The sequence below is a fragment of the Bombina bombina genome, chromosome 4 (assembly GCF_027579735.1).
Source record: "Bombina bombina isolate aBomBom1 chromosome 4, aBomBom1.pri, whole genome shotgun sequence".
In the NCBI taxonomy this organism is placed as follows: Eukaryota; Metazoa; Chordata; class Amphibia; order Anura; family Bombinatoridae; genus Bombina; species Bombina bombina.
Genome location: NC_069502.1, coordinates 503,935,315 through 504,007,403, shown reverse-complemented (window position 1 = coordinate 504,007,403; position 72,089 = coordinate 503,935,315).

The following is a 72,089-nucleotide window of genomic DNA, read 5'->3' as shown; positions in this document are numbered from 1 at the left end:
TGGCAACCTCTGTAGCATTTACCCTGATAGGAGGATATGTAATGTGCTGTCATTTCGGGTGTTAAGTACCATCTGAAAGCTACCTTGAAACAGTTTGCCCTCATGTCCGCACTAATCAGCCCCTTACTCGAGTTTAACAACAAGTCATCCCACTCACTCTTCTCTTGTATCTCCAGTGTATCTTTCTCCCATCTCTCCACTAAGGAGGATTTAGTGGTGTATTTAGCTTTTTGTATTGTCAGGTAAAGTCAAGAAATCAGTCGCTTCCCCCTTGTCGGGTCTCTACCATTCTTTCAAGTTCCATCATTGTTTGGGTGTTTTTATTTGTCTTGTACTTAGAGACTGCCGAGGAGATCTGCAAATACAAATACCAATTAAGGTGTTCTGGTTCAATTTTTTCTCTTACCTGAGCAAATGTGAGAATCCCTGAGCTATGTACTAAATCTTCCACTCGATAGAGGCCCTTATTTTCCCATTTACCCACTAACTTCCTCAATTCTTTGGGGAGCAAGAATGTATTTGGTATAAGCAGTGATTTTGGTCTGTATAGTCCTAGCTCCCTTGGAATCTTACTCCACAAGCGTAATGTTTCCACTGTTACTGGGCATCTGTAAGCCCCCTGTTTTCTAAGTAACCCTGTGTCCCATAACCACACCCTGCCACTTCCGCCTCAATCTTTGGCCATATCAGACCGCTGTCGGTCTTCCCCAAAATGACCGTCTGAGCTAACCTAAAGGCCTGGTAATATTCCACCAGGTTTGGGGCTCCAACTCCCCCCACCTGTCTATGTTGTTTCAGTAATTGCGAGGCTATTCTCGCTCTCCAGTCTCCTCTCAGGAATCTTATTAGTTTGTCCTCAAGGGCCTTTAGTTCTGAGATAGGGATTCTAATCGGTAGCGTTCGAAAAAGGTACATTAGTCTTGGTAGGACATTCATTTTAATGGACATGAGTCTCCCATACCATGAAAAGTTCTTTCTTTTCCACCTTCCCAAATCTTTCTTGATAGTTTTAAAGGTAGGGATGTAGTTTAATTTATACAAATCTGCTATCTTATCGTTTAGTTTGATCCCTAGATATGTTATGTCCGTTTTTGCCCATATGAACTCAAAATTCAACTCAATTAACTTCTTAGTTTGAGGGGGAAGGCAAACCGGTAATGCCTCACATTTTTCTACATTAATTTTATAACCTGAGATCTCTGAGAACTCCTCCAAAACTTTATATAAATTGGGTAAAGATATCAGTGGCCTAGTCATTGTTACCAAAACATCGTCAGCAAACAACGTTAATTTATATTCCGACGACGCCAACTTTGACTGCCTTATACATGAAGCCAATGGCTCTATACAAATAGCGAACAGCAGCGGCGAGAGCGGGCATCCCTGTCGGGTCCCGTTCAGAACATCAATTTGTCTTGACAGATAACCTGCCGCTCCCACCACCGCCGTCGGTCTTGAGTAAATGCCCTTGACTGCCTTTATAAAGGCCCCCTGAATCCCATGGCTTCTAATACTTTGAACATGAAATTCCAGTCTATCCGGTCAAACCCTTTTTCCGCGTCTAGCGACAGGAATAGAGCTGGTTTCTTGTGGGCTGCCAGGTAATCCAACAGAGTCACTATTCTCCTGACGTTATCTGGGGCCTCCCTATCTTTGACAAACCCCACCTGATCCTGATGGATCAGTGTGGGATGGATCAGTTTTAGCCTATTCGCCATTACCTTCGCAAAGATTTTAATGTCGTGGTTAATCAGAGATATCAGCCTGTAATTCTTGCAAAGTTTTGCATTCCTACCACTCTTTGGGATCACTATAATTTTTGCCTGTAACATCTCCCGGGGTAATTCCCACCCTTCCATAATACCATTACAAAAATGAACCATGTGGGGCAGCAATTCCTTCTTAAAAAGTTTATAATATTCGCCGGTCAGGCCATCAGGACCCGCCGCCTTGCCCACTTTGAGATCCTTAATTACCCCTAAAACCTCTGAGCTCGTAATTTTAGTGTTAAGACTTTTTAAGTCACTTTCTTCTATGGGGTTTAGACTCGCCTTATCTAAGAATCTGGTTATTTGGGGGGTTATGTCTCCTGAGGTCACCTTTTTCCCGTCGTAAAGGTTTTCATAATATTGTGCAAAGCTATCTGAAATTTCCTGCGGGTTCGAAGTAAGGGCCCCTTCACTCTTATATATTTTGGGTATAGAGAAGAATTTGGTTCTTTCCCTCAGTTTATGCGCAAGGTATCTGTCAGGTTTGTTCACAAAAACAAAGTAGTGGGCCTTCAACTTCAGGCCCGCTCTTATAGAAGCGTCATTTAGGATTCTGGCTAGTTCTTTTTGCTTGACAACTAATGTCTTATATGTTCTATCAGTCAGCATGCGCTGGTGTTCCCATTCTAATTGCTCTACCTCCCTCTGTAGTGTATTAACTAATTTAGTCGAGTTCTTGTTGTAAACCGTCTTCTCCTTTATGAGAAGCCCTCTCAGAAAAGGCTTATGTGCCACCCATGTCACTAACGGATTTCTCACTGAGCCTTTATTGATATCCCAAAACTCTTTCAAGGCTTTCTGTATCCTATCGTGGATCTCAGGGTTCTTTAATAGTGTCGGGTTATATGTCCATGACCTATGCCTAGTAAAATTAACGAGTCCTGTAAGCTCCAAGAGCACCGTTGTATGGTCAGACCAAGCACAGGCTTGCGTACTCGATGCCACCAAGTTGGGCGTCATAATTTGGCTAACAAATATATAGTCAAGAGTGGAATACGTCTTGTGGGCTGGAGAATAATAGGTGTAATCATGTCCCAAGTTACCCACTGCCTCCCAAGAGTCGACTAGGTTGTGTTCTTCTAATGAGCTTCTAATTGACTTAATGATACTATTATGTCTGTGTTGTTTACTGGTTACCTTCCTGAGGACTGAACCGGCTACCGGACTCATGTTAACATTAAAGTCACCTGCCAGGATTATTCTGGTGCTTGACCACTGTGTGAGTAAATGTGATACCCGGGTAAAAAAGGCATTTTGTGTTTCATTGGGCGCATAAACATTACACAGCACTATGTCTGTGTCCTGACATGTACCCTGGACTATTATGTATCATAAAATCAAGGGATCTGTGTATTAAAATGGAAACCCCCTTTTCTTGGAGTCAGATGTGGAGTGGAAATGTTGTGGGAAGTGGTGTGACCAAAATTTTGGGATAGTCTCCTTAACAAAGTGTGTCTCCTGAAAAAATATGACCTTGGCCTTTGATTTCAAATATTGTGTTATAGCAGTTCTCCTTTTTGTATCTGTATTAAGACCCCTCACGTTGTGAGAGACTTATACTAAGTTATTCGCCATCTAAACTCACTACCCCCCGTCTCTCACTGTCCCAAGAACCCTTAAGCCTAAATCTTCGGTTCCCCCTATATGGGTAAGCAAGCTTCTTGGTGTACTTATTCACCTCTACATTCCTTTTCCGTGTCATTTGACCCTTGTCCCTAGAATTTTTTGGCCCCACCTGGTTAAAAACAAACAAAAAAAAAACATTTTTTAAAACATTAACATTAACTTTTTCAGCTCTAGCTGAACAACCAATCATCTTAAACTAGATGAAATTAACAGGCAGTTAAATTGCAGTCTCTTTTGTCTTAAACAACCTCATTGGTGATTTATGATTAACAGTGTGTAACGCAGTAAGCTGAGTCTAATGATACAGAACAAAATAGATAGGCAGCTGCTCAGTAAGGAGTGAAAACAAGGGCATCCAAAAAAAAGTTAAAAGAATGAAATCTTTATTTACTCATTTAAAATACCTAAAAGCCTAATTGGGTGCCAAAATCCATATTAAAGAAAAAAGAGAATAAGCGTTGTGTGGTGTTTTCTTCTACAGAAAACTCAGAAATGGAATCCAACATGTCTGATGATAGTGGAACATCAGCACCTATTTCTGTTTCTCTCTGTTCTTCCTCTTCTTCCTCTTCCTTACTCTCTTCCTCCTCTGTCTCTTCTGGTTCATCCATGTCATTGCAGGTGCCGGATGGTGGTGCCGTTGGGAGCTCTGAGGATGAAGAAATGGAGATGCATCCAAAAGAAAGGGACAGCAGGGATATCCCTTTAGGTGGAAAAAGACAAGGAGAGCAGGGAAAAGAACAAAGAAAATCGGGAAGAAAAATCAAGCGGAACAAGAAGGACTAACTGTTCTTAATCTTTCGGACACTATACTAACAACAGAACAAATCACATTGTTTTCTAGATGATTGGGTTTCTCACCGACCAACACCTTCTCAGCGTTTAAAACATTGTTGGATGTCAACAAATTCATTAGAAAGTTGACATTGAGGAGGTTTATTTCGGTGCGCGATACCAACACCCAATCAAGTGGGATTCAAAATATTAATTTGCAGTCTAGTGAGGTTATCTCCCAAGACGGTACAGGTGATAATGTATATGGGTTTGATACAGAGGTTAATCAACCATTTGATTTTGTAGACAATATCATGTTAGAGTGATTAAGGGACATGGAAGGTGAATATGGCCCTGAAAACAGTGATATCCCCATTCCTGTAAAACAATCCTCCAGTTTTTACCCCATTCAGTTTAGGGGTCCTGCTTTAAACCTTTACCAGAAGAGGGTAGAAAGAGAAATTTTTGCCTTAGAAGACACGGTGAAACAAAGGAAGACAGTAGGGTCTAATTTAACCAGAAAAGAAAAGGCTGCCTTGGCATTACTTGAGAATAATACTAACTTGGTTATCCGAAATTCGGACAAAGGTGGCAACGTAGTCATTCTTAATAAGAAGGACTATGTGCAAGAGAGCATCAGGCAACTCAATGACCCTTCTACTTATAGGAGGTTAGATTCTAATCCAATGCATTTATTTAAGGCCAAATTGGTTAGACTACTGGAACAGACTGTCTCCATTGGACTCCTCACCAGGGAACAGTTGGAATGTTTGAATCCTGAGAATCCACGGATTCCGATTTTCCATTACTTACCTAAAACAAGCATGACCCAACCCCCGGGACGACCTATTGTCTCGGGGATTGGGTCTTTGCTTGAGCCCACCTCAGAGTGGATAGATTCTATCTTGCAGCCCCTGGTGAGGGGTCTTAAGAGTTACTTGAGAGATTCTACATATCTCCTACTATTGCTAAAGAACCTTAAATGGGAAATGGAGTATAAGTGGATAGTGGTGGACGCCACTGCACTTTACTCGAGTATACCCCATCATACGGGGATACGGGCAATTAGGTACTTTTTTGACAAACATACAAGATTCACTGAGGAAGTAAAGTTTGTATTATGCAAAGTTATTGAGTTTCTACTGAAACATATTTTTTTTGTTTGACAGGGAATTCCACATACAGGTTTGCGGAACTGCTATGGGGGCTAAATTTGCCCCCTCATTCGCAAACCTGTATGTGGGATTGTGGGAGGATCTTTACTTTTTGGGAGCTGTGTGTATTTCAATACATATATATGTGTGTAATTGTGACCTATAGATGAGCTTCTCGTGTTAATTTTTGATTTTTCTGCAATATATATTGCACTAAGAAATGGGTGAACAAATAGGTGAAAAATAATCGAGGTATGACTACAAGAGGTTAAAAAACAGAATATTTAATTGTTGCAATAAAAAACACAATATTTGACTGGATTATAAGTTCTGACTTGATTAAGTTAGTGGTAAAGAGCTCTATTACCTTGAGGAAAATAGTATAGTTAAAATTTCTTAAAGTTGAAATGACATTACATTCATACTATAGTATTCAAAGCATTTGATAAGAACAAAAATAAAGGTAAAAATAATTATCATGGAAGGTGGAAATAAATGTTCATCTGATGATTTGCATGTATCTTTTGATGTGACTTTAAGTGGAAAAGTAATTACTCACAGTTTGCATGAAAATTTTTCAAGGTGTCTGATTGGTTGGAACAGACAAGCCTTTATGTGAATAAGATAATATATTCTGCTGTGATTTTGACTAAAATTCTTTAAAACTTGTAGATCAAGATTGTAGATGAGGATAACAAATACTTGATGGTAAAGATGCTGAAACTGTTTACCTATACTGGGTTTGCAGGAGTTTCAGTTGTTGGTATAACTTGGTTAATAGAAACTGTTTACCTTGTATTGGTTTGCTAGAGGTTTCTAGCTGTCTAGTTGCATGGGGTGTTCTCTGTATTGTTGTTTAGAACCGTTTGAACAATTATTTTTGTAGGCGTCTGTTGTTGCTGAAACTATATACCCTCCCAGGGTTTGCTGGAGTTTCAGTTGCTGGTAGTTGATCTATAGTGAAACTGTTTACCTTAAAGTGGTTTGCAGGAGTTTCAGATCAACTGGTAATTACAAAGAAATTTTCTTGACAGTTGCTGGAGCTGTTTACCTTTTTCAAGGTCTGCTGGAGCTTCAGGTATGGTGAGTGTCCATTTCAAATCTTGTGGTGCTCAGTGTATAGCAGTCACCGGTAGCAGGTTTTTCTTATTCAGTCCTGGGTAGTCTTAGATGCAGACTTGAGTTTTTAATTTTTTTTTTTTAGTAAAATACACTGTACTATACAAATTGATCCTCACATATATAATAAGCAAAAACTCCTCTCTAAATAATATCTTTCTATACTAGAACATAAGCTCTTTCTTTACTAGAACTTAAAGATATAAACATAGAGGGAGACCAATATAAGTCTATAAAATCTAAATAGGACCGCTACCAAATTAAAGCAATGGTACATTTACTAAATTGTCCAACAAAAATAATATATCAAAGAAAAGAATGTAACAATAAAAATATTTTGTGTCAATGAAAATAGACACGCACAATCAATTTTAAAAACAATTTCTGTAAAAAAAACTTTTTAACTCCCAAAAACAAGAGGCAACAAATATCTAATTGTTCTGATATCCACTTTGCTTAAAATTTTGCACTTAAAATTTTTTTGCACTTATACATTCCAAAAATGTGTATTTAAATTATCAATATATTTTTTATCATTTTTTATTATTGTTATCCATTTTTTAGTTTCACAATCAATTTTTCAATTATTCTAAAGTTTAAGGTAAACTTAGGTTCTTTTTAAAAAATACTTAGACCAACAGTATGAATCTAATCTAGGTCTTAATTGAAGAAAAACAATGTAGTTTCAAATTACTTTGCTGATAGGCTGATCCAGATTTCAAATTGCTCCAATGAAATCACGCCTACACCTTTAAAAACATAAGACCAGCACACCTTGGGCATCTTGATAAAGGCTCAGGCCGAAACGCGTAGATTTGCCCCTAGTGTGCACTCCAACAACTCAAGTCTGCATCTAAGACTACCCAGGACTGAATAAGAAAAACCTGCTACCGGTGACTGCTATACACTGAGCACCACAAGATTTGAAGCGGTCACTCACCATACCTGAAGCTCCAGCAAACCTTGAAAAAGGTAAACAGCTCCAGCAACTGTCAAGAAAATTTCTTTGTAATTACCAGTTTATCTGAAACTCATGCAAACCACTTTAAGATAAACAGTTTCACTATAGATCAACTACCAGCAACTGAAACCCCAGCAAACCCTGGGAGGGTATATAGTTTCAGCAACAACAGACGCCTACAAAAAGAATTGTTCAAACGGTTCTAAACAACAATACAGAGAACACCCCATGCAACTAGACAACTAGAAACCTCTAGCAAACCAATACAAGGTAAACAGTTTCTATTAACCAAGTTATACCAACAACTGAAACTCCTGCAAACCCAGTATAGGTAAACAGTTTCAGCATCTTTACCATCAAGTATTTGTTATCCTCATCTACAATCTTGATCTACAAGAATTTTAGTCAAAATCACAGCGGAATATATTATCTTATTCACATAAAGGCTTGTCTGTTCCAACCAATCAGACACCTTGGAAAAATTTTCATGCAAACTGTGAGTAATTACTTTTCCACTTAAAGTCACATCAAAAGATACATGCAAATCATCAGATGAACATTTATTTCCACCTTCCATGATAATTATTTTTACCTTTATTTTTGTTCTTATCAAATGCTTTGAATACTATAGTATGAATGTAATGTCATTTTAACTAAGAAATGTTAACTATACTATTTTCCTCAAGGTAATAGAGCTCTTTACCACTAACTTAATCAAGTCAGAATTTATAATCCAGTCAAATATTGTGTTTTTTATTGCAACAATTAAATATTCTGTTTTTTAACCTCTTGTAGTCATACCTCGATTATTTTTCACCTATTTGTTCACCCATTTCTTAGTGCAATATATATTGCAGAAAAATCAAAACTTAACACAAGAAGCTCATCTATAGGTCACGATTACACACATATATATGTATTCAAATACACACAGCTCCCCTCAACTGTTTTTTTACCCCATCGATCCCTCACAGTTGTTTGAAGGAACAACTGTTTATTAGGGTTGAGCTGTCTCAATCCAATAGGTGAACTCACTCTTAATTGTTTTTCACTAAGGATCTTTACTTGTACACTGAAAATAATCCTTTCAAAGAAAACATAGTTTTCTATATGCGTTTTATTGACGATTTGATATTCATAGTCAAGGAATCATTTGTGTATGAAGATTTCCTCGCCTATTTGTGTCAAAATGAGTTTAATCTAAAGTTTGTGGGAGATCTGTATGAAACAGTGGTGAACTTCTTGGATCTTACTCTAAATAGAGACGTTGAAACTGGTGAGGTGATTAGTGACACTTATCGTAAGTTGACAGCTGGGAATACAATCCTACATGCTGGATCATGTCACCCACCGCATTTGGTACAGTCTATTCCCAGGGGTCAATTTATGAGACTTCGAAGAAACACCAATTCAGACAGATTCTTTTTGACGCACAAGCTAAGACCCTTATTGAGCGCCTTAAATCAAGATGTTATGATGAAAATCTCTTGGATCAGGCTTTTAATGAGGTGAGACAAAAATCCCAGCAGGAATTAATTAGAGGGACCAGGAAACAAAATATTATAAAACATGATACTGTAGTATTCTCAACTGAATACTCTAACCAATACTATCAGGAATGCTCTATTTTGAGGAGGAATTTACATTTGTTAGAAAATGATGATGTTCTAAGACCAATTATTGGTTCATGCAAATTTGTGCCGAAAAGGGCACCCACATTGTCATCCAAGCTGTCCCCTAGTCTAATTTGTTCCAAAAACTCTGATAGAAGTGATTGGATTAGGAGGAGAGGAACTTATAAATGTGGCCATGGTTCTTGCATAACTTGTGGTTTTGTGCAGGTGGGTGATGGATTCAGGAGTAGCCAGACAGGAGAAGAGTTTAAACATAAATTATATGCCAATTGTAGAACCACCTTTGTGGTTTATCTCCTGGAATGCAAACATTGTAACCTGCAATACACAGGTCAAACGAGTAGGTAACTGAGGTCCAGAGTTAGGGAACATGTCAGGGACACCAAGGAGTATGTAAAAGAATCAGCGATAGCTAGGCATTTTAATCTGGTACACATGACCAATATTTTTGATATGAGGGTCCAGGTAATAGACCGTGTTATGTTTCCACCTAGGGGTGGTGATAGGAACAGGCTGTTGCTAAAGTAAGAATTGTATTTGATATACAAATTGAGAACTATAACCCCCCCTAGGTTTAAACCGTGAATGGGATATGAGTTATTTTGTAGAATAATTAATTTGGTTTATTGTTCTATTATTATGTTAGTTTATTTAGTAATTAATCTATCACCTATATGGGTTTTTATATTTATATTTACATCTATTCCCTATATGGGCTTTTGTATCTATCCCCTATATGGGCTGTTGGTTTAGATAAATATATTTTATATTTTGCATTCGATATATATATATATATATATATATATATATATATATATATATATATATATATATATATATATATATTTACTAACATGTACTACTCATGTCCCTTGGGAGCTAAATATAACATTATTAAGTCTTCCAGCAATTTTGTTATACAACAGTTGGTTTAAAAAGGTGTATTACTGATCCTACTAGGGATTGGCATTTATTTTCCAACATAGTTCACAGTAATTTAAAGAGTGTTCTAAGCTTATACAATGTATGTGAATAATGTTTGCTCTGTAATTATGAGTGGGATAATGTCATTTATCTTGGTCTCACTAAAGTTGTTTGTTTATTTGTTTCTTCTAACACATGCCATATACAATGTTTGTAAAGAAGTAGATTTTGCTATTTATTTTTAACATTTTGCAGTTTTTAACATGTAATTGTCTTCAGGTGTTCTGTGCCTTTAAATAGGCTATGAACACTGAACAAACTCACACTATGATTAAAGGGACACTGTACCCAAAAATTTTCTTTCGTGATTCAGATTGAGCATGAAATTTTAAGCAATTTTCTAATTTACTCCAATTATCAAATTTTCTTCATTCTCTTGGTATCTTTATTTGAAATGCAAGAATGTAAGTTTAGATGCCGGCCCATTTTTGGTGAACAACCTGGGTTGTCCTTGCTGATTGGTGGATAAATTAATCTACCAATAAAAAAGTGCTGTCCAGAGTACTGAAACAAAAAAAAAGCTTAAATGCATTCTTTTTCAAATAATGATAGCAAGAGAACAAAGAAAAAATGATAATAGGAGTAAATTAGAAAGTTGCTTAAAATTGCATGCTCTTTCTAAATTACAAAAGAAAAAATTTGGGTTCAGTGTCCCTTTAAGTGCTCAACAGAGCACGAAACTATTCAGGGAGTTTGTGTGCCCTGTACTGCCTGTATTTTAAATGAGTAAATAAAGATTTCATTCTTTTAACTTTTTTTTGGATGCCCTTGTTTTCACTCCTTACTGAGCAGCTGCCTATCTATTTTGTTCTGTGCACATTTGCGGCTGCACCGGCCGTTTTTTCGGCAGCTTGCACCCCTGCAGCCTGTGTATGTTGGTTTGCTCTGCCTTTCCTCCACGGATCAAGATATCACTTCCGCGTTTGCAGCGGCTGGAGTCTTGGAAAGTCTGAGTCTAATGATAGTTCGATGAGTTTTCATCTTAAATTTGCTCACCACATAAAGGGAATCTCAGGCCCTTCCAGATGTCTGAAGATATCTCCGGCCATCAACTTATCTGAGCCTGAGACAAACGTAAGCCCATAAAAAAGTTTAGTCTTTAACCCTTTGTTAGGGTCCCTTAATACATCAGATGAGCCCAAAGGCTCCATTCAGTCACAACCTGTGAAAACAAAAATAACATACACAGCAAGTTATAATACTCATCTGTCCATTGATCAGTCGGCTCAATGAGGCCCGTGGCCTCTTGACGAGTAATCCATTATCGCTTGGTCCTCTCAAGTAGTTCCATAAAGCTTCTGATGTTTTCTTCTGTTTGGAACTGCTCCTAAAGTCTCAAGTCTTGCTTTTCTTTTCGGGGATCTTACTCCACTTTTTCTGAAATGGCTTTCCACTCCGAGAGTCATCTCCTGAAGTTGTTCTCTGCTGTTGTGGAGCCGGAGGGTCCAACCTCAGTCTCTTGCATGTCTCTAGGATTTCTTCAGGATCTCTAATGAAGAATGTCCTGTTCTCCCATGTGATATGTAGGGCGAATAGAAATCCCCATCTATAGGGGATTTGATTCTTCCTAAGCAGTGAGGTGAGTGATCTAAGAGCACCTCTCCGCTGCAATGTCCTCAGACATAAGTCTTGATAGAACTGGACAACGTTACCTTGGTGCTTAAATGTGGGATTTCTGCGGGCTGCTGCTATAATTTCCTCTTTCTCCTGATAACGCAGCATCCTGACTATGATATCTCGTGGCGGATCCTCTCCTTTAGGTTTTGGTTGGAGAGCCCTATGGGCCCTCTCGATCTGAAATTTCTCCTCTCCGCCACCTCCTGTGATTCCTTGGAAAAGAGTAAGCAGGTACATATTCAGATCTTTAGGAGTCACTGACTCAGGCACCCCTTTTAGGCGAATATTGCAGCGGCGGCTGCGATTTTCCAGATCTTCAAGTTTGTCGTATACCTCTTCCATATCTTTTTGCTGTGAGGACACTTGCGTTGTGATCTCATTCAAGCACTCTACCAGGGCCTCACCGCTCTCCTCAAGGGAATTTACCCTAGAGCCTAGTTCTCCTACTTCCTGTTTAAGCTCTGCTAAACTGTTAGTTACTGTGTTCTGCAAGGTTTCCATTTTTTCTAACAGTCTCTCAAAATTTGTGGCTATGTCCTGCTTTTAAACCAAATGCTCTAGGTCAGCTTTTGTTATTGGTGAGAGATTTCCTGCTCCTGCCTGATGTCTGACATCAGCCTCTCTTTCTTCATCTGATTGGGGTGACTGTTGTTCTGGGGATTTTTCCCCTCTTGAAGACTTAAAAAAAAATGGGAGCCGTGGGTTGCCTGCTAACTGGTGTGGCTTTCATGATTCTTTTAGCAGCCATGTTGCAAACTTCCTCAGGCTTTGTCAGGATCTAGTGTCAATAAACTTCAGTAAGTGCAGATCTTTATTGCCAAAATTTTAATCTTTGCATTTCTAAGAAACTCTGCCCCCTACACCACTCAAATCCCCCATCAGCCACCAGCACAAACCCCAAGTGTCTTTTTGTTGCTGTTCTAATTCTTTCTTTATGTAGCTGTCATGGCTCTCGCCAACTGAAATTGTCAGCCTCTTTATCTGTGTAGTTCGTAAAAGACTTGTTTATCCTGTGTATGTCTCAGCCTGTCATATTCTTCCTCCCCTACAGGCCATCATTTAGCTTGTCTCTGTATCTCCCCCAGAACCATTTGATCCATTCACAGGGTATTGTGTTGTTCTCTGGCTTATGAAAACCAGCTCTTAACTTTATGATCCCTCCTTTCCCCTCCGTACCTGCATCTCTCTTTGTGGCTGCCTTGTCAGATTTGAGAGCGGTCTCTGCACCGCTGCTGATCTCCCATGCCAGACTCTCCTCGTGTAACAGCGTGGCCCCGGCTTACTCTCTGTAGCCACCGTTTACTCTGATGGGGCTTGCTGTGTGCCGTGTCACTTAAAACAGCCTCAGTAAAGGGAGAGACACTGTTACCCGCCCCACGCGGGCTCCTAACAGTCCTCTTCTCTGCTGCTCTCTGTTCTGCAGCTTTCCGTATCTGGAATTACACGCGGCTGGTTAGCGCAGCTGAAGACCGGACCATCCGGTCAGTGTCAGGAGGAGGGTCAGTTGAGTTGGTAGGCAAATTCACATCATAAACTCCTAAAAGCAAAGTTAACTGCCCGGAGCACTTCTCCTAAGCGTCCATTCCTTAGCCTCCTTAGGCTCCGCCCTCTTGTATTTATTTTAACTAGGTAGACTAGTTAGTAAATAGTTATTAACTATTTACTAGCTACCTAGTTAAAATAAATACAAATTTACCTGTAAAATAAAACCTAACCTGAGTTACACTAACACCTAATATTATACTAAAATAAATTAAATTAAAAAAATACATTTATCTAAATTACAAAAAATAATTAACAAAAAATAAAAAAAGAAATTATTAAAAATCAAAATGAATTACTCCTAATCTTATAGCCCTATCAAAACAAAAAAGCCCCCCCAAATAAAAAAAAACACCTAGCCTACACTAAATTGCCAATAACCCTTAAAAGGGCCTTTTGCAGGAAATTGCCCCAAAGAAATCAACTCTCTTACCTGTAAAAAAAAATACAAACAACCCCCCAACATTAAAACCCGCCACCCACACAACCAAACCCCACCGGACAACCATCCTCATCCAGCCGGAAGAAGTTTTCATCCAAGTGGCAGAAGTCCTCAATGAAGCCAGGAGAAGTTTTCATCCAAGTGGCAAGAAGTCATCCTCCAGGCATGCAGAAGTCTTCATCCAGGCGGCATCGTCTATCTTCATCCTTCAGGAGCGGAGAGGCTCCAACTTCAAGACATCCGGCGCGGAGCATCCTTTGCATACAGTCCCAGCCGTACACTGAAGGTTCCCTTTAAGGGACATCATCCAAGATGTCATCCCTTGAATTCCGATTGGCTGATAGAATTCTATCAGCCAATCGGAATTAAAGGGTAAAAAATCATATTGGCTGACCCAATTAGCCAATGGGATTGAGCTTGCATTCTATTGGCTGTTCCCATCAGCCAATAGAATGCAAGCTCAATCCTGTTGCCTGATTGGATCAGCCAATAGGATTAAAGCTCAATCCTATTGGCTGATTCCATCAGCCAATAGGATTTTTTACCCTTTAATTCTGATTGGCTGATAGAATTCTATCAGCCAATCAGAATTCAAGTGACGCCATCTTGAATAACGTCCCTTAAAGGAAACCTTCAGTGTACTGCTGGGACCGTATGAAGAGGATGCTCCATGCCGGATGTCTTGAAGATGGAGCCGCTTCACGCCGGAAGGATGAAGATAGAAGATGCTGTCTGGAGGAAGACTTCTGCCCGCCTGGAGGATGACTTCTTGCCGCTTGGATGAAGACTTCTCCCAACTGGATGAGGATGGATGTCCGGTCTTCAAAAACTGTAAGTTGATCTTTGGGGGTTAGTGTGTTTTTAAGGGTTTATTGGGTGGGTTTATTTTTAGATTAGGGACTTGGGGCACCGTAAAAGAGCTAAATGCCCTTTTAAGAGCAATGCCCATCCAAATGCCCTTTTCAGGGCAATGGGGAGCTTAGGTTTATTTAGATAGGATTTTATTTGGGGGGTTTGGTTGTGTAGGTGGTGGGTTTTACTGTTTGGGGGTTGTTTGTATATTTTTTTTACAGGTTAAAGAGCTGATTTCTTTGGGGCAATGCCCTGCAAAAGGCCCTTTTAAGTTTTTTTTTTTATTTTGGGGGGGCTTTTTTATTTTGATAGGGCTGTTAGATTAGAAGTAATGATTTTTTTTTTTAGAATTTCTTTTTGTATTTTGTGTAATTTAGTGTTTATTACTTTTTGTAATTTAGATAAATGTATTTTTTAATTTAATTTATTTAATTTTAGGTGTTAGTGTAACTCAGGTTAGGTTTTATTTTACAGGTAAATTTTTGTTTTATTTTAACTAAGTAGTTAGTAAATAGTTAATAACTATTTACTAACTAATCAACCTAGTTAAAATAAATACAAACTTACACGTGAAATAAAAATAAAACCTAAGACAGCTACAATGTAACTATTAGTTATATTGTAGCTAGCTTAGGTTTTATTTTACAGGTATTTATTTATTTTTAAATAGGAATAATTTAGGTATTAATTGTAATTTTTATTTGGAAATATTTTAATTATGTTAAATTTAGTGGGTGCTCGGGTTAGGGTTAATAACTTTAAATTTAGTGGGTGCTAGGTTTAGGGGTTAATAACTTTAGTATAGTGGCGGCAACATTGGGGGCAGCAGATTAGTGGTTAATAAGTGTAGTTAGTCGGCAGCGATTTTGGGGGCAGCAGATTAGGGGTTAATAACAGTAATGTAGGTTGCGGCAGTGTTAGGGACAGCAGATTAGGGGTTAATAAGTGTATGTAGGTGGCAAAGACATTGGGGCAGCAGATTAGGGGTTAATAATATTTAACTAGTGTTTGCAATGCGGTAATGCGATGGTTTAGTGGTTAATATGTTTATTATGCCTCAGGAAACAGCCAGTTGTAGGGTGAGAAACATGTTGCTTTTAAAATAAAAATATTCTTTTTAACTAATACACTTGCTGCTGGATTTTATCTGGGAATCCATCTATACTCCTGCATCAGTTTTGGGAGCTTTCATATTTGCTGAAACCTTTGAAACAATCAGCTGGGTGGCTGAGAAGTCCCAGTCTGTGTATATTGCACCTGGAGGTGCTTTGCTACATGTAAGTGTGCATATTCCCTGGATACACATATATTTGTACAAACTTTACTGGGCTATGTTGGCTCTATAACCTCCCCTTTAGGAACCAGGAGGACCTCACTGGTGAAGACGTACTACAGACTTATCTCTGCATCTGTTCAGTTTGCTGGGCAATTGTGATGTGAGGTTCCAGTCTGCTTCCTTGCACTTTTTGGTGCTATTTGTTTGTGAGTATTAGTCTTACATATTTTGCTTGTCGCTTGGTATTGTGGCATTAAGCCATTGGGAGCCTTTGTGTTTCTTTTTTCAGACCATCTGTTATCATCAGGATTTTGACCCCCCCTATGACAGAGAGCTGGAATATGCAATCTTCTGGAGCTATTGTGACTTACAGGATATCATTTAGCTATTGGACATTTATTGTGTTTCCAGTCACAAGGTTATATATTTTTTTTCTCTGGTATTCTGCTGTTTATTTTTAGTGTTGTTGTATACATTATTATTGTTCTTATTACATTGTGTTACATTTGTTTTTATTGAGAGCGCCCCCTTGAGGATTGGTGTGCTTCCACATACCATATCTATATATTTAATATGTTTATTATAGTGGTGGTGATGTCCAGAGCGGAAGATTAGGGGTTAATAATTTTATTTTATGTTTGCGATGCGGGAGGGCCTCGGTTTAGGTGTTAATAGGTAGTTTAAGGGTGTTAGTGTACTTTGTAACACTTTAGTTATGAGTTTTATGCTACAGCTATGTAGCGTAAAACCCATAACTACTAACTTTCAGGTGGCGGTACAGATCTTGTAGTTATGGGCTGTACAGCTCACTTTTTGGCCGGACAGGCAAACTCATAATACCGGCGCTATAGAAGTCCCATTGAAAAAGGACTTTTTGAAAGGTGCGGTAGTTACGTTGCGTTACGGCCAAAAAGGTGTGCAGTACAGCTATACCTACAAGACTCATAATAGCTGCGGTAGTGAAAAAGAGCCATAACGCTGCTTTTTCCACTCATAATGCACAACTCGTAATCTAACCAAGAGTTATTTAATGGTAAATAAGTTTCAGCTATCTTAGCTGTAGACTTAATAGCTCCACGTTTGTGCTACCTTTTTATGAACTTCCTCCATCACTTTGGCTGATAAGCCACTTTATGTGTCAACCGGGTTGGAATTTAATAGTATACGCTAATATTATTAATATTATTGGTTATTTGTAGAGCACCAACATATTCCGCAGCACTATAAACAAAGGCAGAGTACAACAAAACTATTATAGGGATCAAATGGATAGAGGGCCCTGCCAAGAGTTGCACTGTTGTAGTCAGCTCTTAAGAATTTGATCTACAAACAGCTGGACTCTTAGGCATACATGCTAAGGGGTTCAGGGGATAGCACTGGAGGAGAGGAACTGGTATAAAGAAAAGTTAGTGTAGGTTGTATGCATCCCTGAACAGTAGAGTCTTTAGGGAATGCTGGAAGCTTTCAAAACTAGGGGAGAGTCTTGTGGAGCGAGGCAGAGAGTTCCACAAGATGGGAGCCAGTCTGGAGAAGTCCTGTAAACAGGAATGTGATGAGGTAACAAGAGAGGAGGAGAGTAGGAGGTCATGAGCAGAGCGAAGGGGACGGGAGGGAGAGTATCTGGAGACAAGGTCTAAGATATAGGGGGGAGCAGTGCAGTTGAGGGCTTTGTATGTCAGAGTGATAATTTTGTGTTTTATCCTAGAAGCAAGAGGAAGCCAGTGAAGGGATTGGCAGAGAGGTGCAGCAGATAAAGAGCGACGTGTAAAGAAGATGAGCCTGGCAGAGGCATTGATTATGGATTGTAAAGGAGCTAGGCGGCAGTTAGGGAGACCAGAGAGGATAGAGTTGCAGTAATCAAGGTGGGAAAGGATGAGAGAGTATATTAAAATCTTTGTTGTGTCCTGTGTAAGGAAATGCATAATTTTAGAGATGTTTTAAAGGTGGAAGCGGCAGGCTTTGGCCAAGGACTGAATGTGAGGAGTCAAAGAAGAAGGGGGGGAAATAAGGAGCTCAGTTTTAGAAATATTTAGCTTGAGGTAGTAAGAGGACAACCAGGAGGAGATGCGAGCAAGACAGTTAGTGACGCTGGTTAGCAAGCAAGGAGATTGGTGATGGGGCAGAGGAGGCCCCAGAGAAGGCTACACACAGGGAGCAGTCATCCTTATATGTTTTTTAGTTGTTTTTAAATGTATGTGTATTCACCCTTTTTTATATCTATATTCTGAGCAAAAGTTAAGTTTTAATTATTAAACTGGTTTACACCATCATTTCTATTATTTATGGTACAATGTATCAACCTCTTATGGTATTTAAGTGTGCCATTACAGTGCATTTTTTTCTCTTCTGCTAATACGATTCTCTAGTATGTAACAATAAGTAATCAAAATAAAGTATTGGGCCCCTTTATTAGACCTCTGCAATATCGCCTGTGGAATTTCCTGAAAGCCATAAAATGTGTGTTTTGTTTTTTCTTTTAAACAGATGAAGAGTAAATTTTAATTTATTTTGAACACACACAAAGTTGATTTTAATTGGGCAAAGTATTCAAAATATGTATATCATTTGTAACTATGAACAGCTGATAAACATGTTAAATATTTTTGCATGGAAAAACCAGAATTAAAAACTGTTTAAAATAAAAATTCATGGCTATATTCAGCACAGGAATATTGTTATTTTATTCAAGAAGATAAAGTTCTGTGATACAATTTTAAATTCACTTTTCAATGGAACAAAAAAAATTGATGTACAATGTTTGTTTATTAGTGATGCGCATATATATTTTTTTATATATATATATATATATATATGTATCTTAATTAAGTTTTAATGAAAATATGTTGCTTTATACAATCAAATATTTTACAGAAAATTAAACTAAATCAAATTATTTTAAAGACTAGAAAGTTTTTTTTTTTAAGGATGACTATGACATCCGTCACAGTAGTCTAATACCTTGCATTCAGTGTGTCTTGCTTTGAATGAGAAGGAAAACACATCTATTCCAATAAAATCTTCAAAAAGCATAAAGTACAAAGTAAAATTCTTAAATTCATAATACAAAATAAAATTTATAATAAAAATACAAAGTGAAAATTGATATGAAAGAACAAAGTAGAAATCCGAATTTCATCATAATGCAAAGTCATAATTTCATTAAAAAAGCAAAAAAGTACAAAGTAAGAAGAGTCATTTAAAAGTAAAAATCATATTTGAAGTACAAAGTAAAAATCAAGTACAAATTAAAACTTTGATTTTCTTTTTCTTAAATTAAAACAAGTTTAACTGTTTAGCAAGTGGAGTGTACTTGGATGTTTCTTGGGCATGTCTGAAATTTGCTCACAGTTATCATCATCATATTTTCTAAGCATTTCACACCTGCAGTTTTTGTTGTTTTACTAAACATTTTCTGGTGAATTTATCTAAAAATCCACAATGCCCTTATTAAAGTTATTAAGTAATAAAAGACACGAATGTGTAAAAACAGATTAAAATACACTGAAATCAATGCATTTTTATAACTATTTACTTCAACAACATTTTTTTTTGCTGGATGCACCATGTTAAAGTTGTTCTCCCCTGGGAAATTCTCAATTTCATAGATCTTCATTACATTCTATGGGAGGCAGTTTACCACTCAGAGATTAACACATTCATGAAAAAGGTAACTAATTACCTTTATTACATGGACATATTCCATCAAGAAGTGTCTTAAATTATATCCATTATTTTGAAATGCCACATGAGATTAGAGACTTGATTTGTTTGAAACGATATTGATCCAGACTGTACATCTGTTTCAAGCTGCAATTAGAAACAACATGTGGAAAGAAACCCTCTCTTATTTTACAAGCTCTAAAATTAATATTTTTTTTTATTTTTTCACTTCCTCTACAAGAAAACATCAATATTTTGAATGTATGAAAAGACCCAAGGGAAAGTGTGCTAACTAGGTATAAAAGATTTGAAAAAAAATGGTTGAAATTAAAAGCTGCTTGGAGGAAATAAATGTTCATTATTAGAACATCAATATTAAGCTGAATAATTTTCTTTTATAGAAAAATGCACATTTTCAGAATCATAGACAAAATTATAAAAATAGATAAAGGTAAACTTGAGATTAAAATCCAATTTACGTTGGTGGTATAAAAACCAAGGTAAAAAGAGTTAAGCAATAGTGCTGGTATAAACTGTAAATTAATGGCATCATAGAACAAGCTTAAAGGGACAGTCCAGTCAAAATTAAACTTTTATGACTTAGATAGGGCATGCAATTTTAAACAACTTTCCAATTTACTTTTATCATCAAATTTGCTTTGTTCTATTTGTATTCTTTGTTGAAACCTAAACCTAGATATGTTCAGAGGCTAATTTCTAAGCCATTAAAGGCCGCCTCTTATCCCAGTGTATGTTCAGTTTTTTTTACAGATAGTTCATGTGTGCCATATACATAAGATTGTGCTCACTCCCTGGAGTTAAGTAGGAGTTAGCACTGATTGGCAGCTATTTTGGAATATCTACTGGCTAAAAATTCATAACATCAACTGTAAATTCAGACTAAATTAGTAGTACTATGTAAAGTGCATATTTTGTCCTGGTTGTATTGGTGGTAATATTAAACTGGGTCAATTTTTTTTTTTTGCCAGTGTTAAAGTGAATGTAAATTTTGATGCTAAAGTGCCCGGTTTTTAAAACTTCGATTAAAAACAGGGGCACTTTAATTCATAAAAATTTTCATTTCACTCCTGTTGTGAAAAAAACTTACCTTTTAATCTTCATAGCAGCTCCAGCTTCCTCCACCTGTTTCAAAGCCTCTTCCTGGGTCTAAAATGAGGCATCGGCTTCCTCCAATCACAGCAGTGAATCAGACACTGAATCCCCCGGGGGGAAGCTGTGATTGGAGAATGACCTATCAATCATTTCTGACATCAGAAATGGCTTGTGAGACCGGAGAAAGCTGGAGCTGCTGTGAAGTTTAAAAGGTAAGTTTTTTGTCACAACAGGAGTGAAATGTAAATTTTTATGAATTAAAGTGCCCCTGTTTTTAATCAAAGTTTTAAAAACCGGGCACTTTAGCATCAAAATTTACATTCACTTTAATATTTCTTTTAATCAGGCAGACAGTAATTAAAATGGCTGGTGATATTGACTTTATTTTTCTTTTGCTTATTAAGGTTTCAGAACTGTATATTTCACTTCATTACTGCTGTGGAAAGATTATTTAGATCCCATAGAAGTCCAAATAAGTAGTTAAACATTATTTTTCCCTTAGATCACATAGAAACTGTTAATATCGTTTGGCTTTCTGAAGAATGACAATAATGTGCCTCTACTAGTTGTAAAAGGAAATAATGCTCTTTATTATAGCTAGTATTACAAAATGTGTAACACTTTTTAAAACATGTAAAACATAACAATTATATGACTTTTTAAAGGTACACTGTACTGTAAAATTGGTTTCCCCTTGAAATGTGTACCCAGTGACTTGTTATAGCAGGTGCAGAGTATAAAATGTGTAAGAAATTGTAAACTAAATAGCTGGATTTGCTCTCAGTAAGCACAACTCATCAAAATAGACTATGTTTGCAGAGAGATCAGACAGTCTTAGATGAAATAAAAGTGTATAACTTTATCTCTCACACTACCCAATGGGAGTGTAATTTATTCTGCTGGCTACACAGCTTGTCAATAGCCTATACTTAAGTATAGAAACTTTTAGTATAGGTAGGAAAACTAAAGGCAAAATCAGCTATTTAAAATACTGATATAAAATCAAAGGAGCTATTTTTAAACAATTTAATACACTCCAGCAGGTAAAATTGATAATTGGGAACAAATTAAAGGGGAGAGAAAAATAGGGTAAGCTGTCCCTTTAAAAATTAGGTTAACTATAATATTTATACATAACACTAATACATGTGATAATAGAACATATTAAAAACTGAAATATTATATATTAAAGTAACAAAGAACTTTTAATTATATGTGGGATTTTGCTTAAAATCATGAAAAATGGGGGGCGGAGCCTGCTCTCATTGCAGAAAGACACGTCTATGTGATGCTCTTGAAATTTGGATGATATTTTGTGGGCTTTATGCAGTATATCTACATTGTTTTACACTTATACTGCCATCTGTGCACTAGAGATCAGACAGATAATCAGAGTTGATGTTCCGACTGTGTCTCTTCCAATGTTCTCTGAGACAGCTGTGCAGCGCCCGTCTCTACAGGCCTAGAAGCCAATACTCATCCTGCTACATTGAACAGCATGAGGATCTCAAGACATAAGGCCTGTGTGAGAAGCGTGGCATAGGTCTGGGGCTGCCGCAATCTCCCCCCCCCCAAACTCTGGGGTTAAGATCTCCTGCTATAGGATAATTTTACTACAAAGCAATCTGTTCTAACTATAACGGAGACCAGCACTGCAGCTGTCTAAAATGGAGCTTAGTGAAAATAACCCTTGGAAGCAATCAGTGCCCACTTGGACAAACACCTCCTCCAGATTGAGGAAGACTTAACTGCAGCTAGATGAACTGACGACACCCTGACACAATAGGCAGATACCGCCTCAGGGGAGAGCCTCTCAGAGTCCCTACAATTGGCATGGGAGAGAAATGGTGGATCCGACACTACGAGAGCTATGTATCTCACTGGGGAAGACAGACTGTCTACATGGGAAAAGGTAAATTCCACTGAGCCTGCAAAATTGAGGCTATTACCAAAAGTAGCACACCCAGCAACACCGCTGCTGGTAAATGAGGACTGCTCTAAAACGCAATATGCCGGTGTCACCATTACCTTGATTGTCAACAAAGCGGATGCCAAGCGGATAGCAGCAGAAGCGGGCTTTCTGGATCCCACTGTTAAAATGGCGCCTATACCTAGCACAAGTAAAAGGATAATTTACCATTATACCCTCCAAGATCTGGATCTTCACTGGGACATCAAGCACCACAGAACAGCACGTTGGGGACATTTTTCAGCCCTGTCATCATTAAAATATGCTGCTCCATTCACTTTGAAGACAGGGGTAGGGTAAAGTGCAATTGTTATCAACATGTCGGATTATTTAAATGCCCTGTGTCTTGACTATGTCTCTACTTATGAAGATTTATTTTGAACCTGAGAGACACTTACCTTATCATTTTTTTTCTGTTGTGTGTAGTATGGACACATATAGTTAACCTTTTGAACGTTACCCCCATTTATTCCTTTTAACCCTGGCAGGTACCAACCAGCTTAATACCCTCTAGGACCCTTTTATTGAATCCGGTCACTAATATGTCACTGAGAAATCTAATTCTATACTTTCTAACATGCTGATTTTTACTGAGCTTTATTACATGACCTATAAACTTGCCTACAAGTACCACTGTAAGAGTAAACATTGTTATGCCCTCAGTATGTATATAGTTCATTGTTTGTTATCTTTTTTTTATGAGCTTTTTGGACTGATGCTCCATTGTCAGCGGCCGGGATGGTGGAGCTTAACAGTCCCTTATATTATTAAATATTAACAAGAGCTATTCAGGTTGTAAAACTAATTTAAAATTGGGTTTGTTACCTGTACATATTACAAGTATGGAGGTCTTATTTTATTGGAAGCAGAATTTTAAAGGTTCATTAAAGTTCAGATTAGCACAGAGAGGAAGCTGGTGGGAGGAGCACAGGTGTAAGGATGTGCAAACACCTGTTCTCAGGTTCCCTGCAAGAGCCGTTGGCAGAGCATATCGTGCTTAAAACCTTTGTCCTAGGTGGCTCTTTTACTGAGGGATAAAGAAAAAGAACTTATCCTATTCCCAGCACTCTAACAAGTGCCTTTCCAACGCACTGGTTAGCAACTGAATGGACTGGCTATGCTAATTTAACTTCTTCTTAATAACTAAGAAAATACAGGAATACCCAGGACAGATAAACCGACACCTGGAAGAAACAGACCTAAGCCCTGACTCAAAGAAAACTCCTAAAATTCTACCAAACACTGCTCTCTCTTTCCTGAACCCCCCCTCCCACCGGTGCTGCGTGAGGGGGAGGTGAATAATGCTGCAAGCTCTAAACAGAACGGGCAATTTCTACAATATAAGATAATAAGTGCTCAAGAGTGGTCGCATTCTCACCCGCGGTGCCTGTGTGCCGCTGACCTAAGCAAGGGTTTTGTGTTTTGACTGGTGCCGCTCTTGGGGTGTGAAGGAGGTTCCGGCGGTCTGCCGCGGAAGGACAGGCGAGGAGCTGGAGTCAGGGCGGTCCCACTCGCAGGGAGAGGCAGATCCGACAGCAAAGAAGGTGACGTCACGGATGGTCGGTTAGAAGGTGCTTCCTACGCTGTGAGTGTTCGGCGTGGTATCGACCGGAGAGGAGACTTGTTTCCAGTGTTTCTCCCCCCCACCGATGTTGCGTGGGGGAGAAGAAGAATCGATTTGCTTGGTATCACCCCTTGGTAGCAGTGAGAGATCCGTCTCTGGAGCCCTCAGGAAGGGAGACAGGTACTTTTGTGAGTCAAAGGCCCTCAATTGACTCTTTCACATAATAGAGGAGATTTGGGCCCCCAATTAAGCTTGATTATATCTTGAGATGAACTCTCCCTAAGGTACTGGATCTAAAAGGGAAGTGGACGGTAATATAATAGTGCTGTTAAAAAGCACTGCAAGAACTGCCTATTTACTAAATACTAAGTGGGTCATGTTAATTATCTCTTTTTCTTAGGGAGGGGAAAGGGGAAAGAAAAAGAGAAAAGAGTTTAAAGGTCTTATAGATAACTCATTTATAACGCTGTTACAAGACTAGCTGAACAGAGTTTTTTTGTCAAAGTCTGTAGCCTGAGTTAATGCTAATATTTGATTGTTTACTGGGTCAATATAGATATGCTATACTAAAGTTAAGTTAAAAGGAAAACTGATTAAGACATAGACATTTGGAGGGTAAAGATTGTTTCAGGTATTTTCCTCTGCTATAGAAATGACCTAAGTTAAATATTCTGACTAAGAATTGCTTTTTATCTTTGAAAAGTTAAGACAAACTGTTGCAAATGCATTGTGATTATGTTGCTATGTTTATCTAAACAATTTTTGAGAGTGAAAGAGGAAATGTCTTAGAAAGCCCCTATAGATAATGCAAACCAAACATAAAATTTAATTGATCAGAGTATATTTTAAAACTTTGGAGAAAGTATTACTAATTGGCTAAATACACTCCTATAAAGAAAGGTGGGGTAAACTACACTGACTAACAAGTAGATTAATTGTGAACAGGAATATTGCAGAAGATTTTTGTTTTTTCCCAGTATTAACTCTTAAGGGGTAGAAAGTTCTTCTTCTTTTTTTTTTTTTTTTTTTTCTATTCTTTTCTCTCCTTAGTATAGCAGATTAGGAACCCATGGTCTGTTAAGTAATTAACTATAGCTCGCTACGTATAGAACAAGCATGTAGGTTGCATTTGTTTGAAAAGTACACATTAATTTGGATATAATAAATATATCCATCAGAAATAATATTGTGCCAAGCTCCTGTGACCGAAGATTTAACACAGTAGGTGGAGCTCTTCTCCACTATTTTTTTTAGCACTTTCACTCACTCCTTATTTACCGTCCACTTATTTTTAGTTACTCTCACTCACGTTTTAATATCACTTTTCACTCACCTTCTCCCCTCTCACCCCTTTTTTTTTTTTTTTTTTTGGCACCTAGGGAGGCCTAAACCTCTTCCCTCCCCCTCCATACTATTTATTGCACGCTACTCACCACACAATATATAGCACGCTACTCACGAATATATGGATAAATACATCACTGCACAAACCAAGACTCCTCCTTCGGTCATGGCGGCGAGGCAAAGAGACAAAAAAAATAAAAATGCACAAGAATTATCAACTGAGATTAATTCCAGTAATAGTGGATCTCAGGTAAATGAGCCATTAGATATACAGGCTTTAGTTGCTAAAATAACTGAAGCATTGTTCCCTAAGTTTGAAGAGCTGCGAAGTGAAATTAAACAAGACCTAAATACAATAACTACTGAGGTACGCCAATTTTCAAATAGGATCTCTGAAGCAGAGCAGAGAATATCTGACTTAGAAGACACTATACAAAATCACAACACTACTTTAGCTGATATAAATTCTAAGCTAATTAAAACTGAATTGAAATTAGAAGACCTCGAAAATCGGGCGAGAAGGAACAACATTAGGTTAATAGGAGTGCCGGAAGAGAAACAATATGAGGATTTAAATAAGCTACTCACGACAACAATCCCACACCTATTACAGATACCACAAACACAGCCAAGAATTATAATTGAAAGAATACACAGACTAGGGTGGCGGAGTATAGAAAAAGGGAAAGACAGACCAAGGCCAATTATTGCCAAAATATTGAATTACCAAGATAAAATTACATTACTACAATATTTCAGAAAAAACCAACCCATTTTTTTAGGAAACTCCAAAATATTACTTTTTCAGGACTTCTCGGCTGAGACATCAGCCAAGAGAAGAGAATTATCCCCAATCTGCACTAGACTGATAAGTCAAGGGTATCAGGCCACATTAATTTACCCAGCTAAATTAAAAATAACAATAAATAATAGGACTCAGGTTTTTGAATCATCTAAAGAAGCTGAAAAGTTTATAGCACAGGCAATATCTCCCAAATAATGAGTAATTATAGGATCAGAAGGCAGAATTGTTAAAACAGAAAGGAAGATAAGGATAATGAGACACAAGAACAAAATGGGTACTACTCTGATTGATAGTCATGAATTTAATGAGAGAAGGGATGGGAGAAGAAAGAGAGTCATTGAATCGAGGATATTATATATCATTCTTAATGTTAACCTTAATAGGAATTTTCTTTTTTTTTTTTTTTTTTTTCTTTCCTTTCTTTAAGAAATAGCCAGCTCATACCTAGGGTTAATGCCCCGGCAAGGGTTGATCGGGACACCACGATAGGGGGGATAAAATGGGACAACCAGGAATACATAATTGAAGGGGTTGGGGAGGAATTGGAGACAAAGTTTTTTTTTATATTTTTTTTTTTTTTCCCTCTCTCTCCTTCTTCCCTCTGGTATTAAATAATGGACACAGACATTACTTGTAAAATAGTATCCTGGAATATAGGAGGATTAACATCTCCTATTAAAAGAAAAACAATCATATCCTATTTGAGAAAGATAAATACAGATGTTGCCCTCCTCCAGGAAACACATATGAACATTGATGAAATAATTAAACTCAAAAAATCATGGGTACAGGAAGTTATTGCAGCTCCGGCTCTGGGTAGGAGAGGGGGAGTGGCAATCCTACTTGGGAAAAAAATAAAGGCTGCATCTACGGTTTTAGAAATAGATCCAGGTGGGAGATTCCTACTATTGAAGGTTAAGATTGCTAAAAACATATATACACTCTGCAATATATATGCACCAAATACTATTGATTATGTTTTCTGGGATACCCTGCAAACTAAAATACATTCCAAAAAAGAGGGCTTATTAATAATTGGAGGAGATTTTAACATGTCCCCACACTATGCATTAGACAGACTAAGACAAGATGCTCGAATTTTAAGAACAAAGAAAGATAACCTAGAAACAAAAGTTTTTACTAAAATATATACTAATTTAAAAGTCAAGGATATTTGGAGACTACATAACCAAGATACTAAAAGTTATACATGTCTTTCTAAAGCTCATAAGACGCTTTCAAGAATAGACTTATTTTTGGTAGATGAGAAATTTTTAAACTTAAATATAGAGTCTAACATTCTTCCTATTACAGTCTCGGATCATGCCCCAATAACTTTTGAAATACTTGCACAGGATCCCAAGAATAAAAATTTACGATTTCATTTTCCTCAGTATTTGGCTGCAGATCCAGAATTTAAAAATATGGTGAGCTTGAAATTTCAAGAGTATGCCCAATTAAATAGTGATTACACTAACCGACCAATCATTTTTTGGGAGGCTGCAAAGGCAGTTATGAGGGGTGAGATTTTAGCATTCAATATCAATAGAACGAAAAAATATAAAAAGAAAGAGGAAGAGGTTTTAAGAACACTATCAAATACTTATAACACCTATATACTGAATAAAACCCCTGAATCATGGAATAGATATACGCAAGCTAAAAAGGAAAGAGACACCTTTCTATTACACAAAACTACACAAAGAGAACTAAAATTACAAGCACAACTATTTAAATATGGAAACAAAGCAGGCAAGTTACTTGCCAATTTAATTAAACAAGACAAAGGATCTCCCTTAATTGAGTCTGTCAAGGAAGGAGATAAATTAATCACAAACCCAGAGGAGATTTTAAAAATAATGACGAATTACTATAAAGACCTTTATTCTCAAAGGGCATCAGATAAGAAACAGCGCGCAAATTTTTGGGAAAAGATTTCTTTTCCAAAAATAACAGATGAATTAAATGAAATGATAAACTCCCCTATCACTGAAGAAGAGGTCAAAAAGAGTATTAAAGATATGTCTACCAATAAAGCATCAGGCCCTGATGGCCTGCCTAGTGAGTTTTATAAAATATTATCGCCACTGATAGTTCCGCATTTGACAAGGTTATTTAATAATATGTATATTGAGGGCAACTCTCCCTCTTCTAGTTTTGCAGCCTCTTATACAACGCTTATACCAAAACCTGAGAAAGATTTAACCCAGAAAGAGTCATATAGGCCAATAGCCTTGTTAAATGTGGACTATAAACTAATGACCTCTATTCTTGCCCAAAGAATGCAAACTCTCCTTCCAACTATAATACACAAAGATCAAGCTGGATTTTTAATAAATAGAAATTCTTCAGCTAAGATTCGAGAGCTGTTTCTCACTATTGATTATTTCAAATCAGAGATGAATGGAGGACAAGAAGGAAAACAGGATAAAAGTGATAAGGCAGTCATTAAAATCGATGCTGAGAAAGCATTTGACTCGGTCCACCATGATCATCTTCTTCATACGCTAGCTCAGTTTGGTTTTAAGGGCCAATTCTCTAAATTCATTGAAAATCTTTACAATAAAGCCTCTACAAAGATAATAGTGAATACTAGACAGTCATTAGATATATGTTTAGCTAGGGGCACAAGGCAGGGATGCCCTCTTTCACCCCTGCTTTTTAATGTCGCAATAGAACCTCTTGCAATAAGGATTAGACAAGATGGTGAAGGGATAAAAATAAGAAATAGAGAACTTAAGATAGCATTATATGCTGACGATATCTTATTATATATGAGAGAGATTCAGACAAATTTACCCAAATTATTATCAATTATAAATCAATTTACTTTGTTCTCAGGTTACAAAATGAATACATCTAAAACCGAATTACTATGGTTAAAACGACCTTCCCAACTAAAAGAAAATATACCCTTTAAAATAGTTGAAGAAGCTTTTAGATATTTGGGTATTTTAGTCTCTTCCACACCAGAGAAATGGTATAGTCTTAACATACCCCCAATCTTAAAAACTATGGTATATACAATGAAGAACTGGCAAAATCTTCCCATTTCACTGTCAGGACGTATTGCTCTGTATAAAATGATATTACTGCCAAAAATTTTATATATTATTCAAAATGTCCCAATTCTTCTGAAGGATAAAGATATTAAGATCCTAAATATGGCCCTTAGAAAGTTTATTTGGCAAGGGAAAAAGCCTAGAATAGCATTAGAGAAACTTAGCCTACCTCAAAAATTTGGCGGCTGTGCCCTGCCAGATCTTCGTCTATATAATTTAGCAGGATTGGCCCGAATTGTAGTGGATTGGATCTGTTCCAAAGACTATATAACAGATAATGATCTAGAAAATAATATAACCTTTCCCTATCTCCCAATAGCATTAATACACAATGAATTAAGAGATATACCAAAGGTAATAAAAAACTCCAAAACTATATATACTCCAATCAAGGCCTGGTCAAAGATCTGCACCCTATTAAAAGTTGATAAAAAAATTTCTAAATATTTACCTTTAAAAGGGAATCCTCACTTTGCAGTAGGCCTACACTTAGCTCCATTACAAAAATGGCAAGAAATGGGCTTGGATAAAGTGATACAATTAGTAGACATTGCAGGAAAGCATACCAAAACATTTGCTGATTTAAGAGCGGAGTTTGATCTTTCCCAAAAAGATTTTTATGTTTACCTACAAGCAAGACACTATATTTGGAAATTATTAAATTATTCAGGCTGGAATTGGTCAATGGGGCTTCTGGAGAATTGGCTAATGCAGGCTAAAAAGGGACGGTTATCCATTACATATTGCTATCAAATACTGAACTCAGACAAAGGTTTAAACAATATAACAAGAATTCAATCAAAATGGGCAGTTAATTTAGCACCAGAACAGGTTGAAGTAGGGAATATTCAAACATCGATATTAGAAGTCAGGCGAACAACTCTCTCTGCTACATGGCAAGAATCTCATATAAAACTTCTTCATATGACATATTTCACCCCGGAAAAGGGTCATAGATGGGGGAATTCCCAATTTAATAAATGCCCAAAATGCTCATTAATAGCGGCTAATTTTAAGCATATGTTGTGGGAATGACCTAAAATAAAAGCAATTTGGAAAAAAATGGAATATTGGTTAAGTAAAAGGGTGGGGGTCTCCCACCTGGATTTTTCATTCATAAATATAATATTACTCAGACTGGATCCAGGAATTCCACCTGATCAGAAAAAAATTGTCAATGTTGCCATACTAGCATCTAGATATATGATTTTCAAAAAATGGAAAGATACATCAGCTCCTACATTTTCGGAAATTAGAAACTCCATAAAAAAACAATGTATCCTTGAACAATATAATACAAAATTTTATGATACAAGAGATGTATGTAATTTTTTTCAAAAATGGTCCTCCTTTATAAAAACTTTCCCTAAAAAAGAAATTGATTATTTAATTTACCCATTTAGATCCTCAGAATTAGTTATTTTAGGAACATGGTAAAAATTGAACAATAAAGGAGGGGGGAAGAGGGGGAGAGATGGGAAAATTTATTCATTTCTTTTTTTTTTTCTTTTTTTTTTTTTTTTTTTTTTATTAGACCAAATAACTCTAAATAAGCCATCCTGATTACTTAAGAAGGTTAAGGAAAATCTAACAAAATAGAATTGAATTTGTATTATGAAAGATGGGTTGAAGATGTAATGTAATTTTCTGAAATATGTTTTTGATTTTTTGTTTTTGTTTCTTTCTCCTCGTTAAATTACCCGTAAAGTATAATGAGACAATGTAAATGAAATAATGTCTTATGTTATTATGTTGGATATTGAATAAAAAGAGAAATTTAAAAAAAAGTTCAGATTAGCAGCAACATACTAAAGGAGTTTAGCTTGTACAATTTAAAAAAAAAAAGGGTTCTGTTGGCATTAAGGCACATATACCTATTGTATTTTGAGAGACCAAAATTGGCCTTATATGAGTGCACTCCTCCTACTTACAATAGCTATCCTGGAGGTTCAAAAATTACCTCACTTGTTTTAAGGAGGTGAATAAGTAAGAAAGGGCAGAAATCTGATACTTCTTATTTTGTCCTGCAGGTATAGTTTTGATGGTTGGCTGCATCATTATACATAAATTATCTGTGCTCTAGATGTAACTATCAAAGCTATTTGCTGGTAGGTTTACCTAATGTCTTTGAACATCCTATATCTATTGTTTACATATTTCCCTATGGTCCAAAGGTGACCTTATATAAATATAATCCTTCTACTATATTCTCTTTTAACTAAACCATTGGTCCAAAAGTGGCCTCATACGTGTTGGGAATGCTAAAAAAAGAGGGTTAAAGTTTGAGACCTTATTGTTTATATTTAAGGTACTATTTAGATAGTTAACTGTATCACTATATTTCATATCTCCATGTGCTAGCTGAAATTATTAGCTTGTATCTTATTGTATTGTCATGGAAAATGCTGATTGTATAATTTTTCTTTCTATTCATTGAACCTATCTCTGTATGCATCTTAAATCCTCAATAAAAACTATTAAAACAGAAAAAAAGCAATTTTGCCAACAATAAATTGACGTATAGATAAAAAAAAAAAATCATGAAAAATATATAATCTTGTAATTGCAAGATTATTTCTATTGCTCTGCAATAGATTAACACACATTTTCAGAAAAAAAAACTGAGATGATAACTTTTAACATAAAAAAAATTCTTAATAGTAAATGAAGATAGAAGTAGGGTTAACTTTAACATATAGTGACATTTTCTTGCACTTGAAAGTTTTCAGTTAATAACAAACAAGACAGTATATATACATATTGGATCATTTTCCAATCATACACCTTCCATATACAGGGAGTGCAGAATTATTAGGCAAGTTGTATTTTTGAGGATTCATTTTATTATTGAACAACAACCATGTTCTCAATGAACCCAAAAAACTCATTAATATCAAAGCTTAATAGTTTTGGAAGTAGTTTTTAGTTTGTTTTTAGTTATAGCTATTTTAGGGGGATATCTGTGTGTGCAGGTGACTATTACTGTGCATAATTATTAGGCAACTTAACAAAAAACAAATATATACCCATTTCAATTATTTATTTTTACCAGTGAAACCAATATAACATCTCAACATTCACAAATATACATTTCTGACATTCAAAAACAAAACAAAAACAAATCAGTAACCAATATAGCCACCTTTCTTTGCAAGGACACTCAAAAGCCTGCCATCCATGGATTCTGTCAGTGTTTTGATCTGTTCACCATCAATATTGCGTGCAGCAGCAACCACAGCCTCCCAGACACTGTTCAGAGAGATGTACTGTTTTCCCTCCTTGTAAATCTCACATTTGATGATGGACTACAGGTTCTCAATGGGGTTCAGATCAGGTGAACAAGGAGGCCATGTCATTAGATTTTCTTCTTTTATACCCTTTCTTGCCAGCCACGCTGTGGAGTACTTGGACGCGTGTGATGGAGCATTGTCCTGCATGAAAATCATGTTTTTCTTGAAGGATGCAGACTTCTTCCTGTACCACTGCTTGAAGAAGGTGTCTTCCAGAAACTGGCAGTAGGACTGGGAGTTGAGCTTGACTCCATCCTCAACCCGAAAAGGCCCCACAAGCTCATCTTTGATGATACCAGCCCAAACCAGTACTCCACCTCCACCTTGCTGGCGTCTGAGTTGGACTGGAGCTCTCTGCCCTTTACCAATCCAGCCACGGGCCCATCCATCTGGCCCATCAAGACTCACTCTCATTTCATCAGTCCATAAAACCTTAGAAAAATCAGTCTTGAGATATTTCTTGGCCCAGTCTTGACGTTTCAGCTTGTGTGTCTTGTTCAGTGGTGGTCGTCTTTCAGCCTTTCTTACCTTGGCCATGTCTCTGAGTATTGCACACCTTGTGCTTTTGGGCACTCCAGTGATGTTGCAGCTCTGAAATATGGCCAAACTGGTGGCAAGTGGCTTCTTGGCAGCTGCACGCTTGACTTTTCTCAGTTCATGGGCAGTTATTTTGCGCCTTGGTTTTTCCACACGCTTCTTGCGACCCTGTTGACTATTTTGAATGAAACGCTTGATTGTTCGATAATCACGCTTCAGAAGCTTTGCAATTTTAAGAGTGCTGCATCCCTCTGCAAGATATCTCACTATTTTGACTTTTCTGAGTCTGTCAAGTCCTTCTTTTGACCCATTTTGCCAAAGGAAAGGAAGTTGCCTAATAATTATGCACACCTGATATAGGGTGTTGATGTCATTAGACCACACCCCTTCTCATTACAGAGTTGCACATCACCTAATATGCTTAATTGGTAGTAGGCTTTCGAGCCTATACAGCTTGGAATAAGACAACATGCATAAAGAGGATGATGTGGTCAAAATACTCATTTGCCTAATAATTCTGCACTCCCTGTACAATATTCCTTATAATGCTTTTAAAAACTTTTTATTAATATTATTTTTTATTTTTTTTATTATGCAGCAGCAAAAAATTAATTGTCTGAATCTTTTGGAGCAAATATTTGGAAAAATGTAATCAGTATTTGTTCCGTTTCTTTAAATTTCATTAGTTCATTCTTTCAGATATTTGTATATTGTATAGTAAAAAAAACACAGAATATCCTTGTTTTTGTTACAAATTCACATTCAAAACAAATGAATGTACAAGCCTATTAAAATATATATATATATATATATATATATATATATATATATATATATATATATATATATATTATATATGGGTATAATTCTTTATTTTAATGATTTTTATGTGTTTGTGAATTTGTTTTAAACCTTACTGCTTTACTTCTGGTCTCAAGCTGTGCTAAATATTTTAGTACATTTTCGGCTTTTGCTTGAGCGCCACCTATACATTTCAACTTGTAATATCAGCACTATTTAAACCATCTCTGCTAAATCAAATTTACCATATACTTGTAATTTCAAGTTGCACTGGGTCCAAATATGTTAACGTCTTACGTCTCCATTCTACTGCTCACTTTAACTCAACTTTAGTGTTACGGGAAACACTAGAAGCTTTTCATACAGATGTTTCCTTTTGGAAAAGGAGAAAGAAAAACACTAGTCTCTGCAGTTATGTATAGTCCCAATCAGATGTTTTGTCTGTTTTAAGAAAGTGGACTGAATTATTTGTTCTTTTGAATATTACTATTTGTGTACTAGTTATAATCTAGTAGATATCCTAGAAAAAATGAAAGCAGGGAAGATGGTGCTCCAATGGTGAATTACACACTACAAAGATGATCTATTGGCAACACATTGGTGTAGGCAAAAAGGCAGAAGAACCTTAAAGGTGCCAGCAGTCCAGAGTGATTTGCAGCTCTCCAGCCAGATAAACATGATCAGCAACTGTTCAATCACTCTTGAAAGTAGTAATACACTTCCAAAATAGCTGTGCATATTATAAACAATGCACTATATAAGGCACTGTTTACTCCGATGGAAGTTAGGAGCTGTAAAAAAAGACAATCATAAAAAATGTAATAAAAAAAAAGCATTTCTCAGCTATAAAGAAGTCCCACAAGTTTCTAAACTATATATATATATATAAAACATACCCTTTTAAAAATCCAATATTCTGCATGTCTTTATTGCTGTTTAAACCATCTCCATATAAAGGTGCTATCCATTTAGCAAGACAAAGAATGTATTGCCAACATATGTCCAAGGTTTCTGATAACAAAACAGTGTCCTAATAAAATGTAAATAACTTAATAAAGAGGCAACTCAAATTGCACGATTTATGATATAACACATATTATGATTTTATTTAAATAGAGAATACATATTGACCCTTTAATGCATATTGCAATGACCTCTTAATGAAGTATATAAGAATATGGCCTTAGTACAAGGTTCTTAATGAGGTACTGTTAGTTCAAATTATCTCTGTCTATTTACAACGCTAGTGCATTATATATTCCTAGGATAAAATGTAGTATATACACAACCTGACAACAATATTTGCTATAAATTTATAATATTTAAAGGGACATGTACTTATCATCAAGCAGTTGAACAGTTAATTGCATTCAATGCTATTAAAGGAGCACCTTTTTAACTTGGCAAAAGTGTGCTGATATTACAAGATTTGTGCAGTGCGAACACGACCTTGCATTTGCATTTCACAGAAGCTTTGCACTCACGAAAGCATGCTTCCATAGGCTCCAATGGGAGCCTTGTTCTCATGCCGTCAGACACGGCATGAAAACCTAGTGCAGGGAAGGGGGTAAGTTGTGCAGCAATGGGCAGCAAAGTGTGAATATACAGTATATGTATATGCTTACATACATATATATTTACAGGGAACACACAGTTCCCATAGACCACTATATTAAGGCACTTTTCAGTGCCAACATTTGCCAACTTTAACCCCTTATAACTGCTTTCTGCCATTTTTTTTTATTGAATTAATATATATATATATATATATATATATATATATATATATATATATTCTTTATTTTGGGGCAAATTGGGGTTCATTTTGAAAATTAAACAGAGGTCTGATTTTTGGTTAATTTTCTGAGCACTAATTCCTTGTAGCATTGCGGCAGCATTAGCCAGCCATTACAAGTAATGGCTGGTTATTCCTCACATGCCCATAAATGGGTGAATTAGCCCGTTACCGGGCGCACAATAAATTAGCGCTCTACTTGTAATCTAGGCCATAATAGGGAGGAGTATCACATCCATTCTTTAGGGTAAGAATACATATAATTACTGTATTTAATAAAAAATGTTAAATGTTTAGTATATGTGTTTAATATGGATTTAAACCACTGTCTCATCCAAAAATCATTGAAAACACATATTTGCTTGATTCTCATTCAACAAAGGATATCAAGAGTACAAACGCATTACTGGAAGCTAGCTAAACATATCACTGCATATATGTCCAGCATTCGATCAGCAGCTATCTTCCTGTAGTGATTTGCTGCTCCTTAGCCAACCTAGGTAAACAAATCATACCAAGACACCGAAGCAAATCACATAATAGAAGTACATTGGAAAGATAAAATTGCATGTTTTGTCTGAATCATAAAACTTTCAGGTTTTATAGTCCTTTAGCATTTCAAAATTATGGGGCTGATTCCAAAATGTACAATATCTCCCAATAACTTGGTTTTGGCCGATATAGGAAGCAGGATTTCAGTGATTACAATACAAAATGGATTCACAATCTAAAATCCCACAAAAAAAAAGAGTTTTCAGTAGAAAAGTTAATGAAAAGCACGTTTCTGTTTGTAAGTACTTGTTATCGGGATTAATCTGGTAATCCAGCCAACATGTACATATACAATAGACCTTCACACCTCTTAAGGGTACATTGCAACAATGTAGCTGCAAAAATGTCACTAAAACAGGAAAACCACATTGCAATGTATGAGTTTTGTCTTTGCATATACTGTAAATAGATAACATTCAAAATATGGATAAACAGTGGCACTACCTAGTCCTAACAGGGTAATATTATATTTACTTTAGAAATTACAGGTAAATGTATAACTAAATCCACTTGGTGCTACCCACTCCCAATATATTATTAAACAAAAAAGAGGAGAACAGAAAATCAGGAATGGGTGCATCTATTTCTAAAACTTAACATTTATTATTTATATATATATATATATATATATATATATATATATATATATATATATATATATATATATATATATATATGTGTGTGTGTGTGTGTGTATTAAAATCTACATATAGGCACACAGACCAATCATTAGGAAAGTGGACCAAAAAAAGTCCCCATAGACCATGAAAGTAAGCATGACCACACAAGTGCTAAATAAATTTGCACTTGTTGGGTTAGAGTGACTGAAGTTCTTGCGTAAAGGGTTAGGGCTAAATAAAAAAAAGCATCAAACAAAACGTAAATACATTAAAATACTGCTTTACACTTTTATATACACTATCTAATAAATCATCAATTTAAATATAAATACAAACAAGTTACAAGGATTAAAAGGTAAATAAAAGCTGTTTGAAAGTAAAGGGCTATAATTTATATACATACATATGTATGTCTAAATACATCTAGGTTTGTGTGTGTATGTATGTATATGTGTCTGTGGGCTCCATGTACTAAGCCGTCAATTAATCCGTCATTTTAGACGCGGATAAACTCGCCGTTACTCGCCGCGGGCGAAATGGTGTCCGCTGTCACTATGTACTAATAATACCCCAATAAATAGACAAGTCTAGCCCGCCGCGAGCAGTGGCGGATTATTGATAAATTTGACGCCTCGCTCGCCGCGACTAAGCTAATGTACTTAACTTTCAGTTGAATTGTCTGGCCAATTATTAACACGTGACATGCAAGGTGTCACGAACATCATAGTAGTCGCGGGAATAGAATTTTGCTCCTATAAAAGTTCAACTTATCTAAACAACGTTATTATTGTTAAAAAATTTTTGAAGAGTGATAACAGAGCGTTATTTTTGTAATATTTATTTACAATTTGGATATGGCTTCATCTGGATCTGATAATATATAAATATTAATATAAAAATAATTATAAAGATTGACAACTATACAATACAATAAATTTAAAATATAGATTACTCTTTAATTACAGTCGACAAATTTGGCGCAATTTATGTACATGGAAATGAGAGACAAATTAGACGCCAGTTATGCTGTACAATGCTGATATTACTGCCTTTTATATATGTCTAGACTGGCGTCTAGATTGACTTTCCTATTGTTTTGTACCTTGCCCGCCACCTTTTAGGTGGCGGGGCAAAAATAACGAGGTGGGAGCGGAAATTGTAGCGAGCGGACAAATAGATTTTTTAGTACATTCGTTTTTGGCGAGTTGGTGGTCAAATGTGTCTAATTACAGTGAAAAATGGAGAGGTAGCGAGGTTTGGCGGATAAGTACGCTCGCAATTTTAAAGATGCGAGTTTGAACATAGTTGACGACTTTGTACATATCAGTTTGCGAGTTTTGACGCGAGATTTGTTGCGGGTAGCTCGCTGACTGCTTAGTACATGGAGCCCTGTGTGTGTATATATGTATGTATATATAAATATATATATATATATTAAATATAATACATCTAGGTTTGTATATATACATGTGTATACATGTGCATTTATGTGTATATACACATATAAATGCATATATACACATATTTGTATATATACTTTAGAGCCCTATCTATCTATCTATCTATCTATCTATCTATCTATCTATCATCTATCTATCTATCTATTATCTTATTTATAATAAAAGCAAGAGACAGATAGGGTGGGGGAGAGAGTCAGATAGATGATACATTGATGATAGGTATTGTGAACACATACAGTATGTTTACAATTTATTTTTGGGGATTTTTTTAAATAAAAAATAAATATAAACATGATTCATTTCACTATTTTCTGGTCTGACTAAATCAAGACTTACTGATTTTATTAGATTATTGTAAATATGTATATTCTGTTCATACACATGAAATACTTTTTCTGGGAAATAATTTACAACCATATAATTGGAACTATTGCATGTTTTGCTGTGTTCCAGGAACTGACACTTACTGAAATCTGTATTACAGTTTGTAATTTAGTTAGCAAAATCCTACTTACGTTTTGTTCAGACGAATTATATCTTTCGCACAAATAACAAGGTGTAGTGCATATGGAAATAATTAGGTTAAATCAGTATTTGTCTTGCTTTAATAGCATTGTAAATGAATCCAAAGAAACTCACATTAAATTCAATGATTTAATTAGGAGCATAGGTGAATTTACACACACATACAAATCACACCAGATTATCAATGCTAATTACACTTATATATCACAGCTTTTTTTTGTAAATTCTCTCAGAAAATAATGTCATATTCTATTTGGTATTATAGAGACTATTTACATGAGCATATAAATGTTAAGCTTTGATGATGATAGATAATAAAAAACATAATACATATTATTAACCCTTAATATAATATTTATCGTACCTCATTGCATACCATCTCAAAACAAACTAAAGGAAATCATATTACATTCAATTAGGGGCATATATGGATCTACATATAGAAGCTACTCATATGTGTGTAAAATAATCAATGTTTGTTAATTTGTTAATTGTTCTAAATTTTAGAATGAATATTTATCAAAATTATTTTCTTAGAAACTGCTATATACATATTCTATTTTAGCTATTGGGATTACTGAGACTAGTTTGAGGACAAATAAGATGTTTTTTATGCCAAAAGACTTGCATTCTTCAGAAATACAATACAAGTGGTCCCTTTAACAAGTGTATAAAAGGACAAATCCATGTGAATACAATGTAATTGATTTGTTCTTACAGATAAAAAATAATAATTTAAAAGGCAGGAAAGGCTTTTCTGAAGGAAGTTAAGGCATTATGTTTATACTATTAAGTAACAAGCCAGCAACATATTTTTCAATTGGTCAATTTCTATGTCAACCAATAATATAAATTCTCAACTTCAGATATTTACTGCAAGATCTGGTTTACATTTTTCGGGTTATGTGTGTCAACACACTTTGCAATAGTTCCTTTGCAGCTGCTTTTAAAAGTCCCTTTAGGTCCACACATGTAGCATACATCCCACTTACAAACTCTTGTCAATCTCTCTACTTCACCAATTCTAGCTTGACTGAATGTACAGAAACTGGGGCGCGATCCGATATATGGCGTAGTTTTTGGCGCAAGCGAGGGAACCCGCGCCGCCCGTAGTTTCACCTTGCACATCGGGTATTACATATACCCCGTCGGCAGTTGCTAAAGTGCCGTAAGTCGGACAAACTAGCGATGTCCAGAAATGACATCGCTAGTTTGGCCAATCAGCCAATCGGATTGAACTTCAATCCGATTGGCTGATTAAATCAACCAATCTTATTTTTCCTACCTTAATTCCGATTGGCTAATAGAATCCTATCAGCCAATCGGAATTCAAGGGACGCCATCTTGGATGACGTCATTTAAAGAAATGTTCATTCGTCGTTAGTCCGAGAAGGATGTTCCGCACCGGAGGTCTTCAAGATGGAGCCGCTCCTCATTGGATGGATGAAGATAGAAGATGCCGCTTGGATGAAGATGTCTACTGGTGCTCCCATACTCAGCGCAAGGCCTCCTACGGCTGCTTTTTATGGCGAGGTGAAAGTGGAGTAAGTTTTTGGATACCAAATGGCATGGGTTTTATATGTTAGTCTATGGGGAAAAAACTACGTCCGACAGGTGAAATATACGTGCCGCATTTATATGCGGCGCTTTATATAGGATACCAAACCCGTGCTAAAGCCGGCATCACTGGCTTTTGCGGACGACGCTGCATATCGGATGGGGCCCCTGAAAAATAGTCTGTTTACAACACTAGCTCTTTGTCACAAATGACAACCCAACAAAGTGGTGACAAAACTGATGTGATGTATTCTATTCCACAACAGTTTTAAAGACCCTTTAACCAATCAAAATCACCCCTACCATGTGCCATACAAAAAACAACCATGTAGTAATATGCAACAACAATAGATTTATATATATATATATATATATATATATATATATATATATATTTATTTATACGTATAGATATATATTTAGCAATAAAATCAACAAATATATAAAGATACATATATTTAAAATAAAACATTTCTTCTATGTGAAGAACATTGAAAAGTAAAATACCCATAATGTGTACCAGGTTTTGTGCTGCAGGTCTAAGGCAGTGTCGGGTTAGCGAACTAGAATAATTAGTTATCTTAAGTTATGTAAATATTGAAAAATATTAATAAGAATTATTAAATATACATATATATTTAAAAAAAATGAATTTTTAAGAAAATCTTTAATAATTATTTATGATAATTTGTCAATATTTTATACTTAATAAATACATAACTCACCTTACTATAACTCATGTTGGGTTGGCACACATCAAGAATTAGTGTGCTCCTTTCAGGTTTATGTGTGCAAAATATAATATATATATATATATATATATATATATATATATATATATATATATATATATATATAATATATACATACATACACACTAAAAATACAATATCTCTGTATGTGAAGAACATTGGAATGTGAAATATTAATAACTCCTGACGGGTAAAGCGTTCTGGGTTTTATATGGTGTCGGGTTAGCAGGCGAGTAATAAGTGTTAGCTTCTTTTTTAATTCAGCGCCATTAAATTCTATGGCGGAGAAAACACAGTCACAGTATCAGAAGTCCTGAAGTTTGTGTGTGTCTGGTTTTGCTTACGTGCAAGTAATTTACTTTCAACTTGTAATATGCAGGCTAACACGAAACTTTACACTCGAGACGAGCAAGAATGATAAATACCACTCCACTTGTAATCTACCCCTTAATCCATTATCTTATAATACTATTCTCAGAATGATATGTTCTATTCCCATTTACTTACTATAGAATGTGAGATGTTAAATGTTAACAATAAATTTTTTGGCCACCTTTTATAAGACACCTACTGTTAAATACAAATAAACATGGGGGTTTTGGTGATGGCTAAAACAACTTTATGCGTAATATAAACTGCATAGTAAACAAAACGATTTTTGGTATATATACATTATATAATATGTTTCTGTGTTGTTAAGGTGATACCTAGGGGTTTACCAGTTTCTAATTTGAATGATCCCTTAGTGGTGCTGGACTTTAAAGGGACATGATACTTATATGATAAATAATTTAAAAGTGATGCAGTATAATGTTAAAAATCAGACAAGAAAATAACACATCAACATCTCTATGTAAAAAAGGAAGAACGTTTACCTAAAAATTTCTTCAGCTTAAGATAGTAAGTGCTCAGTGAACAGTTATACTTCAGCTACAGTCCTTCTGAAGGTTGAAAAAACAAACAATAGCCAATCAGCATCAGCAGTGCTAAAGTCATTCTTTGCTTTATTTTAATCTTATGAGGTTTCACTGAAATTTTGAAATATCTCATAGTAAGCTTCCTTAAACTAAATAGTGAAATAACATGACTGTGCCTGCATATGCCAGATGCACGCTCCCTTGTAGGTCCCGGGACTAACATCCTGATTGGCTGCTTAAAGTTCCTTTACAATATGATGTGGCTACTGAGTAAATTTTGAGGTAAACCAAGTATATAATTATTCATAAATTTTAACTAGCAGCTCTGAATGTCCCTTTAAGTCGAAAAGTAAATGATCACTAAATTGGAGAGAGGGATGAGATTAATGTTGGAAGAAAATGAAATAAGATTTAAAAAAATATCATATGGAACCGAAGAAGCAGACAAATATTAAAGCAATGGGATGGTACAGAAGAATATAATAAGTTCATTGATTTAAATAAAATTAAGGTATGTAAAAACAATGAAAATATTGGATATGCATTAATTCCAAATGGATTAAGGTAACAATCAGGAAAGGGAAGTATATTATAAAGATTAACTAGCAGCTCTAAATCATAACTTTTAGAGAATGAGAAACATTAGAGGCAATAAAATTGAAAGGGTTTCTAAGCAGAAGACATACAGGAAGGCAAAAACAAGATGAGGGGGGAATATAAGGGAGAACTCTACAGAAAGAGGGTGGTATCCTTTGAGGAATCAACGAGGTCTCAAAAAGTCAAAAATAGTAAATTATAAACAATTAGCAAACTTTTCTAATAAGATTATAGCAAAAACAGAGGCCTATGTATTATCCAAAGGTCGGCACCGACAGACTTTTTTGATAATTTTAATGTAATTAAGGATGTATATTTGCTAGAAAGAAATCTTTATATTAGTTCATCAAGGAAACAAGATATATCCATATGAATTATTAGATATAAATAATAGGGTAACAATACAACAAATAAACAAATTAAGTATAAAAACCTTTATGCCCTACCTAACCACAATTCCTAATGTACATATTTTTGTTGAATGCTTTAAAGGGCTTTAGGGGCAATCTAAATCCAGAGTTATGAAAAGTGCTTATAAATTTAAGAGAGAACAATAACATCACAATTAAACTGACTAATTAAAGAGGAAATATTGTAGCGTTAAACACAATTCACTAGGTTAGAAAAAGTGCCTGACAATTATTAGTGCAAACTTCTAAGCGAAGACCTTTCTGAGACATACAAAATAGACATGGATAATTCAATTAAACAACCTTTAAAAGAGGTTCTAATAAACAAATGTGAAGACTTATTTTTTAAAATGTAAATTTCCAATTATACCTACCTTCCATTGGTGCAGCAGGTGCAGTGGCACCAGGGCACAAGTACTGGTGATCCAATGCCAAAATCCGTAAGCAAGCGCTCAGTATGTTTGCGGTTCCATTCACCTCTGTGTGCTGCGCTGTGTCTTCACTGCCTCTGCAGCACCGCTCTGTCTCACTTCCTCAGCACTCCCCACGGGAGCTGTAGCTTGAACAAGGGTTCCGGTCCGACTGGTGCAAAAGAGGATATGTACAGGGAGCTTCACCTTCTTCCCTCAAGAAAACAACTTTAGAGCAGCCAAATCCTTGCACACATAAGGTTAGGTAAAGGGTGAATGTCAAATAACGTACCGCCAGTCCTGTAGCTTAAGAGAAAAAGCTCCTTTATTAGAAATACACTAAAAGGCATACACGCCAGCAAGGTAACAAGGTCAGACACGTTTCATAGTTGTAACTTCTTCAGTGACCTGGACTGGCTACAGGACTGGTGGTACGTTATTTGATATTCACCCTTTACCTACCCTTATGTGTGCAAGGATTTGGCTGCTCTACACAAGTACTGGTGGCCCATAGCTGTCAGTCTATACATTATAGGCGTGTGCACAATGCATATAATCTTAATGCAAGGGACCTTTTTATTAGTGCAGGTTGCAGATCTATCTATCTATCTATCTATACAATATCTTTCTATCTATCTTTCATTCTATCCTTAAAATCATTATGTAATCAGAATTTATATTATAATTATTGGGGCACAAAAAAAAAATCGCACCAAGGTCCTCTGTTAAGTAGATCAGCTACTGCTACCTTCTACACACTGCCCAAACTACATAAAAAAATAAAATACCACCTCCTGGTAGACCTATGATGTAGGGACAAGGTAGTCTTCTGGGAAGAAGTTCACAATATGTGGATTATTGTTTAAGACCCTTCTTAACAACTTTGCTCTCTTATGTTAAAGACACTCATGGGGCTCTATATACTAAGCAGTCATTTTGTTTTTCATGTCCAATCTTGCTTCTTTATCCGCACACAGATCCCAATTCACATGTACTAAGCAGTCAAACATGGCTAAAGCCACTGTTTTTTATTTGCGAGCGTATGTGTTCGCTACTACTAGATCTGAATTGTTTTTCCCACTATAAAGACCTCGCTCACTAAAAACCTCGCAATTATTCATAATTACTAAACAATCCACTTATCCGCTTGTAACTTTTTACGCATCGTATTCACTCAAATATGCTCACCACCATTTAGCTGGTGAGCACAATACAAATTGAAAGTAGAATCTAAACTGATGCCATTTGTATCGCTCAATCTATTGCAGAAGTGTATTCGTTACTGATTTGTCGTCAGTGATGGAGTCACTAATGCACTTGTTCATGCTTCGATATATCCAAATTATAAGTCGAAGGCAAATTCAAGAAGGATGATGACAGAAGAAGAGTACCAAGAGTATTCCTCCCAAGAGTGGGTTTTCATGACCTTTCAGATAGACAAATTTTGCAATGATTTTGGCTAGATAAAGAATCAATTATTATTCTTTATAACAAAATTTCCCAATATCTGGAGCCAATGACGGCACGATCAAGGGCCATTCCCGGACTCCTGAAGTTGTTGGTGGCATTAGATTTTTTTGCTATTGGTTCTTTTCAAGCGGTATCAAGTGTGATTATTGGAATGAGTCAGTCTGCTTTTTCAAGGCACCTTTCTAAGGTAATTGACGCATTAATGGATGTATTTCCTTCTGCATTACGTCTGTCTCCCATCTACCCAGGAAGAGTGGCAATCAGTCAAGGCCAATTTCTACAGGATGGCAGGGATGCCAAATGTTTGTGGTGCAATTGACTGTACTCATATTGCTGTGAGACCATCAAAAATAATCAGACAAGAAAATAACACATCAACATCTCTATGTAAAAAAGGAAGAACATTTACCTAAAAATTTCTTCAGCTTAAAATAGTAAGTGCTCAGTGAACAGTTATCCTTCAGCTACATATAAAAAGAGAGAGATATGCACTCAGCTGAGACAGAACAGAAGCTAGAAAAACTTCCGTGCCTGTTCATTTTAGGGTGGCACTCAGGGTGCATACTCTTTTAGCACACTATGCCCCTTCACAGAGAAAAAATATCCTGTAGCATATCAGTCTGACCCTGCCCAATGACAGTCTAGCACAGAAATACCAGGCAATTCTTCTCTGAACAAGAGAAACAACAACCCCAGATGATTGTTTCGGCCTTCTGTGGGCCTCGGCAGTGAGGTGCAGTCGCATCTCTCTAAGGGTATGTGTGCAAGGAGTTTACGTCTGCTTTACCCTTTAACTCTTAGGGAGACCCAAGAGCAATTTGCATAAATATAAAATGAGACAGAGATGCACTCAGCTGAGATAGAACAAAAGCTAGAAAATCTTCTGTGCCTGTTCATTTTAGGGTGCCACTCAGGGTGCATACTCTTTTAGCACACTATGCCCCTTCACAGAGAAAACATAATCCTCAGCTACAGTGCTTCTGAAGGTTGAAAAAACAAACAATAGCCAATCAGCATCAGCAGTGCTAAAGTCATTCTTTGCTTTATTTTGATCTTATGAGGATTCACTGAAATTTCAAAATATTTCATAGTAAGCTTCCTTAAACTGAATAGTGAAATAACATGACTGTGCCTGCATATGCCAGATGCACGCTCCCTTGTAAGTCCCGGGACTAACATCCTTATTGGCTGCTTAATGTCCCTTTACAATATAATGTGGCTACTGAGTACATTTTGAGGTAAACCAAGTATATAATTATTCATAAATTTTAACTAGCAGATCTGAATGTCCCTTTAAGTCAAAATGGGAGAAGCTTGCAAGTAAATGATCACTAAATTGGAGACAGGGATGATATTAATGTTGGAAGAAAATGAAATAAGATTTTAGAAAATATCATATGGAACCGAAGAAGCAGACAAATATTAAAGCAATGGGATGGTACAGAAGAATATAATAAGTTAACTGATTTAAATAAAATGAAGTTATGTAAAAACAATGAAAATATTGGATAAGCATTAATTCCAAATGGATTTAGGTAACAATCAAGAAGGGGAAGTATATAAGTATTCATAAAGATTAACTAGCAGCTCTGAATCATAACTTTTAGAGAATGTTGACTGATTGCCACTCTTCCATCTACCTGGGAAGAGTGGCATTCAGTCAAGGCCAGTTTCTACAGGATGGCAGGGATGCCAAATGTCCGTGGTGCAATTGACTGTACTCATATTGCTGTGAGACCATCACGTGACCATGAAGAGGTATTTAGGAACAGAAAGTATTTTCACTCTTTAAATGTCCAGATGGTGTGTGACCACAATATGAAAATTATCAGTGTATGTTCCAATTTTCCTGGGTCTTGTCATGACTCATACATCCTTCATCAAACTGGATTGTACCGTAAATTTGAGAATGGAGATATGCCTGGAGAAATTACAAGTGATATCTGAATAATGAAACTTTAATTTTGACTAGACTGTCCCTTTAAACTTAATTTTGCTTTCACCTTATTGTCTGCACACAAGCATCCTTATCTTCTATTTATTTGTCCAATTTCAATACAAGAGATAACAAGGTATAATTTCAATTATATTAATTAACTATCTGGCACCCCACCATTACTTTATTTTTTAATGCCGGCTGGTTTTAATTGTTGTTAAACAATAGCTGATACTCAAGTAACAATATTATCAGGTTGTCAAACCCCATTGAAAATCAGTTATTTAAAGTAAGAAAAGGGTTAAGGGAAATTTAATTATAACAAATTTAATAAACTACAAGAGTTGAAAATGAACATTGTGAAATTTTTAAATGGAATAAAATGTTGTTTTGATCTGTCACTTTAATTGTATAAACCTGTAATCAATACTTAAAGTTGAAAATTCAAGTATATTGTTAATTTTAAGTCTTATATATTAATTTTTATATTCCAGGGGATGCCGGATACAAATTGTCCAAATAGTTACTGACTCCTTATCAGAATCCTCAAGGAAGACAACAGATATGATTTAATGAGTACCATAACAGCACAAGAGGCATAATTGAGAGGACATTCGGTTTACTTAAAATGTGTTTTGGTTGTCTCGATCATTCAGGAGGTGTGATGCAGTATGCACCAGATAAAGTGGCAAAAATAATATTGGTTTGCTGTATAAAGCACAACATTGCTATCCGGAGAGGATGTGCAATTGAAGATGAGACACCAATACACATCGAAGAATTTCCTGAAGACATTTGTCTTGACCTTGCCAATAGACGTGGTATCGCAACTCGGGACAGGGTTGCTGAAAATTATTTTGAAGATTGACCATTATATTCATTATTTTTTTTTTCAAACTTCAATAAAATAAAAAAAATGTTATATCATATGTATTTTATTTACAATACATTAAAAAAAATAAAGACAAACATTGTTCAAAAATGATATATATACACTTTGTAACACTTAACTATTTATATTCACCCACACATTATTAATATTGTATATCATAATTGATAATATTGAATGTATTCGAACAGTAGAACAGAAACTGAGTTACTTTTACCTGTGGTCCATAATGAATGTCTAGAATTTTCATTAAATTTTGTTATAATGTTTTGCATCTCATCAGATAACATGATTTTTAAAAAAAAACTTGGTTGCTTAATGACATATTAATAGTCGAAGAAAAAAATAGAAGAAAAAAAACCTTGATGCGCTCCAATGCACTATTGATATTCATTGAAAGATAGACAAAAAAAATAACAATTGAATGAAAAATGACAATACATAACAATAAGCATGCAAACATCTATAAAATATTAATAGTGATAACTTCATTAGTAACTATCAACTTCTAGTGTACTTAACCAAATAAATAAATTGTGAGAATAAACCTAAAATCATAATATTTTTTTTAAAATTACTATTTACAATTTAAAAAAAACTTTATTTATAAAAATTGAGATAAAAATATATGTTAAAACAGAAAACACATTAATTGCGCGATAGTTAGATTTAGCGACACGTGACGATTGAGTTACAATCAGCATACAACATGTCTATTCCAGAGCCATTTACTGCTGGCGAACTACTAATTTTAGTATACGGTATGGATAGATATTTTCCTAAAAAAATAGGAGGAGTTCATGCTTTAAAGCAAGATTCTAGGGATAAAATTATTTACAAGATGTTACGTAGAATGTATAGAGTGTCTAATATAAAACAAACAAGACGTCAATGCTTTAGAAAATATAGCGATTTAAAAAGGAGGGAGCAAGAGTATTACCACTTCATTAAAATACTGCTGCGGACATGTAAGTATTTCTATTGTGTCATAATTGAATAAATTAAAATGACTCATTTTAAATTTGGATTCTATTCAGTTTAAATTAACACTGAACCCAAATCTATTTTTTTAATTAACACTGCACCCAAATCCTTTTTTTCCCCCTCAAGATTCAGATAAAGCATGAACATGGAATCTATTTTATGAAATACTACTTTTATATAGTCTCCTTGTTTGTTTATTTATTTTGTTTTAAAGGGACAGTCAGCCATAGAATTGTTATTGTTTTAAAATATAGATAATCCCTTTATTACTCGTTCCCCAGTTTTGCATAACCAACACAGTTATATTAATGTACTTTTTACCTTTGTGATTACCTTGTATCTAGGAACCTTCTTCCAGCCCCCTGATCACATGACTGTGACTGTTTATTCTCTATTGTCTTAAATTTAGTATTGTATTGTGCTAGATCTTAAATAACTTTCTGTGCTTGAACACAGTGTTATCTATATAGCCCACGTGTACTTTCTGTCTCTTTGTGTTGAAAAGAGATTTAAAAAGCCTGTGATAAGAGGCAGCCCTCAAAGGCTTAGAAATTAGCATATGAGCCTACCTATGTTTAGTTTAAACTAAGAATACCAAGAGAAAAAAGCAAATTTGATGATAAAAGTAAATTGGAAAGTCAATTAAAATTAAAAGTCCTATCTGAATAATGAAAGTTTAATTTATACTTGACTGTCCCTTTAATACTAATCCAAAAGTGAGCATAGGACTCAGGTCATTGGTTTTTATATAATGTGTGGTTACTTATTTGTCGTTAGATGTAAGGCAACAATAAGCAAGCGCTATCCATGGTGCTGGACATAAAATGGTCAGTTTGAAAACATTAACATTCCACCTTTAAAAATGTATTTATCAAGTGAAATTGGAGAAATGGATAATAGTAGTAAATTATACCTTTTTAATAACATTAAATGCCATATATGAATTTTGATCAAATTATCTGTGTCTAGTGTCCCTTTAAAGGGGCATTAGTATTTTTATTACATGTTTTAAATGTAAAATATATTTTATCTCATTATTTGCACTCTACATCTTAAATACAGAGAGAGAGAGACTGAGAGAGAAAAATGAGAGGGAGATAACTGTGTGTATCTATATACATACATATATATATATATATATATATATATATATATATATATATATATATATATATCAATGTATCTATATGTATTATTTGTTGATCCTAAAGTTTAATTTAAACGTTTATGGATTGTTATCTAACTAAAGGGCATTAATTAGAATATTATTTACAAATTCTTTGGTTAGTTTGTTTAATCTATTATATCTTTTTAGATCATTATAGATTTTTTTATTATGGAATGAATAAATAAAAAAAAAGTGCGTCATTACTATATTATCTAAATTTTTGTGTATGTAACACAAAAAATAAATATATTACATCTAAGAATATATTATAATTGTGTAATTAATTTATTAAATGTTATTTCCATTCTATTTACGATACAAAAAAAATATAAGAAAAAAAACACATTAGTAAAATATTGACATCAAATGGTCACGTACCATAGGTAAAATTACAACTATTATTTACATACAAATGGCGTCTAAATTGTAGTAAGGCATTTACCTCTTATGTCGCTGTCACAGTCTTCTGCGACTCCCACGATAACCTCTGGACCCAGGCGATTGATTAACTTTTTCTCGTAGTCGGTAAGATCAGCGAATAGGCTGGGCCTCCACCAGTACCCCTTGCAGAATTTTTCTCCTTAGCCAATGTCATTGAAATGGGGGAAATTCAACAACAATTAAAATTATGGGGAGGCGAAAAGTGAGTTTAAAATCCTCCACTAAATACAAAATATAGAGAAAATAACTCATTGTGTAAACCATTTACAAATCTAAACAAGTCAGAAGACATGCTTAGAGACTTGCTTTAGACTTGCTGCATTGGAAACAGTGTAGTCAGAGAGTTTCTGGGTTTAAAGCAAGTCTTCTGACTTGTTTAGATTTGTAAATGGTTTACACAATGAGTTATTTTCCCTATATTTTGTATTTAGTGGAGGATTTTAAACTCACTTTTTGCCTCCCCATAATTTTAATTGTTGTTGAATTTCCCCCAGAAATGAACTTTACCAAGCAGTGATTCAACCTACTCCCAGCTGATGAGTGGCAAAAACCATGAAACAGCTGTCCTGGGATTGGTCTGAGTCACTGTACTAACCCTAGCTAAGCATAAAAGCTGTGTAATGCAGCAGTGCTATGGCGTAAAGGGAAGTCTGTCTTAAAAAGCAGGCTAAAAGTAAAAAGGTGAGTCATTGTGAACCTCATTTGCATATCTTACCCAGATTCCTTTGCTGCATTGGAAACAGTGTAGTCAGAGAGTTTCTGGGTTTAAAGCAAGTCTAAATGGTTTACACAATGAGTTATTTTCTCTATATTTCGTATTTAGTGGAGGATTTTAAACTCACTTTTCACCTCCCCATAATTTTAATTGTTGTTTTATTTACATATATATATATATATATATATATATATATATATATATATATATATATATATATATAAATATTTATATATATATATACAGTATATATATAATTGCTGCTATTGAAGAATGAAGCTGTTCATTCATTTCAATGGGAGAACTTTAAAGTGGATCAGATGGCTTTAAATTTTAAAACCCTGTGAAAATGCATGTAAGGTACAAAAAATCAGAGACATTGTAATGGAAGCTAAAGTTTTCATGGCAAAATTTAATGGATAAGAATAAGGTATAGGTTTGATTTATTAAAACAGAATCTGAGCACAAGAAAAAGCATTGCATATGCTTTGGTATTAGGAACTTCATATCTTGAATTCAAATATGTTGTAAGAGGCTCAAATTTACTATCATTTTTTATCTTAAATAACATTTAATTACTTACTTTTGCATATAAATTGTGTGAATCACACACTCTTTATTTAGAGGGGGAAAAATAAAAAAAAACATGTTTTCTTCAAAATTCTGCAAATTGCTTAAACCACCTATTAATTTGCAGCATTTTGAAAACCTGGGTTACAGAAATGCGTTTTGGCTTCTTTAGGGAGCATGGGAAAAGAACACATTTACACAGAAGTGTTAAATGGATATATTTTTTTATTTAAAAAAGCACACTAGCATGTATTATTTTCTCTTTCCACTCCTCCCAGCCTCCAATATGATGTACTATAGACATATTCAAGGAAGGGTTTAGTCCTTTAACTAGTGTTCCTCAGTTCCCTAGGGAGAGGCAATGTTATATATAATTTTATAATGTTATATGTTATATTTAATTTTGTCTTACATGATCCCTATAATACAGCTATAATACATCTTCTCCAACACATATAAGAGGCCCCAATAAAAAAAACACTCAATTCTCTGTGTGGCCAAATACACCTGTCAATACCTTGGTTTTTATGGCAAATACAGAATAAACTGATCTAGCAGTTTACGGAAGTTTACCTACATTGTTTAGGGTAAATACATGGTCTATTCAGATTTGTTTGGTGACCTGCATTGCAAGATATATACCTGTATATAGAACTGTGTTAGGAATGGTTAGATTCTGCAAAATATACAAGACTTTGGGCAGAAAAAAAATCATCTTCACTGTGCTTATTCACCCCAGCCATGAGCTATTCTTGGGAATCCAGTAGGAACTCTGATGTTCCTTACCATAATTATGTTATAATAGCCTAACTATGGGGGATATTTATCAAAGCGTCAACTGAAAATACACTTGAACCCCCATGTTGTATTTGTCGCAAGATTGATCTGCTGTACTTATCAAAGCGTCAAGATAGTCAAATGTTGAAATGTGTGACAAAATATGCGCTCCTGTGATCTCAATCCGACGCAGATTGATGCTTGTGTCATTACAGATGTTTTGAATTCACATTTGACTCTATATGACCATTTTCCCAATTTATCAAACATTTAACAGGTACGCTTGCATCTATTCCGACACAGCATACCTGGTTTTCAATCCACCACTCTTGAGGCCGTGGATGCCATTAAAATCAATGGGAGTGTGAAAACACAGAAAACGTATGTTCAATGCTGCAAGAGAATGAAGCATATTACATAATAAAAGTAAATTAGAAACTTTATTAAAATTGTATACTCTTTCTAAATTAAACAATATTATTGCTCCACATTTGGTGCACTAGTAGATATAGGGATAACAATAAAAAATACATTACTACTTATGGATTATGTTACAACTTGGTTTCTCATTACAAAGCAAGGGGACAATATTATTTCTCCAAATTTTTGCAAAGTTTTGCCCCAAACTTGTCGCACTAATAGATATAGAGATAAAAATGAAATAAATCACAACAAAATACAGCTAACTTCTTTTTATTATTTTGGAAAAATCTATTTGCACCATGTTTATGCCATGTAATACAAATCCCACTCTCCACTTCGCACCAAATTTGACGCAACCCTTTTCACACCAATTATGATGCAAACTACTAAGCAACCCACACACTAGTGAATTTTTTCAACCACTTTTGATTGGAATAAGCATAATCACATTATTTATGACATCAGCCAATCTGATTCAAATATACATTTGCTCGATACTTGTGTCATTGATCACTCATCAGAACTTTTTAAGTGCCATTTGTTACATTGTGTATTATACTTTGAAAGTATGTATATGTGAAATTAGTATTAAAGATAAACATTGATGCTGACATTAGGACACACAGTGTAATATTTTAGACAATGATTTTAAAATTCAAATTGATGTTTGATTCAATATAATCTTAAGTTGATAGCTCAAAGGGATAGCCCACCTAACATTAAACTGTCATGAATCAAATACAGCAGAAATTAAAATCACCTTTACTGTCATGATATTTTCAGTGTTTTTCTTCCTTCTCTTGAATTTCTTTTTCAGTAAGAAATGTCATCTTATATGCAAGCCCATTTTATAACACCTGTGTAGGGGTGGTTTTTAAAACTAGATTGCAATCAGGAGGGGTTACACAGGTACAGACAGAAAACTGGCCCAGCTCTTAAAATATCCATTGATTGCAAATGAATACATATGATACCCTGATTACATGCTATACTCACCATTATTCCTGCTCAGAATAATAATAAGTTTACACTATATACATCTCTACTCTTCCTCTAACCCTAAACGTCTGTTCTTCACGTTCAACACTCTTCTCCGCCCACCCCCACCTCCTAACACAACCTCTCTCTCAGCTCAAGATTTTGCCAGCCACTTCAACAACAAAATTGACTCCATCAGAAGTGAAATCAGCTCTCAACATACTTCCAATCTCCCACCCCCTCAAAAGCTCACGATCACCCAAAACCCAAATATCCAAAAATGCAGCTCTTTTGCCCCTGTTAACGAGGATGAAGTTTCTGCCCTTATACTGTCCTCCCACATCACTACCTGTCCCCTTGACCCCATCCCCTCACAGCTACTCCCCTCCCTCTCTTCTACCCTCACCCCCATACTCACACACATTTTCAACCTCTCCCTCAGCACTGGTATATTTCCTTCATCTTTAAAACATGCACTGGTCCCACCTATCCTCAAAAAACCTTCCCTCAATCCAACCTCCCCTTCCAACTACCGCCCTATTTCCCTAATCCTTCTTGCCTCAAAGCTAGTTTATGCACGTCTATCCAATTTCCTTACACTAAACTCTCTTCTTGACCCACTGCAATCTGGATTTCATTCCCATCACTCTACAGAGACAGCAATTGTCAAAGTTACCAATGACCTACTTACAGCAAAATCCAAAGGCCACTTCTCTCTGCTTATCCTCCTTGACCTGTCTGCAGCCTTTGACACTGTTGACCACCTTCTTCTGCTCCAAACCCTCCAATCCTTCAGCATCTGTGACACATTTCTCTTGTGGTTCTCTTCCTACCTGACTAACCGTACATTTAGTGTAGCCTTCTCCGGAGCATCCTCTTCCCCGTTACCACTTTCTGTTGGGGTACCTCAAGGCTCTGACCTTGGTCCCCTTCTCTTTTCAATCTACACGTCATCATTAGGTTCCTTAATAAAGTCCCATGGTTTCAATACCATTTGTATGCCGATGACACCCAAATCTACCTCTCTGCACCAGACCAACCTCCTTCCTTACTAATCCGTGTCACTAACTGTCTTTCTCACATCTCATCTTGGATGTCCTCTCACTACCTTAAGCTAAATCTCTCCAAAACTGAACTACTTATTTTCCCCCTTCTTCCAATGTCTCCACCCCAAAAATTTCTATAACTGTTGATAATTCCATCAGTACCCCTACCCCGCATGCCCGATGTCTTGGGGTCACACTTGACTCAGATCTTTCCTTCACTCCTCACATTCAGTCCTTGGCTAAAGCCTGCCGCTTCCACCTTAAAAACATCGCTAAAATTAGACATTTTTTACACATGATACAACCAAGATTTTAATCCACTCTCTCATCCTTTCCCGCCTTGACTACTGCAACTCCGTCCTCTCTGGTCTACCTAGCTGCCGCATAGCTCCTTTACAATCCATTATGGATGCCTCTGCCAGGCTCATCTTCCTTACTTGTCGCTTTTCATCTGCTGGACCTCTCTGCCAATCCCTTCACTGGCTTCCTCATGCCTCTAGGATTAAACATAAAATCCTCACCCTGACATATAAAGCTCTGACCTGCACTGCTCCCCCATACATCTCAGAACTTGTCTCTAGATACTCTCCCTCCCGTCCCCTTCGATCAGCTCAGGATCTTCTCCTCTCCTCCTCTCTTGTTACTTCCTCACATTCCCGTTTACAGGACTTCTCCAGACAGGCCCCCATCTTGTGGAATTCCCTGCCTCTCTCCATAAGACTCTCCCCTAGTTTTAACAGCTTCAAGCACTCCCTAAAAACTCTACTAATCAGGGATGCATACAACCAACACTAACCTTTCCTAACTCCATTACTTTCCCCTTGAACCCCTTAGAATGTATATATATACATACAGTATGTGTGTGTGTGTGTGTGTGTGTATATATATTTGGATTAGCCATGTTAGTCCAGTAGATATGATGCTCAAATACCAGAGTATTGCAGTATGCAGTGATACCTTTTTTTATTGGACTAACATTATATTTCAAAGAGAAGCTTTCGAGAGTTTTCCTCCCTTCCTCAGGTCTGAAGCAGTACTGATCAATCTGATATAGTAAAACACTAAACACAACAGATGCAAGGGAGGGAGAGGGGGGTTTCATAAATAGCAGAGGATGTGTCTGAAGGAGAATGCTGCAGGATAGCTGATAATAGTCAGAGTAAATAAACAAAGGAGAGTAAATAAGCAAGTTAAGAGGAAAAACAAAAGGGAAAAAGGGGAGGGTGCAAGAAAAACGTAGAGCATGGCATGCACGAATATAGCTACAATTATGAATGAAAACAAATGGATATAATAAAGGTGAAACGAGAATGTAGAGAAAAAGAAACCAATATAAGACAATAAGATGAGAGAATATAAAATGTTTTAGAAGTGTGTGAGAAAACCAGAGTCTACATTAAGTCCTTCATTTCTGGTGTTGAAATGTGTGATCATTTTCATATAAAACGTCTTTTGTTCATGAGAGCCTTTGAAATTCCCTTTAAGAACTTTAATCCTGAGGTTTAGGATGGAGTGACCAGTCTGGGTGAAGTGATGACCAACAGGTGTACAATATTCATTTTCCTTGTGGTTCTTGATAGAGTCTGTGTAGATTAATTCTGAGATGCAGCTTTAGGCCAGTTTCTCCAATGTAGCAACCTCCAATGTAGCAGATGGGCATGAATAAAATCCTTTAATATTGTATGATGTGTTATTGTGTCTGGCTGTGTTGTTGTCACATCATATGTTGACACAGTTTGCAGAGTGATTTGTTGCTTCGTGCAGTGCCATTCCGTGTAAGCTTCTGTTCTGTGGTTAATTTGCTATGGACCAATCTCTGTCTCAGGTTTGGCGGTTGTATGAATGCTATTATGGGGGGTTCAGGAAATATTGAGTATGGGGTCCTCTGAAATTAGTGGTTGTAGCACTTTACAAGTATGTGCAAAGATAAACGTACAAATTCTAGCATTAATAATCATTTATAAAAAAAAAAAAACAAGAGATAAAAGCATATGACTTCTAGAATTACAGATACACATTAATTTATGTGAAAGTATGATAGATTTTTTTGTATAAAAAATATATATAAAAACTTTTTATGAGATATTGTTTGTTGATGTATAAATGTAGGTATTTCTTGGACATTAACAGATGAAAAATAAAATATTAGCTTTAGAGAAATGTGCTTATTTATGGACAGTAATGAAATGGTATAAATAAAGAATGCTGGTGTATGCAGCTATGTATGAGTAATACTCTACCGCAGAGTTATATGAATACTGCATTAAACAACAATAAGAAATCCCTGCATTACGATTGAGTGTTTAACATTTGTTATTCACAGACTACTGACACAATACAGCACAATATATATATATATATATTGTGTGTATATATACAGGTATATATATATAGTGTATATGTGTGTGTGTTGGTGTTTATTGTGGATTCTCCACAATAATTTCTCAAATGTGCCAAGGTACAGGTCAGATATTAACCAACTGAGAACCTACAGGAGATAGTGATGTCCCGAACTGTTCGCCCGCGAACGGTTCACAGCGAACATAGCTTGTTCGCGTTTTCGGGCGAACACATGGCGATGTTCGATCCGCCCCTATGTGTCATCATTGAGGAAACTTTGACCCTGTATGTCACAGCCATCTGACACATTAGAGCCAATCAACATCAGACACTCCCTCACAGACCCTCCCAGCTACTCGGAATCCGCCATTTTAGACTCATAACGACCTTGCTTTCTTAATGAGAGGACGTGTTGTGTTTTTGCTCCTGACATTAATAGGAAAAACATAGCTAGGCTAGTGTATTTAGTGTCCACTACAGTCCAGAAGGACTCCACTCATCTCTGCTGCAAGCACAGCACCCCAAAAAGCCCTTTTTAGGGCTATATTTGGTGCGTTTTTTTTTTTTTTCATATTTTTTTTTATTAGCATTTGCCTGGCTTTCAGCCTGTGTGTTTAAGGCTCACAGCATATGCTGTGATTACTGCCACCACTGATAACTCCCTAACAACATTAGTTTAAATTTAACTAACCAAAAATTTTAATTATTTTGCTAGTGTAATTTTTTTTCATTTTCTATCAGGCCTGTGTCACACAGCATATACTCTGGTTCATTGCTCTGTGCCAGCCACCAGTGTTAATATCCGTTTATAACATTATTTTAAATTTAATTTTTTTTTATTTAAATCATTTTTCTAGTGTAATCTAATTACATTTTCTATCAAGCCTGTGTCTGTCAGGCTCACTCAGCATTAATATACCTCATTTTTTTTCAGTCTTTTGGTTAATTGGTTTGTGCCAGGCAGCCACCACTCATATCTTCTCCACCTTAATTTAAATATATAAAAAAAAAAGTTTAAATTTGTTTGATAGTGTAATCTAATATAATTTTCTATCAGGCCTGTGTGTTTTGCTGACATACAGAGCCTACTGTGTTTACTTGCTGCCCTCCCTAGTCTATGAGCCACAACTCATATGTGTTTAACCTTTTTTTAATTTCCCTCCCAAAAAAATAATTTAAATCATTTTTCTAGTGTAATCTAATAGTATTTTCTATCAGGCGTGTGTGTATCTGACTTACAGAGCCTACTGTTTTTAATAGCTGCCCTTCCAAGGCTATCAGCCACGACTCATATGTATGTGCTTAACCTTTTTCTTTAAATTCCCCCCAAAAAAGTCTTTAAATCATTATGCTAGTGAAAATTTTATTTTATTTTCTATCAGGCCTGTCTCTAACTGTCTATCTGACTTACACAGCATACTGTTGTTAATTGCTGCCCTACGTAGCAGCCAGCCAGTGCGACCACTCATATGTGCATTGCACTTCTTAACATAATTTTAATATTAAAATCTAAAATTTTAAAATATTTTGCTAGTGTAATCTAACTTAATTTTCTATCAGGCCTGTGTTTTTGTCACTTACACAGCATACTGTGTTAAATTGCTGCCCTACCTACCATCCACGACTCATATCTGCCAGCCTGTGTGCCAGGCCCAAATAGCCAATTAGTGACACCAATCATAATTCTTGTAACAGTATCAAAAAAATTAAAATTCATAATTTTTTGGACTGCAAATATTCAGTCTACTAGTGCCATTGAATTGCAGTTTCCTCCTGCCTGGCAGCCTGTGTGCCAGGCACAAACTAGCCAATTAGTGCCACCAATCCTAGTTGTTGTAAAAGTATTGTTAATCTTTAAAATTCATCCAAATTGATCGCTTGTGATTCCTCAGTTTGCTCGTGCCATTGAATTGCACTTTCCTCCTGCCTACCAGCGTGTTTTCCAGGCCCAACTAGCCAATTAGTGGAACCAATCATAATTATTGTAACAGTATATAAAAAAATAAAAATCATAATTTTTTGGACTGCAAATATTCAGTCTCCTAGTGCCATTGAATTGCATTTACCTAGCGTAACACTTGGAGTTTGCTCTGTCACTGTGATGCGGCTGTAACCCTTACACTACCTGATAGATACAACATCATAACTGATGTTTTAAAGCATGTTATTGCAAACAATTTGGTAATGTTAGTTGATTTAGGCCCTTTATGGGTTAAAAGCAGACTCTGCATAAACTATGTAATTTTCCATGGGAGTTTTGCCATGGATCCCCCTCCAGCATGCCACAGTCCAGGTGTTAGTACCCTTGAAACAACTTTTCCATCACTATTGTGGCCAGAAAGAGTCCTTGTAGGTTTTAAAGTTCGCCTGCCTATTGAAGTCAATGGCGGTTCGCGCGGTTCGCGGGTTCGCGAACAATACCGGAAGTTCAAGTCCGCCGTTCGCGAACCGAAAAGTTTAGGTTTGCGACATCACTAACAGGAGACTCTTTCCTATTATTAAGGATATGACTATATCTCTAGCAGTATTTGGTAGCTAGAGACATCCCTTCTGATAGGATTTATTGTTGGTCAATATTATTTAAACCCTAGTGCAATAATTACACACTGCTGAGTTGTCAGCATTAGACAATTTATTTCATGTCTACTCGGACTCTGGAGTGCAATATGTGTATACTTTGGTGGGATTATCACTCCATTTCTTCTCTCTTAAATGTCCAGATTTGTTGAATGCTGTTTCAGCATCAGTTGCTAAGTAGAGAGATTACCTTTTTTTGTTTGTTTGTTTGATATAGTCTAGGAAATTAATTATCTTAACAGTTTTGTCATTGAGCTCCCTCTGCAGCACAAACCCCACTTGATCTACAATGATTAATTGTGGGTGGATTTTGTATATTATTTAGTATATATTTAACAAGGAGATCAGTTTAAATTGATCTGGGTATGTACACATTCAGGTACTTTCTAATCTTTCAGCATATCTTATCAAGGTTTTTTTTCTAAAAAATCACCATTAAGTCTATTAGAATTTTTCAGATAAATCATGATAATCTTTTCAAAAGAATTAGTTTAAAGCCCATTGCATGTAATTATTATAATAAATAAATTATTTTGAAGCCCATAGTTGTTAAATAATTAAGATAGACAAGGTGTAAAGGCTGTACAGACAAATGTTTTTGCAAAGTTCAATGTGGGAGGCAAATACCTCAAGTCCCTAAGTGGGAAGCAAACTTCCTTGGCTGGGAACCTTGTATGTCCACTCTGTTATAAATGGGTCTTCTGTGTGGAGCCTTTTCACAAGGAGCTGTGGGCAAATGTTATTCATTGAATAGTTTTAAATACTGTACATGCAAGCACTTTGTGTAGCATGACTCTCCTTCATTAAACATGCCACATATCAAGAATGTTGCTGGCATTCTAAAAGACCAGGAACTTCAGCCAATAGGTAAACCAAAAGGACCTCAGCAAAACCTCACCATGTGAGGTATGTAAATTAGCTCTTAATCTGTCTGACCCCATTTTGAAGTAAATTTGAACAGATCATGTGAAATAACTTTGAAAAAAATGTGCAAACATTCAATAAATACTTATCAAAACAGACTAAGGTGCCGATTTATCATGGCCCATATTGTGCTTAATGCACCTGTTTCAGTGCAAGCCTTCAAGCTCGCCGGAAACAGGATTTAAGAAGCAGTGGTCTTAAGAACACTGTTCCTTAACTCATACTCTGCCTCTGAGGCTGAGGCTGCGGACATCAATCCGCCCGATTTCATATGATACAGCGGATTATGTCTGCCAGACACTTGATAAATTGGCCCCTATATGCCTTTTTAACATGTCCATAGTGGAGAAGTCTAAAATTGCTTTTATAATATACTTACAAAAGCCTGAGTCTATGCAAAATTTCTTAATACATTATAATTTATGCATGTTCATTGGCAACAATAATCATAATATAATACTCTAGATCAGAGCTTTCCAAACTTTTCCTGTTTGTGACACACTTTTTAGACCTACATAATTTTGCAACACAGTAATTCAGTTGTATTAGCAAACAGAAGGTTAAACTAACTTGTTTTATGAGATACGGACACATACATAAATTATATAATAACAAAATGTATTTACAAGTAACAGTATGGGGGGTAGTTATCAAGCCGTCTACTTTTCTGGCTTCGCCGGCCCAATACGTCCGCCTAAGCTCGCCTACCTTCGCCACCGTGGACCTTGAATACGTTCGCCTAAGTTATCAAATAAAGCTGTCAAAAAGCCGCGGGGCGATGAGCAGCGGACTGTGACAGTTATCACTCATCCGATCTCGCTGCCCTTCGGCTTTTTCCCAGCTTTATTGCTAGCCTGTCACTAAGCACTCACACTAAACTGCACTGTTCTACCCCCTATACCGGCGCCCCCGGAGCCCCCCGCAACTAAATAAAGTTACTAACCCCTAAACCGCCGCTTCTAGACCCTACCGCAACTCTTATAAATGTATTAACCCCTAAACCGCCGCTCCCGGACACCGCTGCCACCTACAGTATACCTAGTAACCCCTATCCTGCCCCCCCTACACCGTCGCCCTCTATTATAAAATTATTAACCCCTATCCTGCTGATCCCGCACCTCTCCGCAACTAAATAAATAGTTTAACCCCTAAACCGCCGCTCCATGAACCCGCCGCAACCTATATTAAACCTATTAACCCCTATCCTGCCCCCCCTACACCGTCGCCACCTATAATAAATTTATTAACCCCTATCCTGCCCCCCACTACGCCGCCGCCACTGTAATAAAATTATTAACCCCTAAACCTAAGTCTAACCCTAACGCCCCCCTAACTTAAATATTAATTAAATAAATCTAAATAAATTAACTCTTATTAACTAAATGAATCCTATTTAAAACTAAATACTTACCTTTAAAATAAACCCTAATATAGCTACAATATAAATAAGAATTATATTCTAGCTATTTTAGGATTTATATTTATTTGACAATTTATTTTAACCATGTACAATAACTATTAAATAGTTATTAACTATTTAATAGCTTACCTAGCTAAAATAAAGAGAAATGTACCTGTGAAATAAATCCTAACCTAAGTTACAATTACACCTAACACTACACTATACTTTAATAAATTATTCCTATTTAAAAATAAATACTTACCTGTAAAATAAACCCTAAGATAGCTACAATATAATTAATAATTATATTATAGCTATCTTAGGATTTATATTTATTTTACAGGTAACTTTGTATTTATTTTAGCTAGTTAGAATAGTTATTAAATAGTTATTAACTATTTAATAACTACCTAGCTAAAACAAATACAAAATTACCTGTAAAATAAATCCTAACCTAAGTTACAATTAAACCTAATACTACACTATCATTAAATTAACTAAATAAACTACCTACAAATAACTACAATTAAATACAATTACATAAACTAACTAAAGTACAAAAAATAAAAAAAGCTAAGTTACAAAAAATAAAAAAATAAGTTACAAACATGTTACAAATATTACAACAATTTTAAGCTACTTACACCTAATCTAAGCCCCCTAATAAAATAACAAACCCCCCCAAAATAAGAAAAATCCCTACCCTATTCTAAATTAAATAAATTTCAAAGCTCTTTTACCTTACCAGCCCTTAAAAGGGCCATTTGTGGGGGCATGCCCCAAAAAGTTCAGCTCTTTTGCCTGTAAAAGAAAAATACAACCCCCCCCCCAACATTAAAACCCACCACCCACATACCCCTAATCTAACCCAAACCCCCCTTACAAAAACCTAACACTAATCCCCTGAAGATCATCCTACCTTGAGTCGTCTTCACTCAGCCGAGCCACCGATGGAACTGAAGAGGACATCCAGAGCAGAAGAAGTTAATCCTCCAAGCGGCGCTGAAGAAATCTTCCATCCGATGAAGTCATCATCCAGGCGGCGCTGAAGAAGTCTTTGATCCGGCCGATGTCATCTTCCAAGAGGCGCTGAAGATGTCTTCTATCCGGGCGAAGTCATCTTCCAAGCCGGGTCTTGAATCTTCCTTCCGCCGACGCGGAACCACCTTCTTCACCGACGGACTATGACGAATGACGGCTCCTTTAAGGGACGTCATCCAAGATGGTGTCCCCTCAATTCCGATTGGCTGATAGGATTCTATCAGCCAATCGGAATTAAGGTAGGAAAATCTGATTGGCTGATGGAATCAGCCAATCAGATTCAAGTTCAATCCGATTGGCTGATCCAATCAGCCAATCAGATTGAGCTCGCATTCTATTGGCTGATCGGAACAGCCAATAGAATGCGAGCTCAATCTGATTGGCTGATTCCAAAAGTAGTGAGAATGTGCCGCACTTGTGTGCGGAACATCTGTAGTGACGTAAGAATCGATCTGTGTCGGACTTTACGTCACAAAATTCTACTTTTGCCGGTCTCGAGCCTTTGATAACTAAGGCGAATCAGCCTCGCCACAAATACACTGCGGAATTCCAGCGTATTTGAGGTTGACGGCTTGATAACTAAGCCTCTATGTAAGTATGTGCAAGAATTAAAAAAAAGTTTAATAACACCAATAGCTACTTGCCATTTTAATGGGATGTATGAGGTTGATGGGATGAACACAGTTTCTGAATATTTGGTGGAATATTAGATAAAGACACTCACATTTTATCATCAAGCATTTTTAAGTTTCTACTTCCTATCCATATATCAAGAGCAGGAGCAGCAATTCACTACTGGGAGCTAGCTGCTGACTGGTAGCTGCACAAGCATGACAAGGGGGTCTCCTGATTGCTAACACTTACACCTATGTTTACAATACTCAGGTGGAATGACGGAGCCCAGGAACTTTTTTGATAATTTCACTTAGGGTGACATTGGGATTGCCTGGGACACGAGCTGATGTAAGCAGAATCCCTCCCCCTGCACCCCCCTTTTTTTTAGTTGTATTTGTTTGTTGTCTTGTTTTGTCTTGCTCTGTCTGTTGCTGTGTTGTGGCTGCCCCTCTCTCTCCCTCCCGTGGTGTGTCATGCTTTTGTACGAATGTCAGAACTCTCCCCCCTAGAAACCTAGGTCTTGATACACTATATAAAGACCCTCTAAAAACATGGCAACTGGCGTGCAAATTTTTGAAGAAATCCTGTCACTCCTCGATATACTTGCCTTTAAGCAATAACCCAAACTTCCCAGCTGGGCTAGATATGCGTCCTTTTGATCTCTGGGAGCAGCAGGGACTGACATCTATCAAAGCACTACTAGACCCTCTCAACAGCACGGTCAAAACCTTTACCACCTTGCAAAGGAAATCTAACTTGCCAAATCAGCACTTCTATGCTTATTTACAAACACAACACCATATTGGAAAAGAGGTCAGAGACAACGACGATTTCTGGGAGGGTTCACCCTTTCAGCTATCTCAGTCGCTATTCAAAATGGTCAGGTTTTCTTTATCAGAGATTCATCAGGTATTAATACAGAAGTGTTTGCAGATCATACAACCTAAATTACTGTCAGGATGGAAGAGAGAGGGGCTAGGGGCAATTTCTTTTACGGATATGAGGGATTGCTTGAAAAAAACTAGAAAAGCCACCTTATCAGTGATACTCAGAGAATCACAGACTCGGATTACACATAGAACATACTTGACACCTAGGATCCTGGCTAAATGGGACCCTAACTGCCCCAATAGGTGCGTTAAATGCTTCCTAGAATCCACAAATCTTTTGCACTATCTATGGCTGTGCCCCAAGGTTCATCAATTTTGGGGCAAGATCCAATACTGGATTCAGAGAAAATTAAACATCCCCATTGCCTTGCACCCAGATGCAGTTCTGTTCATGAAGTGGGACACACAATATAAGCAATATGATTCAGTGCTAAGCCTTACGGTAATTCTAGCTAGAAAATGTATATTGAAATTTTGGACCCGCTCTGTTGCATGTTTCACGAATATGTTAAAGTTACAAATGTTTACTGAACAGATGAATGTAAGAATGGATGTGCAAACTAGATTGTGCCTTTTTTAAGGAAATGGCATAGACTTATATTAACGTTCGAATTGGAGATCCACAGGCAAATTTTTAAGCCCATTTAGAGACACGTCTATATTCCTGGAAAACTCCCTAAGGGGAGAGTGGTCCCATGTATTCTCTAATCAGGATTCACCTGGTTGAACCCATTGGGGAGTGTTGATGTAATGGATGCATGGATGTTTGTGTAGAATTGAATGTTGCTCTACTAAGATCCCTCATATGTGGTAGATATGCTAGGGAGAGCTCTGTTCTCCCCCCCCTCCTCTCTTCTCCCGCTACATCTTTACACCTGCCCTTTAATTTATTTTTTTCTCCCTCTGGGCCCCGTTGAAAAGAGGAAGAGAGTTCAGAAAACAGAGGCTGAATATCTGTTTGACACCTATTATAATGGCCGCTCAAGTCTATCTAAGGTTTGAAGTTGAGTAGTGGCTTAGTTAGTTAAGGGAATTTAGTTTAATATGTTTAGAAGGTTATTAATAAAATATTTAAAAAAAGAAAAGCAAGAGAGAATTCGAAGACAACAGCTTTATTTGGTTTATGGTATGCATTCTTACCCACATATTTGTGTATTCTTTCAAACGACAACTGTATCGATTGTTATGCTATGTAATGTCAATGACACCATTGACCATAGGATTCTAATAGAGCACTTGCAGTACATATGTGGTCTAGGAGGCACAGTCCTTAACTGGTTTAAATCTTTCCTCGCTGGTAGATCACAGAGAGTAATATCAGGATCAAGCTCATCAGCACCAACAGAACTGGCCTGCGGAGTTCCACAAGGATCTATCCTGTCTCCCATGCTATTCGCAATTTACTTACTACCACTGAGGGACATCATTAACCGACATGGCTTAAGGTATCATTGTTACGCTGATGACACACAACTCTACTTCTCCTTTGCTCCAGAAACTACAGACCCAGCATGTCGCATAAACAGTTGCTTAACAGACCACATAGAATGGATGAATGCTAGCTGTCTCAAAGTCAACCCGGACAAAACAGAGTTACTCTTGGTGAGGGGACCCCGGGCATCAAAAATATCCCACGATCACCCAACTGGCCTGGAGTTCGGAGGCTCTGAACTCGTTAGTTCAGCAAAAGGTATGAAACCTCGGAGTGCTGATTGACGCTGGACTATCTTTTAAATAGCAGATTTCCTCCGTAATAAAATCTGCCTACTTTCATCTGAAAAACATAGCCAGGAAACAACACTTAATTCCACCGGATGATATGCCAACATTAATCCATGCATTTGTATCCTCTAGGCTAGATTACTGCAATGCACTTTACTTGGGCCTCCCAAAAAAAGAACTCCATTGCCTTCAGACAGTACAAAACACAGCATCCAGACTATTGACCAATCAAACTCGCTCCTGCCACATAACACCTGTTCTCCACTCCCTGCATTGGATTCCAATTAAATGGCGAACATATTTTAAAATTGGCCTGCTGACCTTCAAAGCCTTAAACAACCAAGGCCCACAGTACCTGAAAGAGCTCCTGACACCCTACATCCCATCCCGTTCACTTAGGTCAGCCAACACATCCCTCCTCTCAGTGCCAAGAATAAGGACAAACTCAGGCTCCAGAGCATTCGGCCATGCTGCCCCTACTTTCTGGAACTACCGTGCGCAATCAGAGAGGCACCGTCCTTACAGACATTTAAAAAAAAGCTAAAGACACACCTCTTCCATCAGGCATTCAGTCCGCTTATCTGAACTTCAGAAACTCCTAACTTTTATGTCTTTTGTTGGTATATTTGTAAAGTGCTTTGAGTCTCACAGGGAGTAAAGCGCTATATAAATCGCAAATTATTATTATTATTATTATTAATAATGTAACTCATGCATGCTTATGTTTGACATTTCTGTACTGTTTTACGGCATAATTGTATAACTTCTCTCTCTTAATAAAAATAATTAAAAAAAACAAAAAGCATTTGTGCTGAAGCAGGTACACACCTACACACTGCCGCTGACACACTAATGTGTTGTGGGACAGTTTGGAAAGCACTGCTCTAGATGAACTGAAATTTTAAAAAAAAAATCAAAATACTAGATTGAATTTCTCTGTGGGAAAAATTGTGTATTAATATAATCTGCATTGTAAATAACAATAATAATACTAGAAATATTGTCTTTACATGTCTTTATGAAGGGCATATTTAACCCCTTAACAACCGTTTATGTTGCCTGTCACAAAGACTTTCTATGGATGTAAGGTTTTAAAACAGAAATACACATTACACCACTAATTAGCGCCTTTCTTTTTACATCTTGGCATAACCCCCACTAGAGTATTAGTGAGTCATCATCACATTTATAAGCTTTTCATGTACTCAGCAATTTATCTTGCATCACGGCTAGTTTGATACTGATAAAATGAAGCTAAAGGGATCTCTCAGTAAGTGAAGAGATATTAACAATAGTAAACAAAGCTGTGATCACTAACTTTGCATGTCTAACAAATTAAAAACAATGTTACGACCAGTCGATAATGAACAAGTTATAGCTACAAATCAACCCATGAAAATGTTGCTGCTTACATAAAATCAAAGATGATTTTTTTAATATTGAATTGTGTACCCCTACTTATAAGCAGCAAAAGATATTTATAAAAAGTAAACTGTTCTCAGTGGAATATTGCTCTTCTTGTTAATGTATTTATGTCTTGGATTATTTTTTCCTATGAGTGAAAATTAACAAATAGTTTATTTTTTATATGTCCATGTTAAAATGGTCATACTTCTATTAAGAAAAGGGTTCAATTATTTAATTTGTAAGCAAGAAATATTTTCCCAGAATACTTCGATTATGTTGTATATATTATGCTGTTGCTAATGCATTTTAAATCATGGCTACATCACATAATCACTATTAAATGAATACCATTAGTGCTTTCACAGACAATGACTGCACATAGTCCATGACTAATGTTAAGTCATCAGCATTAGCATTAGTACAAGGTGCAGTTACCTAATATTTCAAACTGACCACAAAAGCAATTTCTAGTGGTCTATAAGTAATAACACTTTACAATTATCCATTCATTAATAATGTATAACAGTTCTTATTCACAATCAAAGTTTAATCAAGGTGATACCTAGCAAGTATGATAACAAGGGAAAAAAAAGTTATTATAATTTCAAGTTTCATTCCCCCTGCTAAATAATATAACCTGTTATGCATGACTAATAGTTAAATGATCCTTCAATACCTTAATGTTCAAATTACATCTATATTGATTTGGTTACATATCTGAAGCTTTATTATGATGAAAAGAATTATTATGAAGTTTCAGTGCAAGATAGGTGAATGTTATAAACATTAAAAAACAAAACAATATCTACAATAGACTAAGGGGACAATTTATCATCGGTCTGTCAGACATAATCCGTTCAGCATCGATGAATGCCAACAGCATTCAGTGGGGCAAAAAAGTATTTAGTCAGCCACCAATTGTGCAAGTTCTCCCACTTAAGAAGTAATTTGCATCATAGGTATACCTCAACTATGAGAGACAAAATGTGGAAACAAATCCAGACAATCACATTGTCTGACTTGGAAATAATTTATTTGCATATTATGGTGGAAAATAAGTATTTGGTCACCTACAAACAAGCAACATTTCTGGCTCTCACAGACCTGTATCTTCTTCTTTAAAAGGCTCCTCTGTCCTCCACTCATTACCTGTATTAATGGCACCTATTTGAACTTGTTATCAGTATAAAAGACACCTGTCCACAACCTCAATCAGTCACACTCCAAACTCCACTATGGTGAAGACCAAAGAGCTGTCGAAGGACACCAGAAACAAAATTGTAGACCTGCACCAGGCTGGGAAGACTGAATCTGCAATAGGCAAGCAGCTTGGTGTGAAGAATTCAACTGTGGGAGCAATAATTAGAAAATGGAAGACATACAAGACCACTGATAATTTCCCTCGGTCTGGGGCTCCACGCAAGATCTCACCCAGTGGGGTCAAAATGATCACACGAACAGTGAGCAAACATCCCATAACTACACGGGGGACCTAGTGAATGACCTGCAGAGAGCTGGGACCAACGTAACAAAGGCTACCATCAGTAACACACTACGCTGCCAGGGACTCAAAACCTGCAGTGCCAGATGTGACCCCCTGCTTAATCCAGTACATGTCAGGCCCGTCTGAAGTATGCTAGAGAGCACTTGGATGATCCAGAAGTGGATTGGGAGAATGTCATATGGTCAGATGAAACCAATGTAGAACTGTTTGGTAGAAACACAACGTGTTTGGAGGAGAGAGAATGCAACCAAAGAACACCATACCTACTGTGAAGCATGGCGGTGGCAACATCATGCTTTGGGGCTGTTTCTCTGGAAAGGGAACAGGACAACTGATCCGTGTACATGAAAAAATGAATTGGGCCATGTATCTTGAGATTTTGTGTGCAAACCTCCTTCCATCAGCAAGGGCATTGGAGATGAAACGTGGCTGGATCTTTCAGCATGACAATGATCCCAAAAACACTACCCGGGCAATGAAGGAGTGGCTTCATAAGAAGCATTTCAAACTCCTGGAGTGGCCTAGCAAGTCTCCAGATCTCAACCCCATAGAAAACCTTTGGAGGGAGTTGAAAGTCCGTGTTGCCCAGCGACAGCCCCAAAACATCACTGCTCTAGAGGAGATCTGTATGCAGGAATGGGCCAACATACCAGCAACAGTGTGTGACAACCTTGTGAAGACTTACAGAAAACATTTGACCTCGGTCATTGCCAACAAAGGATATATAACAAAGTATTGAGATGAACTTTTGATATTGACCAAATACTTATTTTCCACCATAATTTGCAAATACATTCTTTCCAAATCAGACAATGTGATTGTCTGGATTTGTTTCCACATTTTGTCTCTCATAGTTGAGGTATACCTATGATGAAAATGACAGGCCTCTCTCATCTTCTTAAGTGGGAGAACTTGCACAATTGGTGGCTGACTAAATACTTTTTTGCCCCACTGTACGCTGTTGTCATTTATCATTGCACAAGCAGTTCTTGTGAACTGCTTGTGCAATGCCACCCCCTGCAGATTTACGGTCAATCAGCTGCTTGCAGGGGGTGTAAATCAGTCCGATCATATAGGATCGGGCGGATTGATGCCTGCAGCCTCAAAGCAGACAGACCAAATATGGAGCAGCGTCTTAAGACTGCTGCTTCATAACTGCTGTTTCCGGTGAGTCTGAAGGCTTGTGTGGAAACATGGGCATCAAGCTCCATTCGGAGCTTGATAATTCGGCCTTTAAATATGAAAAACAGACCTAAATTCCAAGACACAATTTTTTAAAGGGGCTGTCTACCCCAGAATTGTTATTGTTTTTAAAGATATATAATCCCTTTATTACCCATTCCCCAGTTTTGCATAACAAACACAGTTATGTTAATACACTTTTTACCTCTGTGATTATCTTGTATCTAAGCCTCTGCAAACTGCCCTCTTATTTCAGTTCTTTTGACAGAATTGCATTTTAGCCAATCAGTGCTGATTCCTAGGTAACTCACGTGCATGAGCACAGTGTTATCTATGACACACTTAAAAAAACACCCTCTAGTGGTGAAAAACTGTCAATGCATTAATATAAAAGGCGGCCTTCAAGGTCTAAGAAATTAGCATATGAACATCCAAGTTTTAGATTTCAACTAAGAATACCAAGAGAACAAAGCAAAATTGGTGATAAAAATAAATTGGAAAAAAGTTGTTTAAAAGTACATGCCCTATCTGAATCATGAAAGTTTATTTGACTGTGTGAAGCTGGCCCCCTACAATCGTCACAAATTCGTTAGTGCTACATTTGTGCTGTTTTGTGCTGCAAAAATTAAGATTTGTGCTGCTTTTTTTTTTAAGATAATAGCAATTGTTTTTTGAGTTATTACATATTAAATAAAGGTCACCAAAGGCCACCCAGCCCCCCTACAACAGCCAAAAGACATGAAACCGGGCTGGTTGGTTAGTGCTACATTTGTGCTGGTTTGTGCCATTTAAATCTCTATTCTGTCTTGTTTTATTTTTGACTTATTAGCGATTTAATAAAGGTCACCAAAGGTCACCCAGCCCCCCTACAGCAGCCAAAACACATGAAACCGGCTGGTTGGTTAGTGCTGCGTTTGTGCCGGTTTGTGCTGTTAAAACTTTTATTTGTGCTGATTTGTTTTTTTAGTTATAACAGTTTGTTTTTTTGTCAATGAAAATGATGTAACCCGCCATCCAACTCGCCTCCGCTGTATAAAGTTGGCACTCCATGTTTTTAAAATGTGAATAAAAATATAACATTCATTTGTGCTGTGTTTCTGCTGATTTATGCTCAAAAATTAACATTAGTGCCAGTTTCGTTTTGGACATATAAGCATTATATATGATCAAACTCTACCCACTTTGCACTCCACGTTATTAAATTTTAAAAACAAACATAACATTTGTTTGTGCTGAGATTCGGAGGGGTTTTTCCTAAAAAAATTTTTACGTTTGTGCAGCAAAATCAAACATTTGTGCCGGTTTTGTTTTTGAAATATTGAGCATTATATTTGTTCAAACTCCGCCCACTTTTCACCCCACATTATTACATTTTAAAAAAACAAATATACCATTTGTATGTGCTGCATTTGTGCTGATTTGTGCAGCAAAAACAAACATTTGTGCCGATTTCTTTTTTTAAATACTGAGAATTATATATGATCAAACTCCACCCACTTTGCACCCCACATTATAATTTTTTAAAAACAAATATACCATTTGTATGTGCTACCTTTGTGCTGATTTGTGCAGCAAAAATGAACATTTGTGCTAGTTTC